Here is a 57,717-nt window from a genome sequence, read left to right as displayed (position 1 = left end):
AATTACAAATCATCTAAGATTTGTTACAAAACTTAATTATTTATGATGTTGAATTATTTGTTTGATACATGTTAAATATTGGCATATCTTATATTGCTTGTTCATCAATATTAGCCTTAGACCCGTTCGAGAGTTATCAATCCGCCTTAATTAAAAGATTGATAACTCTTGAATTGTCCAGAGTGGACAGTTTGGAATTGTAAGATCATTCTCGCAAACTATCGAGCTATATCTGTTATACGTCCAGCATTAAGATTTTGGCAGATTTATCCCTTGTTCTCCGGATATGCAGTTTCGGTGATGTTGTATCGACGATGGATAAGTCGGTGCACACAACCAGACGAGCATATTTGGAGAACTATGGGGAGATGCTGCCGAAATTTTGTTGGGCGTGACAGATTATAGAGGATAGGTTTGCGACTATGATCTTACAGTTCCGAATGGGATAGGACCAACTACCCGGTGTAAGGTGGCATACTCCTTGATTGATACATGATACATGCTTGTTTGTTGATGCACACGTGATTGTTTATAATGAAGATAGTCAGCTTGGATAAGAGTTGGATGCGAGTTAGCGATCGTTTGGGTCAGAATTACAACGTATATGCTGAAAGTGTTAAGAAATTCTTAGAATTTGCATTGGGTACATGTGATAGTGATGGACGTATTAGATGCCCATGTAAAGAATGTAGGAATTTGCGCTCTCATAAGATAGACTTGGTGAGAGAGCATCTGTTTGTAAAAGGTATTGACAAGGGTTATACTGATTGGGTCTTACACGGGGAACCATATCCAACTTCATTCGATGCTCCACATGAAGAAGAAGCTATCGATGAAGATGTACAACCAGATGTTGTTGGAGATGAGTATGATGAGGATATGGAAGAAATGTTAGGTGACATCGGTGCGGGAATGTTTATGAATGAAGGTGGCACGGACACATCAAGTTCAAATGATGGGGGTCATAATACTTTTGCACGATTGTGGAATGAGTCACAACGTGAGCTATATCCAGGATGCAGAAGACACAGTAAGTTGTCATTTACCGTAAGACTGCTACACATAAAATCAATGTGCCGATTATCAATTAAGGCTGTCAATATGTTACTCGAGTTGTTTAAGGAGGCACTGCCATCAGATAATACACTTCCTCGTAACTTCTATGAAGTAAAAAAATTGAAACGAGGACTTGGATTTGATTACAACGTAATACATGCATGTAAGAATGACTGCATATTATTTTGGCAAGAGAATGAGCAGTTGAACGAATGTCCCATATGCCACGAGTCAAGATGGACATCTGACAAACAAAATGTGCCGCAAAAGGTAGTACGCCACTTTCCATTGACACCTAGATTACAACGATTATATATGTCACGTGCAACAGCTGCAGACATGATATGGCACTCATCAGCCAGAGTTAGAAACGATGATATTTTATCACATCCTGCTGACTCTCAGGTGTGGAAGGAATTTGATAAGGAGCATACATGGTTTGCAGAAGAACCACGTAATGTGAGACTTGGGTTGGCAACATATGGATTTAATCCGTTTGGGAACATGAGTACTAGTCACAGTACTTGGCCAGTCGTACTTATGCCGTATAATCTACCACCGTGGAAGTGTATGAAAGATCCATATTTCATGATGAGTTTGCTCATTCCAGGTCCGAGATCGCGGGGAAATGATATAGACATACACTTACAGCCATTGATTGCAGAATTGAAAGATTTGTGGGAGAATGGGGTTGTCACATTTGATTCATCAACAGGCAAGTCGTTCAAGATGCATGCTGCGGTTTTATGGACAATAAATGATTTTCCAGCATATGGAAACTTGTCAGGTTGGAGTACTAAGGGGAAAATGGCATGTCCAACATGTAACAAACATACTAAATCTGAATGGCTCACTTACGGGAGAAAATTATGTTTCATGGGTCATCGTCGATTTCTACCTGGTGATCATAGATGGCGGGGAAATTCACAAATGTTTGATGGTACTGTTGAATGGGGCCAACCTCCACCATATTTGTCTGGTGAAGATTTACTTGCACAATTTGTAGATGTTGGTTGTAATGAATTTGGTAAAAAACAACGAAAGAGAAAACGAGCTACTTTTGAGTTGAATTGGACTAAGAAGAGTATATTTTTCGATCTTCCATACTGGTCAAAGTTAAAATTACGGCACAGTCTTGATGTTATGCATATTGAAAAAAATATATGCGAATCCGTATTGGGAACATTGATGTCAATTGAAGGAAAAACGAAGGATACATTAAACTCAAGGAAGGATTTGAAGCGGTTGGGAATAAGACCGGAAATGCAGTTGCAAGAAAATGGTTCGTCCGTTTACATGCCGATTGGGTGGTATACATTGTCAAGGAATGAAAGGGCTACTTTTTGTGAGTGGATAATGAAAATTAAATTACCGGATGGTTATGCCTCGAATTTGACAAGGTGTGTGCGAACAAATGACTGGAAAATAACTGGGTTAAAAAGTCATGATTGTCATATCCTTTTGCAGCGTATCTTGCCTATTGGTATACGTGGGTACTTGACTAGAGACGTGCGCGTGGCTTTGACTGAGTTGGGTTTATTTTTCAAAGACTTATGTGCACGGACATTAAATGTAGAAGCTTTGGATCGAATGGAACGGGATATTCCCATCATATTGTGTAAGCTAGAAAGTATTTACCCACTGTCATTTTTCGATATCATGGTTCACCTGGCCGTCCATTTGCCACGTGAGGCTCGACTTGCAGGACCAGTTCAGTATAGATGGATGTATCCCATTGAACGATTTCTTGGGAAGTTGAAACGAACAGTTGGTAATAAAGCTCGCCCAGAAGGATCAATTGCAGAAGCATATATTGATGATGAGTGGCATACCTTCTGTTCCAAATATTTCCACGGAGTTGACACTAGGTTTGATCGGCCAGAAAGAAACTTTGACGTTGACAGAGCAAGACAACGAAATGTGTTTTCCGTGTTTTCCCAACAAGTACGTCCACTTGGTGCAGTGCGTGGTTATGACTTATGTGGAAGAGAGTTTGAGAAAGCTCAGTGGTACGTGCTGAACAATTGCCCTGACATAGAGATTTACTTGAAGTAAGTATTAATCTTTTCTTAATTTAGTATTCGCTCATTTACTTTCGCAAAATTCTAATAATATAAAATACATGTGGTAATCATCAATTTCAGTGATCATATTAACATGCTCAAGGAACTAGGAGTAAATGATATAGACCGGAAACATGAAGAGGAGTTTCCGAGATGGTTTGAACAACGGGTAATGACATTACATATGCGACACTTCATTCAATACAAATAGAAAATATTGATTGTTTTTTTTATTGATATAATAGACGTTTTACTTAATATGTAGGTTGTACAAATGCATGCCAATAATCCAAACGATATATCAGATGAATTGTATGCATTAGCGCGTGGCCCATCGAGACTGGCTACAAGATATTCTGCATGTATTGCTCGTGGTAGTAGGTATCACACAATAGATCGAGATCATTATAGGAAAACACAAAATAGTGGTGTCCTAGTTGAGGGAAGTCATGATGGAGAAAATATTGATTTCTATGGAGTGATTGTTGATATAATTGGAATGAAATATTTGGGGGAGCTTGCAGTGTATCTGTTTAAGTGTGATTGGTGGGATTTAAGCAATCCTCGAACTGGAGTCCGTGATGATGAATATTTCTTGAGTATTAATACATCAAGAAAATGGTACGAGGATGATCCATTTATTTTAGCTTCTCAAGCATCTCAAGTATTCTACTTAGATGACCCGAAGTTGGGAACTCAATGGCGAGTAGTACAAAAATATGCTCCAAGAAATATATATGATGTTATCCCTCAAGCAGAAGGGCGAGATGAAGAAGAAGATGATGCCTCTACTCAAGAAGCATACCAAGAGAGTCAGCCCGTCTTTAATTTGTTTGTGGATTTGAGCCAGTATGAGATGATTCCATTGAATAGAGAAGATATTGAGGCTGAAATTGTTGATGCGACACTTGAGCAAAGTGTTGATTCATCTGAACTATCTACAGAAGATGAGACTGAATTGTCAAATGATACTGATACAGATAGTGATTGACGAATTATATTTTCACATTACGTGATGATGAGCACTATTTTACTTAATGAATATTGTATCAGTTTTTTGAAATTATGCCTCCGAAGAGAAAGGAAGTGCGCAACCCATCTCCACCTGTTCCTAGCTCTCCTTCAGACTCACCATTAGAGATTGACTCTACAGAACAAGGTAAAATTCTAATAGTCATAAAAGTTATTAATTAAGATTATAATAGAAAATTGATTATAATGTTATATATCATGATGACTTCACAGTACAATCTCGTCAAGGTCGAGGCACTACGAGAGGCGTGACGTTGGAAAAATATCGTAAGGTGGGTAAGATCAAAGTTAACATTCTTGATGAACATACCGGAGGCGAAGGACAACCAGCAGCTTGGCTTGCATCGCATGTGGGTGCTCTTACACGAACTTATGCACCTTTGGCAACAAGTTCATGGAAGAAAGTCCCCCAAGATGTTAAGGACCTTATCAAGAAGCGTTGTTTGGTAATGTTTAATAAATGAAATTTAATTGGACTTATAATTTTATTTTACTTTAAAGTTAGAATATTATAAATGATAATATTTTTGTCCAAACTTTTTTCTGTAAGGATGATTTCGAATTAAATTTTGGTCGGAGAGAGGAGCGTAAAACTGTGGAAGAGCTTATGAGTAATGCATTCCGCAAGTATAAGGCGAGGTGACATGAGCATTATAATAAGTTTGAGAATAGTGAAGAAGCACGCCAACATCCTTTTCAAGATGTGCAACCTTCTGATTGGGAAAAACTTTGTGACATGTTTGAGGATTCATCATATAAGGTATAATTAATTTAATTATTTTAGTCCTATTTTTAATTTCGCTTTCTAATATTTTCAATTCTTATGTAGGAGCGAAGTTCTATAAACAAAACAAATAGATCAAAATTGAAGATTACTCATCATGCAGGCTCAAGATCTTTCCACCGCCTCTCTAAAAAATTGGTATTGCTATTCTTTCATTTGTATATAGTTAACTGAATATATCAATCATAATGACTTTATATCTTAACAAATCTTTATTATAGCAAGATTCAGATGCCAATTATGATCTGACAAAATTATATGCTGCATCACATACTAATCGTAATGGAGAGTGGAGTCATCCTGATGCCCGTGAAAATTATGTAAGTATTATAATTTGTTTTAAATAAATATATTTGAATATTTATGATGATATTAACTCTTTATCTTATGTGTAGGATAAAATGGTTGCCCTGCGTGCTGAATCTGCGTCAGATCAAAATTTCTCAAATACAGATGTTGAGATTTTTACACAAGTTCTGGGTGAACGTTCAGGATATTTGAGGGGTTTGGGTCGCTGTGTAAAACCTTCTCCCTCTCCCTCTTCCTCTTCTTCCGGGTCTGCCTCTATAGCTCAAGAGAATGCGAATCGTAGAATTGAAGAATTGATTGCAAAACAACAAGAGTTAGAGGCTCAATTGGCGAGACAAGGAGACATGGAGATGCGCCTCAAACAACATGAAGAAGAACAAGCAGAGTTCAGGAGAGATATGCAACTCCAAATGCAACAGCTTATGCAACAGTACAAGCCTCCAACCAACTGATGGTTTTTTACGTCTAGCTTATGACATTATCTAATTATGTATGAACAATGCTAGTTTTATGGTTATTTATTTCTTCGCACTTATTATAAAACTTTTGTGAGTAATTAAACAGTTCTTAATTTATATTTTTCAAATAATATGGATGTCTATTTAGTTTTTTTATAATTATTGGTTTTAATAAAAATAATATCCGTTCGAACGACCGAGTCACGTTCGAACATTAATGGGCATGCCGTTCAAACGATAATGTAACGTTCAAACGTCAACTCGCAAACCGTTCGAACGATATCAGATGCTCAAAAAACCGTTCAAACGCATGACATTACCATATCGTTCGAACGTTGATCATCACCGTTCGATCTCTTATACCGTTCGATCGTCTCATTTAACGTTCGAACGTATTTCTACTGATCGTTTGAACGTATCTTGATAACCGTTCAAAAGAAACATTAACGTTCGAACGGTATATGAGAAGCATTCGAACGCAATTCTGGGACGAATTTTAACCGTGACAAAAAAATCCATCGTTCGAACGGTATCGAACGATCACTTTCAAAATCGTTCCAAAAGATATATTTTGGGACGAAATTGTGATTTTCGTCCCAATATATCTTCTGGGACAGTGATGTTGGGACGACCTTGGGACGAAATTTTTTCGTCCCAAAAAATCTTTCGGAACGAAATCGATATATTTTGGGACGAAAATTTTCGTCCCAAAATATGTTTTTTGTTGTAGTGCTATTTGATAGAACGTATCTTCGTACCAATCGGCCACTCATGAATGATGCATTCAAACATATTAAACGTTCAAAAAGCAATTTTGTACCGTTCAAACTTGATTATGGGATGAAATTCCAACGTCCCAAAAAAAAAAGTTCCGTTTGAACTTGATCGAACGGTTTTACTCAAATTCATTTCACAAGATTTATTTTTTGACGAAATTGAGATTTTCGTCCTAAAATATCTTTTGGTACACTGTTATTGGAAAAACCTTGAAACAATTTTTTTTCATTTCTAAAAACATTTTGGGACAGAATCACTGTTTTTGGGACAAAAATTTTTTATCTCAAAAAACTACTTCTGTTGTAGTGTCATTCATTTTGTCAAGAACTGGCAACTTGGGAGAGAGAGATTATGTTAAAGAAAATTTTAAGACTATTGAATACTAATTTAATTGCCTTTAACGACCTTTAGAATGATAATACTCTACCACATTTCTGAATCCAACATCAAAGGCAGCCCACTCTAAAGATATTGATCCGTCGATAGTCCTTTCCTTTTTGGGACTTCACTCATCTTTCACTATTCAATGATTTGACATCATACTCATGTATAGTAACAAGACATTTTAATCTAACCTATAGGTTGCCACTCCCTCCATAACTCAAACTTGTGACTTGGCCCCAACTATGATATCAATTGTTAAAAACCCATCCATCAGTTCAAAAGCTCTAGAACGAGGCGCGTTGTTGGATACTAATTATTAGGCTAAGCCATTAACCTTCGGGATCATAATAAATTATCCATAAAAAAGAAATGAAAATGAAGAAGATGAGCTGCAGATCATATTATTTGTGTTTTTAACTTTCTATCATAAATATGAGAGGTATTTGTATACAAGGCTTGAGCGCTGCAAGTGCTCCATTAACAAACTAACCAAATTCTAATAATGCTAATTAACTAGATTCTAACAAATTAAAATAAAAAAAAATAGCTAAAATCCGTTACCTCTAATACATTCTTAGACATGATATGAGATCAGTTTGGGAACTAACTAGAGAAAGTATTGAGTTCGAAACTGATCTTTGGTTCTTAATCGATTTGCATCAAAGAAATCAGTCGTAGAGCGATATAATTAATAATATTCACGAATCACACCTCCTATATATGATCCTCACTGTTTTTTGTTTTATTAATTAGAACAAATAAATAAAAACTACGTACACTAATCCACATTTATAAATCAAAAGAATAAATCTATGTGTAATATGTTATACTTTAGTACATATACATGTTGATATAGAACTAAGTACTATAGACGTCTATTATAGATATAATATAAGTTTACGAGTAAAATATAATAAATAATTTCAATTCATCTAATGTCACGTTATCAAATGATGAGAAGATGATGAATAGATTTTTTTAATTTAAATTGAACAAATCAAAATGGCAATAGAATATAGCTTTTTCACTACAAGAAAAATGACCTTTTGCGACTAATTTATAATAACGAAAAAATTATTAGCAATTAAATTTGGTTGCTAATAATCTTTTCGTTACTATAAATTGGCCGTAAAATACTATTTTTTTTTGTAGTGAATTTATAATGCGACGACTGCATATATGCATGCATGGGACATCGATCCAAATGACATACGTACGTACAGACAAAATCCTCGTCCGTCTAACGTTTTACTGAGCTCGATCGTCCACGAGTGGAGAAGCTTAAAGCTGATCTCAAAATCGCCGCGCCGGTAGTAGTAGTAGTACTGTTGTGCTGTTGATTGAACTTTACTATGTTGTTTGGCGCTTGCTCCGAAAGCTTCCACACCCTCACGGATTCGTCCAAACTGCCACTGTAAAGAATCCACCGCTGCTCGTCCGATGACTTGGATTCCTTATCCTTTTCCACGTCCAAGCACTTGATCGGCCCGGTGTGGCCCGTCAACACCGACAAGCAAGTGTGCTCTCCCGCCGACGTTCTCTTCCACACGCATATTACCATGTCCGCAGATCCGCTAAACACTAGCTCCCCAGCCGTGGCTAAGCATAACACTGCCAATCTATGGCTTTTCAAAACGCCCCCGTGAGACAGAGAGCTTTCGCGCTCCCAGTAGTTAACAAGCCCGTCCGATGATCCACTGTAAACAATGGTGGATTTAGGGTTAATGGCCAATGCTGTCACCGCACACTCTTGCTTCAACAATGTTTGAGAAAAGAAATGCTTCGTTCCCTTGCCTTGCCTTTCTCTCCGCCAAACCTTGATAGTACCATCAGCAGAGCCAGTAAATACCAAGCCGTCAAAACCCGCAACCAAGGAATTCACATCATCGTCATGAGCAGTGATAGATTCCAAGCACTTGGAGTCTGAGATTCGCCAGACTTTAAAGGTTTTATCCCAGGAAGCTGAATAAAGCAAAGATCTATCTTCGCTCAAGCTAAGGCACGAGACGGCATCGTAGTGCTTGATCCACATCCCGCTATGATGATGCCTCACTTCTGCATATTTCTTGGGTTTCATCGAGCTTTTGATGTAATCTCCCATGGTGGGTAGCGTCCCTACACGCTTGTAAACGCTTTCATTTTTCTTTGACACCTTCCAAACTCGAATCCCTCCGTCTTTATGACCTGTAAAGACTCTCCGCCCGGCAATGGCTATTGCTTTAACCAAGCCGCTGTCCGCTTTGAACGCAGAAAACTCTTGCTGATTCTTCCAAACCCGAATGTTCTTGCTGTCGGACCCAGTATACAGCAAGTCCCCCGTGGCTGCCATCGAGTAGATAGGGCCTTCTTTGCGAACCAGCATGCCGACGAGTGCGTTTCCGGAGGCATCGCTCGACGAAGGATCATGAGGTCGAGGACTCATGTGGCATGACCATGGCGACTTGGAGAAAGGAGAATTCGACGTCGAAGGCTCGAAAGGACAACGGTCTTCCAACACCATTAGAGAATTGCTCACGTCACACTTAGGCGCTGCTGGATTAATCTCCGAATCCGACACCGAAGCATTGCTACTGAGCCGACGAGTAATATTGATGCAGCGATCACCAGCCTCCTCCTTATGATGATCATCCAAATCCGAGTTCTTTAGCTTGTCAAATTTGCGCCCACGTTTGCTTCCCTCTTGGAAGAATATCTGGTGCCCTCTTGACGTGCTTCTCATTCTATGAATCTCTCTTTCACAGTACGTAATATTTCTCGCTACAAGTACAAGAAGAACAAGAACCAAAAAAAAAGAAAAAGAAAAAAGGAAGATGCTATGGATTCTTGAATACGGGCGTATGCATGTATGTATATATATATATATATTAGGAAGAACAAAGTGAAAAACTAGACATTAATAAAACTGAATTAAATTGCATACCTTCGAGACGTACGGGAGATTTCTGTTGGGCGGTTCGCCCAACAGAAGTTTGAGGTTTTAAGTAAGAATAGAAGTATAACTTTTTTTTTTTTGTTTTTTTTTTAACAGCTTTTTATAAATTAAATGAACGATAATTATGTAAAATCAAAGTTTAAACAAAAATATTTTAATACTTTTAATAAAATGACATTATTTAATTATAAAATGGACGATATAACAGTACATGATCGATCAATCTGCGTTGCCGGGGGATGGGGGCACGACGGTGTTATCCGAAGAAGGCCAGCACAGCGCCTTTGGATCATGTGGGACAAACAAGGTCAAACGACTCAAAACAGAGGCCCGGACGTTTGTTTGCATGCAGTTGCGGACCAAACTGCATGCATGCAGGACGTACGTTTGAAGACCGGGGAATTAGAACGGAAATTACAAAAGATGTTAATGGAGTCGTCTACTGGTACAAGGAAAATCTGACATTTGACTTGGTCTAGATATACTAAATTTATCGAACTGTCTCTTGTCTGCATTAAATGTGGGAAAGAGGATTTTTAGCCACTAGGGGTGTAACCGTCAAGTTTGATTTTAGACAAATTTTATATATTTAAATTGGCATATATCGATTTTAAATTTTTAAAAATCAATACCTCATCAATTATTTTCCTAAATTATTATTTTTGATTTTATTGATTTCGGTTGAGTTTTAATTAAGTGTCAATGTGTCATAAAAAAATATGTTATACATTATTACTAATTCTATATATTATATTAGTAGTGATATTAGTAATATATATAGTTATAGTGATATTAATACTAGTAGGAGTGACAATATATTATACGACCTATTAATCCAATACGACAAGATAATAGTGGATTAAGATTTAGTTTTAACGGGTTTAGGTCAAAATGAATTAACCCGTTAAGATACGATTGCTTAATAGGTTGATAACGGGTTAACCCGTTATGGCACGTTAAGAAAGTTAAAGTTACAATTATACCATTCTATCTAAAAGTAAAATTGTTAGAATTTTAATTTTGATATTTTTATTGTTTGAATTGTAATTTTAGACTTGTAGTTAGTTTTATAATTTTTATATATATTGTGATTTTAACATTTATATAAAATTATGTTAAATTTAATCACGTTAAACAAGTTAGTTTCGAGCCTATTCAACCCATTTACATAAACAGTTTGAAACGCTATTTCATAATATTCACTAAAGAATAAAAAAGAATTGACACGACACGACCCGTTATGTTAACTGGTTGTGTTAGGATTTGAAATTTTGACACGATAAGCTTAATTAACATGTTGGGTTAGTGTTAACATATATAGTATAATATACATATTTTGATACGATCGACACAAATACAACCCGTTAATACGATTTGATACCCTTAAATACTAGCATATTAAGTTAACTATAATATTTTATATATATTATGCTATAACTCTCATAACATATTAATATATACTAATACTAATACTATATGTTATACATGATGAAATATAATAATACATCGATACTAAATTATTACTAATACTATATACTATATAATTAGTGATTATTAGGCTATAAAATATAATTAATATATATTTTATATTATTAACATATGATCAAACACATATTCATGTTTAAGATTAAAATTTTTTATTATAAATTATAATATAAAATTCTTTTATGTATAATTATATATACTATAAATAAAAATTATTAAATATATGTATATATATATATATATAAACTGATCTGATTTAATTTGGTACTGAAAAATCTAGAATCAGAATCGGATTGATTTTGATCGATTTTTAAAATGGGAAAACTTGTTTTAGACCGAAACGGTTTAAAGCATGATCAATCAGTCTTGTCTCGCGGTTCTCCGATTTAAATTTTTAACGCTATTTAGGGGGCTAATAATAAGATAATAATTCATGTTCTCTAGGACGTACATATCGTTGTTCCAAGGGGAAGTACTAGTACTACTTCCAGGCGATTACAAACTTTCATGCATTTTAAGCGTGAGAATTGATATTGTGAACACGTACACATGAACTTGCGTAATCCATTGTAGCCATATAAAATTTCAAAGCATCGTTACCTTTCAGTAAAATATTTTATCTATAAAGAAATTATATAAAAATAATTTTATAAATTAATATAGTTTGATGTAGTTTATCAGATTATAAAATTACTTTTATTATAAAATAGATCTAACGAATCAGATAAAGTTACGTCAATTTATAAGATTACTTTTATGTAATTCATTCGTAAATATAACTAGGCCTGTGCAGATGACCCGGCACACCGAATGACCCGAGAGTCTCGACCCGACCCGACCCAAAATATGACAGGTTAGCACTGACCGGTTCACCGATCCGCTTGAGTATAACAGTTTTATCTTTTTGTGTTAAACCGACCGACTACCAATTATAAACTCTCAGTTCAAACCCTAGCCTCCAAGACAGCCATGGGTGAGGCGGCGATTATGCATCCAGGCCACGAGATGCCACACGGCCTTGTAGTCGCACATGTGGGCGACGATGTCGATGACGAGGTCAAAGGAGGAAGATGAGTTAGCGAAGGCCATCGATTCTCCCACTCTTGGGTTCTCTGTTACTACCCTCATATTTCTTTTCGTTTCAGGTGGATCATTTGCGTACCTAAGGGTAGAGCTCGGCGACTTCATGGCCTTCATTGCTGCCGGTAACATCTTACTCGAATATGTGATCGGCGGAGCGACCGTTGCCCGTTCATAGACATCCTTCTTCGCCACACTTTGCAACCACCAGCCAAACGATTTCCGCATCGTAGCCCACGGTCTCGGTCCCGACTACATCAAGATTCACCACAGCGAAACTGGGAGGCCATGCCGACTGCATCAAGTTCATAAAGAAAATGATTTCTGCCCTTTTTAGTTTTTGATTTTTGGGATCTTCTGTTAATATTGAGGATGAATGTTAGTTTACCATCACATTGTCGTCTCAAATCTGGGAGATATTTTGTAAATCGATAGGTAGATTGTAAATCGACGGGTTAGAGAGTAGATTTTGTTTTTCAAAGGTCGGGTCATACGGTTCGATCCGACTTTATTTTGATCGGATCATGTCATATCGGTTTGGCACCATAATTGGGTTTATGCGGGTCGGGTCGGCATCAAACCCGACTGTGCAGGATAGGGTTGCAGGCCTAGATATAACAATATTTTGCCTTTTAATGCCATTTGACGTTAACGCATATATATTTGCATTGTGACGTTAATGCATGTGTCAAATAAATAAATTTACAAATATTTTTTTTCCTTTCAAAATTATATTTGTAAAAATATATGGTAAAAAGAAAATAAAGGGTCAAATTAAGAGCTTTTATGACATTCTAAGAATTTGTGCAATGAAGAGGTCTGATGCATGGTAATGCAAATTAACATATATACATGATATGTACACACACAACATGCAGCACACAATTCAATGGAAGAAAATTTAATGCCTAATGCTTATATATAATCTCGAGCAAGACGGGTAATGCAAGAGAACTTCCAGTATTGGGGTTGCTTTCAGATGGTTCGAGCCAGGGCTGTGTCATATCCACATGATCAGCATCATTTGATGGCTTGGCAACTTCAAAGGCATGCAACAAGCTAGCTATTGAAGAGAGAGTGAGACTCCTGGACAAGATCCCCTTCTTGACCCAGAAACTCCTGGACTCAAAATTCTGACCCTTCACGTACGTCTATCATGTCATTGTAACAATGGCTGTTCAAAAATCTAAAAATCTCTCAGGCCAGAACTTTTGAGGGTCGGGCCACACGCGCTCATCCCTGTGGATTTTCCAGGCATTCAACATCAAATGTGTACCAGCACATCCAGCTGAGAAAGTGCAGTCTTCCATTGCAGCACGCATGCTAATAATTGGAGCTGGTGGGTATAAGCTAGCCAGCGCAGTGTTTCCTTGACAAAGGCTAGTTGGAGATAGATCACCAGGTTCTTTATATCAGATTACTCTACGTTCCTCGTGCGCTTGTCGACATGAATATTGTTTAGCTAGCTCCTGATCTTGGGCCTTTCTCTACACCTTTTGATTGTTGAATAGCAAAGATAGCGTCCATGTTAGTTACACGTACATGAATCTATAATCTGATCAAAACGATTCTTTGAACTGATCATCAAAGGGCAAAAGCCTCTCCTAGTATATTTCTAAGTCATGGTTTTATGAAACGACCAGTCTCCTTGTTTCCAGTACAATTAGCCTCACTAGTAATTCTAATTGCACGAGTTTTACCATATAATTAAATCTCGTACCAAGAAAACATAATGGTATCTATATTATTCGTACCATTTTGGTTGCCAAAACGCATACCAAGCAAGTTGCCTCGCTAACGGTAACTGCATCGAAACCAAAGATCTTCGCATTTTTTAGAAGAAAAATAATTTGTATAAATCTATAGACAAATCCTACGCAAATTTTTGTAAAATGGTATATCGCAACCTTGAAAAAGTGTAAAAAAATTATTCTTTTTAAACATAAAAAAATTATTCTTTTTAAACATAATTTTTTTTACCAGGACCCACTTTTTAACAAGGGGCTTGTCTATTTAAGATTTGCACCTAGCATCCATGAATTCCTGCTCTTCCTTTTCCTCCCCACCCAACAATCTGTCCGATTTATGCTGATCCTCTAGCAACCTTCCAATCATATTGTCTATTTTCTTTGCAATTATTTCATTGCTTTTCTATCATGTCCAATAACATCCAACCACCCAATAAACGGTACTATTCATGCATCAGACAGCACAAATACCCCAAACAGATAAAAAAGCATCCCTCATCACATTCTCGAAGTTCTTCACGTCACCTTCCTCATAGGCAGCACCACTTTGAAAAATGAGCAACTTCACTTGTGGGTTGGGGGTGGACAATAGTTGAGAGATGCATGACATGGCAAGCTAATGCAGTACCTGCCACATCAGTCAATAATAGGAGGATGAAACCTTGGGGTTGTAATATAGAAGAAATCATTCATAAAGGAAAATATTTTAAACACTCTCAGAATATAGATATCGTAATACTCTCATTTTACCATAACATTCAAAGTAATTAAAAATTTTTACATGATAGTTACTCAATCGACAAGGGGGAAATTAATCCAAAGAATACACCATAAATATACTATATGCCTGTTGTTGAAGGCCGGTTTTGGGCAAACCTTAAAGCAGTTTTTGTCGAAAAGCCTGCAAAAGAGAAAATGAGAGAGTAGTACTACTGTGTGGGGAGATTTGTGGTTAGAGTGAGTGATGGGTTTTGGAGATGAGAAACAGGCGTACTGCAGGCCAGAGTGCCACAAACGGGAAGTCGTAGTAGTGGCGAAAACGTGGCAAATACTTTAGAGATTACACAATCTTTATCTAGAGACTAGAGAGCAACATTACTCCAATTGATGTCGCCGACTATTGGCATCGGTTTTTGCACACAATGGTCAAGAACAATGGCCGAATGATCCGAAGTCGGAAAGAGAACAATAATCCCTTAATTAAGCACGGAATGAGCTAGTCTTTTTTTATGACAATGCTGTCTTTTAGAGTCTCGGAGAGGGCCATGCTAGAATTCTTTAGTTGTTTATAGTTGAAGTTTCAACTATAAACAACATACAAAACCAGAAACCCCACTAATTTGTTCTTGATCAAAAGAAGTGAAACCAATTTCGAGTCAACAGCAATGATTTTTAAGAATAAATGAACAAAACTCGTATAGATAATACACTAGAATGAAACACTACAACCTGACTAAAAAGATCCTTGAGAGAGAGCACTGTTAGGTTTGCAAATCATGCTTTCTTCTTCCTGTACTGATACCGATGCTTAAAGAGTTCCTCTATTCTCGCCTTCCCTTGAAGAATTTGAACACGCATTTCGCTGCATATATTTCCTCTTCCAAGTACAAACTCAAACACACATTGGTCTTTAGGTCGAACATTGTTCTTCCTTGCAAAAGCAGACCACCCTTTACCAATAATGATTCGGCCATTTTTCCAAAAAAGGACTTTCACAGGGAACTTCTCTTCATTCGGACTGCAAATCACCATGTCTTGATTCAGCTTAATGTTAAATGCCTCCACCACCGATTTATGAAGAAACTGCGACTAGAAAGAACATCATGAGAAATCTATTCTTTCTAACATTTACAAAAGCACATCAACATGGCATAACTGTTAACTCACAAATTGTGAGTCACAATGGAGGGGAATTATTTTGATACAAACAACATATAGGGCAAGGTTCAATTAAAAGTAATAATTCCTTTGGAGGTTTTGATATAATCTAGGATTATGTCACATGAATAGAAATCACTTTTGATTCACCCCGACAGACTTTCGAAAAAACTACGTTGTTTTTTCCAGAAAGATGAGTCTTATAAGACAAATGGTGAGTGTTGACATTCTTCCACTAAAAGGAAACAAAATAAAATGATAGCCTCTACATCTATATATCTGCAAGAGAAGGGGGGGGGGGGGGGGGGGGGGGGGGGGGGGGGGGGTGGAAAGAAAAAGGAGAGAGAGTAAACATACATCTCACTGCAGTCCATCATTGATCTATGCACTCAGAATATATCATCAAATCTGAACAACATGCTCAACCCTCACCCTCAATATACCAAAATCCCACCGTACCCAATGGATGTTGCAGAAAACAATAAATAAACACCGCAAGATACAATACCAGAAAACTCACAGTGAAATTTTGCTCACGGGTAGAAATGGACATCACACAAAACGGATTCTTTGGAGTGACAAATCGGGCAACATTAGTGCTCTTTTTTTGTTCAACAATTGTTCTTGATGTTTGTCGACCAGCTTTAGGCAAACCTGTAAGCATAAAAATTTATAAATATGTCATTTGTATGCATTATATACAAGACCGAAAAATGGGAGAAAGGCTAGTTGAGAATAACAAGTATTAACTAAACTTACCACCTGCTTCTTCATTTTTCTCGAGGCATATCTCCAAAAGCTTTCGCTTGCCGGCACGAGTCAATCTGCCACAAACCCTCTCTTCTATAGTACCTTCTTCAGAATATGGAATAGTCTTACCGGTAGCTTTAGCTTCATACTTCACGCATCCAGTTTTACTGAATATCTTAACCTTAAACGTACAACTTTTAGTGTATTTGAAAATTATGAAGTCACCAAATTCCAGAGAATGATCACTTGCAAAACGTTGCCAGCCATACTTAAAACACAAGCGCCTGTTAATTTGTTCCAGTCCGACAGGCCAAGAATTTCCAGTATGATCAATGAGAATGGCCTTCTTTGGGATGGTTCCATTGAAGTGCTTGATAAAGGCAGGTGGTATGGACTGCATCACAAAATAGATTGGGATTTCATCAGATATCAAGCAGTCTATCTACTAGTAAAAAAACACGCAAAAAAACTCATTCCCATCTAGTGTGCTTTACCTCTAATCTGTATCATATTGATTATTAGGATATTGTTTCCTTTGAATACATATGATGTTTTAGGAAAAAATATAGCCAACATGAGAAGAGTAATGACCTGTGTGAGTTCTACTGTTCTAGAAAGAGCCTAACAAAAGTAGAACCTATCGTCATGTGAGAATAAATAAAACAGTGAGAATCTATTATCACGTGAGAATCTAACAAAATTTATCATAAAAAGAATAAATAAAACAGCTTGTAGAAACATGGGAATATAAATTTAAAAGTGACAAAGTTTACTGAAGAGGTACTCCTCTTAGGTGTAGGTTAGACTCCCGTTCAATAAGGGGTTTAATAGAGAAAATATTTAGCCAATGAAATGTAAAGTGAGGGTTCGAACTCTTCACGTAGAATTAACAATTGTCTCGAAAGGTCAAGGAGATGTGAAGAGGTAGTTTAATCACATTAGCATTAACATCTTCTTATCGTGCACACATGGGAAATATCGAAACTCCTGACACCATCCGAATCTCATCTGCATGTACATTTTAAGCTGTTTTTTTTTTTTTTTGTTAATATATATATATATCTATCATTTAATGAACAACCATTAAAAATGTGAAATCAACAGGGCGGTATTTCCAAAAATTACAAAATCTTGGAAAACAATATTTATCTATTGTCAATTAACCACGCTACTAACAAAACAGAGCCTCAAGATTTTGCGAATTTGGTCCAGAAAATGAAAGAAGAACAGTGATATATTCATGCAACTACTTTTACGAATTCATGAATAAAAAGAAAAATAAAAAATTTAATTATAATCACAATTACGCACTAATATATATACAGATTTAATATAATTGATAAAAAAATAAATTTTATTAAAAATTATATTAATTTAAATTTTAAATACAAATAAATAATATTAATCGGTAAATTAATACTTAATTTTACTTAAAGATTCGTTTGCTGTTAGACGCAAAACAAACAACAAAATCTTGAATGAGAAAAGTCTCCTGCCCACCAATTATTAGAAAACTCAAAACAGAGAGAGAGAGAAGAGGGTGCGTACTATTTGGTGAGAGCTAGTAAATGGGAGAAATACTTTGAAGAACTCAGGGCCGTCGTCGGGGAAAGAGTGTTGTCTCCATACGCGAGACATCGCCGTTGTTGTTTTGGCTCGCTCTTCCTTCCTTTTGTTTTTGTTTTCGAATACTTTCCTCTGAGCGTGGGAAACACCCCTGACAGTACGGATTCCAGAAAAATTTTCCGTCTATGGAACTCTTGCTTTTTAAGTAATCCGTGTCGTACAATCTCCTCCTTTTTTTTTTCGTTTTTTACAAAATGACGTGTCAATTAATTAATAATTTGGCCAGTTGTTATATCGGATTTAAATAATAATAATAATAAATAGTTAAAAAAATTAATAAAAAATTTCTAGAGTGTCTCATAAATTTATTCCTTTATTTTAACCGTTCACATATTTTAATTTTTATTTAATAATTAAAAAAAGTAAATATTAGTGTATTGACTTAAGTTTTTATTTTTTAAAAATATTTAAATATGTTAAAAAAATTAATAAAGAACAAGAAAAAAAATTAAAAATTGATATTTAACCTGTACTGACTGCTGGGCAGCAAAGTAGCATTACCCTATTAATAAATAACAACAGAAAGTTAGATATATATTTTAAGATCTTACAAATAAAATTTATAAATTAACACTACTTGAAATAATATCTTAGAATATAAAACTATTTTAATAATAAAATAAATATATCGTATGATTAAATAATGTCAATTTATAAATTTATTTTTAATAAAAAGTCTTTATAAATATAATGCTTTGATGATTGTTATAGAAATGTTAATCCCCTCAACCATGCTGATAAAAAATTTTTTGAGTGGTTACTCACTTCTGGCTTTCTTTTAAACATAATAGTTCTCATTAAATATGTATTAAATATGTACTGCAGTTACCATCAAGTTGGTACGAGCTGATTCATAGCTTTGAGGTCAGAAATTCGAATCAAGATATAAGTTAAAACTACTTGTAGTAAAAAAGCCTATCTTTGGGCCGTGGAATGAGTTTTAAACTAATTGAATACTTTGGAGATATTGTGGTGACGGACTTTCCTTTAGGACAGTAACTATAGCTCAAACCATATATTCCGCAATGGAGAGAGGCTCCTATAATCACACCCTCATCGCCCTTTTCTTAAAGAAAAAAAGAATTGTACTGCGGCTATGTTTGATTGCCTTACAACCAATTTTGGGTTCTAGAAAGAGTTCATCATGTGTTATGAGATAGAGCAATAACAGTCACAGTAATTCTAAAATTTATGGAACTACAGTCTCAATGACTCTTTTTACTCTTTCTTTTCCCCTTTATTTAATAACTGCAATCAAACTCCAAAGGCTAGCCATTTTACCTTGAGGAAAAACAATATGGAAAAGCAGTTCAACCAAGTATAGTATTAACTAATAAAAGAAAAGAAGTCCCAATGGGGATGGCCATGTGCCCTTAAACAAACCAAAAGATCACTATCTCCACCAGAGCAGAAAAGGAGATCTGAAAATAACTACTATGAAACAAACAAGCTCCTAAAATTATAATTACGACGCATCTGGAGCAACCACTTAACTAAGGTTTCTGAAAATGGAGACTTTCAGCATAGCATCATCACTCTTAATCAGCTCAAAGGCACAAACATCTCCTACTTGCAGACTATTATCCTTAACAAAGGTAGACCAACCACGAGTAAAGGCAACGGATGATGAATGTGGATAACTGCGAAACTTCACCAGCCAGGATTTACCCCCAACCAGAAGCATTACCATCTGCCCACTTTGTTTGATGCCGAGAAACCTACCCAGTACAGTCTGCACAAGAGAGATAGTCAACAGTAGTGTCAGCATAAATCCCCTAATCAGTGATGAAGATTCTTTGGCATAGATCACAGCTCTGAGGAATCGTACAGCTGACTCAACTAGCTTTGTAGTTTTTCCTTATTAGTAATATTTAAATTTCAGGTGCATCACAGGAAATATAGCTATGTGTTTCTGCTTATACGTTTTAGCCTTCGCGCTACCATGTTTCATACGTCCCAACATTGGAATCTACTATACAAAGAAACAATGATCAACTCTATTATATATTTGATTCGATGCAGTAGAGTGAGGCGAAGGACCTCTAGCAACTCTCTCACACGTTTTCTGCTACAAAAGCTAATCCAACTGCATGAAAATTTAGCACCTTTTGTTCATAGCCTACCATCAGATTAATATTTAAGTTAAGTTTTCACTTTTCTTGGACTTATATATCATGAAAGCTTACCATCTTACACCCACGACATATATATGATGGCTGCAGGACAACCTTAAAACAAGGACTTTCAGTTTTAAAGCCACTTGCCCTCTGAAGAGCTCTAGCTTTCTCATCCACATTCAACATTCGAGTCATTCTAAGAGTCTTTGATTTTGGGCATCGCTTGGTAGTAGGAACCAGTTTAGCACCTTTTGTTGACAAGCAAATGATCATAAGAGAGTATTCAAAACTGTGACCCACAGAAACAAATAACATAAAACAGTAGCATTAGAGATTCCAAACCATCAAGCTCCTGTTTGGTAGGATACAAATTTGCTTGCGCTTTTAACTTCTTCACCTTTGCATCTTTAGATTGATAGTGAGGAACCAACCTTGACAGATTGGAAGTACTTGCAGTTTTAGCACTTAGATTGGTTCTCATCATCTTGTGAGGCCGAGAACTTGGTAATGGTGATTTCTTCCTTGTTTTTGGGAGCGTTGGAAAGTCATCCAATATTTGAGCATGACTATCACTACCAGTTTGTTCCATCCGAGAAACTAACAATTCTCCATGAAGATTTTCCCCCTTGCCAAGGGAGCTACTTGAAGGATAATCTATCTCTGTTGCACTCTTATCAAATACAAGTATATAAAAGTGCGAGTTTCCTTCATATCGAAAAACCAGCAAGTGCCCCAGCTTAAGAGAATAATACTCTATGAATTCTTGCCAACCCTTCTGTAACCAAACTTTCCATCACATTTCGTCAATTCAAGTTTCCACTCTGCACCATTTGGAAGCTTAAGAAAAGCTAGATTTGACAGGCCTTCTCCATATCTCCTTATAAATCTTCTTGGAATCATCTGTAAAGAATCTAAATTTAGTTTACATGAAAACCATAGAACTCAGTAGATATTAGTAGCACAAGCATACATACACGCTGTTCTTATTGTGCAATAGAAACATTCAAAATATTCTTTCTTAAGAGGTCTACAAAAACACAATCACCTCAAGGAAAGGACAGCCCGATTAATATGCATTTGGTCTAAGGTATAGCTACTGACTTCCCTAGAAAAATCCTAACCAAGCTGAAGCAATTTAAAGATTTTCTTTTCTGGTGTACAAACCAACACATCAATCTGAGTCTTCAAATCTAAGTTGAGCCAATTGCTGCCATGAAAGTGTTTAAACATTTGCATGGCCTTGGCCTTAGAGAGACGGCACAATACACTGTACAGGACAGCTCTATCTAATCCAAGATCAACAAATAAAGTAATTCGCATAGGACAGCCCCAGCCAATGCAAGATCACCATAAAGTACTTTGTTGCCTACTGAAAAATCTGAAACTTCTTTTCTTTTGCACCTTTTTAGTTTTTTTGCTATCGGTCTTTCACAATGGAAGTTTCATGCATTATAGCATCAAACTATACCAAAAATTTGGAAATTACAAAAACAAAGAAAGCCCACAAAAGTTGACTAACAGGTCACTATCACAGAGTATAATCCAAATAAACTGTTTTGTATTTAATTGATTGTATAAATTAACAATGTCAAACAAATAATAGTGTTATATTGTTAAACCAGATAGAGATGGAAGAGTATGCTCACAAGTTTCCTGTCTTGAAGACAACGAGAGAGAATTATCTTGAAGAAATGTGGGGCTTTCAGTGTACTTGCTGAACTGTCACAGTCTCTCCGGCCTTGAGAAGTCATGGTTGAATTTCGAGTAGTTACAAAGAGTAAAAAGAAGCAGAAGCTTTTAGATAGGGCATGAACTTGAGTGCTTGTACTCCACAAATGTATAATCTGTCAATGTAATTGTTTTTCAGTTTCTGTATCAGGTGTAACAGTCTTTAAAGAGCGATCAATCATGCAGCTGGCTCAACATGAAATTACCAAAGTTAACATCTTTTGAATCCTAGGGCCGTGGTTCAGTTATTCCATCACATGCATGCAAATTTCAACTACATTTATAAATTATTATACGAGCAAAAATAGGAAAAACAAATGGGGGTAAACTTTGTAGCAAAATATCTGCTGCATATTCTGGCTGACCTTCCGAAGGTAAATCTTATGATAAGATTTTACAAAACAAAGGTAAATCTTATGATAAGATTTTACAAAACAAAATATGAAATTCTGCGTATGGGAAAGATTCGAATCCCTTTTTTTTTTTTGATAAATGAGAAAGATTCGAATCCCTGAAACCTAAAACCGGGCCTTCTGTTTCAATTTACATTGTTTGCAACAAAACAGAGCTGTTAACTTGACCAAATAAATATAAAAGAATTTTAGGAATCTGCTAAACCAGTAAGAAAAAAAAAAGGACTTTTACCTTCGCATGCAAAGCAAATAAAAACCCTTCATACCTATCAACCATTGTCTGTTCAAGAACAGAGAGAGAGAGAGAGAGAGAGAGAGAGAGAGAGAGAGAGGCAGTACTATTTGGTGAGCACTGGTAAAGGGGAGGGAAGACTTTGAAGAACTCAGGGCTATCGTCTCCATCTGCGAGATATCGCCATTCTGGTTTCGGCTCTGAACGCGGAAATGAGTCGGAACCGAATCCGCATAAATATTTAGGACGTAATCGAGCAGAGTCAGCCCAGCAAGTCAACTTTCGAGTTCAACTGCATTGCACATAAAAGCACGAGCTCGAATAAAAGTCCACAACTTCTGGAGCTAAGCTAATCTCGTATCAACCAACATCAATTATTTTTTACAAAAGTTGTCATGTTCTTATATAAACCACGCAAGCCAATACATGTTTTATGTGGTACCATGGATTAATTCATAGTTCATACCACAACTCACACGATACTATAACTTGGATCCCGCTTGCCTCCCGTTTCAAAGTAACAAGACATCTCCTGTTAAGACTTAGACGGCCAGCATTGTATGTTGGCAAGTAAAATCCAACCACGTTGAAAATATACTTGTAATTTTAATAAAAATAAATTTAAAGAGACCATTACTATATTATTTATATGTTTGTATATAAATATTTAAAAAATATATAAATATATTTGATACTAGTTATTATGTTTAATTGATATATAGATGGTATTTTTATTATTAGTGTTTTTAATAATTAATTTTATTTTTCTTTTTTGGTTAAAACAATTATAATTGATGTAATGTGTTGGAGTAAAGTTATTGCAAGTGCCAGCATGGAGGATAAAATTTCTATTTTTTAATATATATATTTTTATAATTGCCAGCATGGAAGACATTATTTTTTGTTAATAAATAATATATTTATATATCAACACATAAATAATATAACAAAAACAAAAATCTTTAAAATTTATTTGAAGTAAAATTTTGACAAAAATTAACAAATAAAACATGTGACTCCAACACAGCACTAGCACTCTCTTTTTTGTTTAAAAGATGCAATGATAGCCCTCGGATCTTATAACAGGAGATGTCCTGTTACTTTGCAACCGGAGACAAGCCGGATCTCTATAACTTCATTAGGTATGTTTTTTTAAATATTCATTTGAGGTATGCTACGTCTATAGATATAAAATTTACCAAGTTCTTCCCCTTATCTTATGAGCACCAAAATGCATTGCACCATAGGCAATTCTTGTGTTTCTTTAGCAATAGAATTTTCCATCATATGCCAGTAGAAATGCATGCCAGCGATTACTGGTATTGGTAGCCTGGCTCTACTGTTGTCAGAAACCATAATATTACTCGATTCCAATTTGTGACAATAACTCCAAATATAATTCAAGTCATTAACAGATAATAGAAGAATTAGGGGGGCGACAATCACAACGAAATCAGTCTCCATCAAAGTGCGGAAGACGAGGTCTGTAAATTACCGCCACCATATAATTAAGTTCCTCGAATATAATTATAACCCTACTCTAGCAACCACTTAACCGAGGCATCTAAAAATGGATACTTTCAGTATATCATCGTCACTTTTAATCAGTTCAAACACACAAACATCTCCTGTTTGCAGTTTATTGTCCCTTGCAAAAGTAGACCAACCACCAGACATGGTAACCCGAGCACTAGTAGTCAAAACAGTCACTGGCCATGATTCATCCCCGACCTGAAGCATCACTATCCGTCTCCTTTCTTTCATATATCTGCTCTTGAGAAAGCTATCAGGCACAGCCTGCAAAATAAAGAAATTCAATGCTAATCTTTGCATACGTCCCCAACCAATGATTAGTGATGGAGACACTTTTCCATGGGTTGCAATCTAGAGAAATAGATTCACTTAACAAACTTTTTTTTCTTTATATGCAAATAATGCATATATTGAATAAACATACATATCATAAAAGATATCATTGATGAGGAATTTGCGGTTATATGCATTTGCGTTTCCACTTACTATGTTTTAAACATTAACACATTGGAACCTGTCGGATAGTTTGCAAAACTCTGTCAACTAACAAGTCTCCTCTTTAAATCAATGCATGTTCAACGTGGAAAAGCTAACAGATCAGCTTTTTTTATAATTGCTTAAAACACAGCAGATAGAATAAGTTGATCATAACCCAAGAGCATCACCATACTTACCACAAGCATGCGACAGTATAAAACAAGGGATTCTTTAGAGATGAATTTGCTGGCAGCTTCAACAACCCTAGGTGCCCTTTAAGATGAAGTTCTTTAAGCAACACGTTTACCTATACTCTCCTCACATATCAAAGTTATGAACTTGCCTTTGTTAGATTAACTAGAAAATTTCTGGCACAATAAGATAGGAGATCAATTTTGATCTTGAACTTAAGACTGCAATCTTCTAATATGTAGCCTCGATCTTGAGCTTAAAACCACTAGATTAGCCTCTATCAGTAGTCAGTGCATCTTATCTGCAAATTAGAGGTTTTGATGATCCAGCATACCTGGAATTCAAAGCTTACCAAGTTGCTATTTTTACAAACGTGTGACGGCCACATGACAACCATGAGAAATGGATTTTCAGACTTGAAAGAGCTAGCTCTCTCAAGAGCTCTAGCTTTGTCCCTGGCAGTCCATTGTTGCCTCTTGGAAATGTGAGATTGACGGCGCGTCGGAGAATTAGTCATGTTTCTACTCTCTCTTTTAGCTGAAAACTTAAGCTCCCCTGTCCCATTTTGACAACCAGAAACACCTTAAATTAACTGACATGAACTTGATAGTTTGAACAAACATGCAAAGCATATAATTGAGATCTTTGACCCCAAGAATGCAATTAGGCGAATTTATATTGAGTACCTTGAGGTTCATATGAATCTGGTCTGTGAACATTTTTTTTTTTGGATTAGTCTGTCAGGTCTGTTAACTTCTCAAGCATTAGATTAATTTTCTAGAGGTTCATTTTTAAAATTTACTATAGGAACTTGAAGTTCTTTGATTGCTTCCATTGCCAAGAGCTTTAAAAGAAAAGCAAGAAAGTGAAGGATATATGAAGTTCTAAAGACAAAATAGGTCCCTACTGAAAAGAATAGCAGCTTCCTCACCTGGAGATTGAGGGCAATGTTCTTGAGTAGCATGGAAAATCACAACTTGGAAAGAAGTTTCGATGCCCTCAATCAGTTCAAAAACACAAACGTCACCTACTTCCAGATTATTGTCTTGTGCAAACACTTTCCAACCACATCCAAACACACCTCTCGACATTGTAGCACTCATTTGGAAAATGTACTTGACAGACCAGTATCTCCCATCTAAAACCCGAAGGATGATAGTATCTACCTTCTTATTCAAATAACTCTTTGCAAACCTTAAAGGTAGATTCTGGTTTATTCAAGACAGAAATGAAGATATTAATTATAGCGCTATTCTGAAAGAAAGTATTCAACAAAATTTGTTCTATGTTCAATACTGAATCTGCAATTTGAACTTACCAGGTAGTTTTTAGAACCCACATATGATGGCTGCATGACAGCCACGAAATAAGGATTTTCAGGTTTAAAGCCACTTGCTTTTTCAAGAGCTCTTGTTTTTTCATCAACCCTCATTGTTCGAGTCCTTGGGACATTATATTTTGGGCATTGCTCTGTTATAAAAATTCCTTCAGCACCTTTTGATGACAATAAAAGATAACAAGACATTGTAAAAAATTTTGAACCAAAGAAATAAAGTATATAAAAGATTTCAAACCTTCAAGCTCCTGCTTGGTAGAATGCAAATTTTGTTGAGCCAATCTTGGCATATTCAAATTACTTGTAGTTTTTTCACTAGGATTGGTTCTCATCATCTTGTGAGCTCGAGGACATGGTAACCATGATTTCTCCCTAGTTTTTGTGTCTTTTGGAAAGTCATCCAATATTTCAACAGAACCATCAGCCCGGGTTTCTTCCATTGGAGAAGCCAAGATTTCTGCATCAAGCTTGTCCTCTCCAAGGGAGCTATTGAAAGGATACTCAATTTCTGTTGCACTCTCATCAAATACAAGTACATTAAAGCGAGAATGTCCTTCATATTTAAAGACTAACAAGTGCCCCAACTTTATAGAATAATACTCCAAGAATTCTTGCCAACCCTTCTGAAACCAAACCCCACCATCACATTGTCTTAACTCTACTTTCCATTCTGCACCATTTGGAAGCTTAAGGAGTGCTAAGTTTGACAAGCCTTCTCCATATTTCCTTACAAACTTCTTCGGAAACCTCTGTAAAGATTCAATGGTTAAGTTAACATAAAAACCAGAAAATTCAGCAGAGTAAAAACAACATACACACTCATACGCAGTTCTTATTGTGCAATAGAAACATTCAAAATATTCTTTCTTAAGAGGTCTACAAAAACACAATCACCTCAAGGAAAGGACAGCCCGATTAATATGCATTTGGTCTAAGGTATAGCTACTGACTTCCCTAGAAAAATCCTAACCAAGCTGAATCAATTTAAAGATTTTTCTTTTCTGGTGTACAAACCAACACATCAATCTGAGTCTTCAAATCTAAGTCGAGCCAATTGCTGCCATGAAGTGTTTAAACATTTGCATGGCCTTGGCCTTAGAGAGACGGCACAATACATTGTACAGGACAGCTCTATCTAATCCAAGATCAATAAATAAAGTAATTCGCATAGGACAGCCCCAGCCAATGCAAGTTCACCATAAAGTACTTTGTTGCCTGTTGAAAAATCTGAAACTTCTTTTCTTTTGCAACTTTTTAGTTTTTTTGCTATCGGTCTGTCACAATGCCAGTTTCATGCATTATAGCATCAAACTATACCAAAAATTTGGAAATTACAAAAACAAAGAAAGCCCACAAAAGTTGACTAACAGGTCACTATCATATAGTATAATCCAAATAAACTGTTTTGTATTTAATTGATTTTATAAATTAACAATGTCAAACAAATAGTAGTGTTATATTGTTAAACCAGATAGAGATGGAAGAGTATGCTCACAAGTTTCCTGTCTTGAAGACAACGAGGGAGAATTATCTTGAAGAAATGTGGGGCTTTCAGTGTACTTGCTGTACTGTCACAGTCTCTCTGGCCTTGAGAAGTCATGGTTGAACTTCGAGTAGTTACAAAGCGTAAAATGAAGCAGAAGCTTTTTAAATAGTGCCTCCTGAACTTGAGTGCTTGTACTCCACAAATCTATAACCTGTCAATGTAATTGTTTTTCAATTTCTGTATCAGGTATAACAGTCTTTAAAGAGCGATCAATCATGCAGACTGGCTCAACATGAAATTACCAAAGTTAACATCTTTTAAGGCCATGGTTCAGTTATTCCATCACATGCATGCAAATTTCAACCACGTTTATAAATTATTATACAAGCAAAAATAGGAAAAAATGGGGGTAAACTTTGTAGCAAAATATCTGCTGCATATGACCTTCCGAAGGTAAATCTTATGATAAGATTTTACAAAACAAAATATGAAATTCTGCGTATGGGCAAGATTCGAATCCTTGAAACCTAAAACCGGGCCTTCTGTTTCAATTTACATTGTTTGCAACAAAACAGAGCTGTTAACTTGACCAAATAAAAATAAAAGAATTTTAGGAATCTGCTAAACCAATAAGAAAAAAAAAGGGGGACTTTTACCTTTGCATGCAAAGCAAATAAAAACCCCTCATACCTACCAACCATTGTCTGTTCAAGAACACAGAGACAGAGACAGAGACAGAGAAAGAGAGAGAGAGAGGTAGTACTATTTGGTGAGCAATGGTAAAGGGGAGGGAAGGCTTTGAAGAACTCAGGGCTATCGTCTCCATCTGCGAGATATATTTTTTTATAAAAATATATTAAAAAAAAAAAAAAACGTACGAGGTTGGTATCCAATACCTTCAGCATTCAAAGTAGAAAAATCTAAACAGAAGTTCACACCCCACAGACCTCGACATGGGAAAAATGTTATTTTTATCCTGCTATTTAAACCCACAAAGCTCCTTCTCTCACCTTCCCCCCTCTATTCACGTCGCTGCTCCTTCTCCCCCTTTCCTCAACTTTCGGTATTTTTTGATAAATGTCATTTTTTTATTCAGGTTTCTTCCTTACATCATTCAGCACCGCAACTCTAGTGTACAAACCAAGACATCAATCCGAGTCTTCAAATCTAAGTTGAGCCAATTGCTGCCATGAAAGTGTTTAAACTTTAAACACTAGTTGCAGGGCCTAGGCTTTAGAGAGACGGCACAATACACTGTACAGGACAGCCCTATCTAATCTGAGATCAATCAATGAAGTATTTTGCAAAGGACAGCCTCAGCCAATTCAATTCAAGATCACGATAAAGTATTTTCTTTTGCACCTTTTTAGTTTTTTTACGCTATCAGTTTTTTAGTTTAATTGGTAATTCCCAAACGTCAACAGTAATAATGTCTCGAAAATGGCAACCGTCGTTTTTGGAAGAATCATATTAGAGCGTTCTTGTCGACTACGTTAAATTCATCTTTAAATTTAATTAATATCAACATTTTTTTTATATTTATTTATTTCATTTAAATTCAATTTTCATATTAAATTAATCATTTATTTTCTATAATAATATGTCTCGAAAATGGCAACCGTCGTTTTTGGATAAATCAATTAGAGCATTCTTGTCGACTACGTTAAATTCTTCTTTAAATTTAATTAATATTAACATTTTTTATATTTATCTATTTCACCTAAATTCAATTTTTATATTAAATTAATCATTTATTTTATATATAATAATAAAATATTATTAAATTAATATTTTTTTAAAAAAACTTATTTTTATCACATTTTATAATTCTATCAATTTAATATTATTAATAATTATATTATAATTAAATTAATATTAAAAAAATATATTTTCAAAACTTATTTAATCATTTGAAATAATAATATAGAAGTAAGAAAATAATATTTTAATTTTTAATGAATGAAAATAATTTTTTATCTTTAACTAATAACTGTAATAAAAATATAAAATATTTTAGACTTGTCCAATTTAATGTGAATATTTTTTATATAAATAATTTAAATTTTCATCAAACATCCTCGTTTAACCAAACTAATAACAATACTCTTACGTGTCATTCATACTGATAAATTGAACTTCATTTAAAATAGAGTTATACTACACAACCACCCATTGTTCACGCAACCACCGCACTCTAGCCAACATGGCATTTTTTTTTAAAACGTCGGCGTTTTGGTCCATCTGCATCGTTTCAATCCCCCCCCCCCCCCCCACATTCTTCTTCACTTTTGACGCAAGAAAGCTTCCCCCGCGTTTTCTGCTCCACGCCCCCAGCTGGTTTCCTTTGTCGGCCTAACCTTCTCCCCGCCTATTGTGGGTGCATCACTCTGCCCCGTGTGGCTTCATCACTCCGACCCGTTTGGCTTCATCACTCCGTCTGGCTTCCTCTCTCGACGCGTTTATTTCCGTACGACATTGAAAAGCTTCCCCATTTATTTTCGCCTCACAATCCTCCGGTGGTATCCTAGCTTCCCAGACCCACCGACTGTCGTATTGCAAGGGTAAGAAAGTAAGGGCTAGGGTTTTTAATTTTTTGTTGTGGTTTCAGCTCTCCATTTCTAGCATTTTGTCATTTCTATATTTTTTTCGTTTATGGATTTGCGATTTACAATATTGTTTGATCTGTGTTTGTGGTGTTTTTGGATTGTTGATGTTGTATGTATGCCACCGATTTTGTGGTTGTTTTTAACATCTGAAATGAGTGAAATTTATTGTCTACGACTGGCTGTAAGGGGAAAACACAGAGAGTTATTTTCTATACAATATGGTATATGAAAGCTTAAGGAAAGAACAAGCATACAGTATGTTTGAGAGCAGACGCTATATACAATACAATACCAATAAAGCTACTCAGAATTCATTATCTTTATCATCTAGACATTTCCATTCATTAAATTTTATTACTTTTGAAGTATTTGACATTTGACACTATCATTGTGTGTTAAAAAATTTTCAAACTTGATGGTACTAATGTCCTGAATTGATGCAACATTCTTAGAACTCCTAAAGCTGGAAGCCTTGGTGTCTTCAGCAACAAATTAACTGACAAGAATTTTTTTTCACCTCTATTTTTTCTAGAGTAACGAGTTTGTCCCTAAAGATAGCATTCAAATCAGTGCCTTTTCTTTTCCCTAAAGGCAGCTGGTATTAACCTTGTTGCAAGTAAAAAATAAAAATAATCTTTGACATCCCTGCACCTGCAAGCCTGCAACGTTAGGGGTATTAATTTGTGCTTGTATGATTGATCAATGGTAAAGAAATATATGCTTTGCTTTTAATTAGTTTGAGGTAGGAATATTTTTGAGCTTCTAACTGATCATCACAATGTTTTACTTAATTCATTTGAAGCAAAGAATATGAATATTGAGTACAGCTAGTGGACAAGAGCAGTCTAATTTATTCTCATGGATAGTTCTTTTGGTATGACGCATATATATATGCCTATAAAAGTATGATACACGTTGGCCTTATTGATAAATGAGAAACGAAATCATGAGATTTGGATTTTTTTTTTTTTAACAGGTTTAGCCTTTTGCATCATTGCATGGTATTTTCTTATTTTTTTGAACAGTTGTAGCCTTTTGCATCATTGATAACAACCTTTTATCACATGATGATTGTTGCTGCGTCTTGTTTTAAATGAAAGCCCCCTCTCTTTCCATTGAAATCAATATTCCCTACTCTAGAGATCACTAACCTTGGAGACCACATTTAGAATTCTTTAGTAAATTAGATAACTACATTTATGAAACAGTAAATGTGGGGGAGAGAGAGAGATATTTAATGCATTAAAACTGTATGTACAATATTATTAGGGGAGTACCATCCAACATTCTTGGAGGTTATATGTGAATTTTGTGAAGTCGAAACTGTACACACAATCCATTTCGTGTAGTTGGGTTATTTGAAAATCTAGTTTTGCACTTAAAATAGCCATTACGTTTGATAGTGGTTAATATTTTCTGGGGATCACTTGTTGGTATTGTTTGAAATTGACAGAAGTGTTATGTGTCTGCAGGGTGAGTTATTGCTGTTGATTTTAAGTAGATAAGCTGCCCACTAAATTTACGTGTAGTATATACTGTCCCAAATGGTTTCTCAAATAGCGTGATGGGCGAAGAGGAAGATTTGAGGCCACCCGGGCCTTCTACATCGACTTCACCAACCTAGGTATGATACACACATTGGTTATTTGAAAATGCTCAATGAGTTAGATATTGTAGCCTTTAATTAATCCATGGTTTATTTGTACATTGTAGGGATATCATGATACACTAAATCCAAATACAATGCCATATATGATGAATCTAAATACATATCCAACTCCATATCCGTATACTTGGGGTAGCCAGGTAAATAAATTATCTATATTGACTTTTTTTTTTCATATGAATATTTGTTTAATTATTTTTTTATGTGCGTGGGTTTGACTCATTCTAACACAATGGGTAATTGCAGCATCTGGCAATGCCACCCTTTGGGCCAACCATGCCATACGTCAACTAATCTGGAGGAGTTGAGACAAGGTGAAGATACGATTCAGGTAGTTATTTTGAGTCAATTGTTATGGTTTTTTCAACGTACCTCCATATTTTTCTTAATGTATAACACAATAATTAAAATACAGCACTCAGCAATATCGCCATGCGGACCAAGTATGCCCGTACCAAATTGCGCAAGTGGTTCATCATCTATGTCATTTAGTGTTGAAAGTAAAAAGGATGTTGGAGGTACACTTTTTTAACAATATCCACTCCCATCCATTGTGTATATATATATATATAAACTCTAATCCTAACCACTCATTCTTCCTTTTCAGAAACTTCACCCGACAAAAATATATCACCAAATGCGGAGGGGGTGTTTGAAGTTTTAGATTATGATAATAAGATTGAGCCTCCAAAAGCTAGTATGAAATTTGGTACTGATAAAGAGGTTTTGGTCTATTACAAATGATATGCCAAACAAGAGAGTTTTGGGGTTATTATAAAAAGGACGAAGAGAGATCTTGATGAAAATGCTAAGTATGTCACGATTGCCTGTGCATGCAGCAGTAGGTACTATCCTAGCCATACTAATTTATCGAAGCCACGACCAATGACAATTTGCTGACTGACTAGGGGTATGGGAAGAAAAAATCTGTTTACATTTATTGTTCATATAAGTTTGACATTATTTTTTCAACAAACCAAGTAAAATGCTAAAATGCTAACAAGCAATAAAGCACAATTATTTATAAACATGGTGAGTTAAGTTAGGCACAATTATCTACGTATTTAAAACAAAATAAAAATAAAAAGCCCCTTGTAATCCTTTTTTCCCATTAAAATGAAGAAATATTCAAGTTTTGTGAAAAAGTTTCATTAAACATATCATTTTCCATTCATGTTTGTGAGGAATGTTCATAATGATCTTTTTACCCAGGTATAAGTCTAAATTCTTCATTCTTTTCCTCAAAATAAAGCTCTATATATGCATGTTTTTTACTTTTTCCATCTATATATATGGATGTCCTTTTACATTAAATGACGTTAGATAGCTCTGATAAATTTACTCTTGATAAAAACCTTGATTGGTACTCAAAACAAAATTAGTGGCTACAAAGAACCTTTCCCTCAAACCCATTCACAATCCATGCCCATGATTTCCCTCTACATCGCAACCAAATTTATGAATTAATACACCCTCACTAACACTATAGTATTGCAGTAAGATCAAGATCATTTGAAGACTATAATATCTCTACAAGGATTTTTTCACCAACTCCAACACAAGATTAGGACCATTAAGGTAAGAAAAATGCTATTTGGTCATTTCCATTTTTCTGCTCAAATAACTGTCTTCATGTGGTACCACCAGATTTACTAAAAAACAAAACAGAAACAAAAAGTGGTTTTGATAACTTAAGATTCTAGTCTTAACATTACCACGTTGAGAGGGCTTTTTGAGTGGTAAACTTTATATAGCTCTTATAACATTACTCTTGAGAAAAACCTTAATTGGTACTAAAAAAAAATTAGTGGTTACAAGTAACCTTTCCCTCAAACCCATTCACAATAATGCCCATGATTTCCCTCTCCATCCCAACCAAATTTATGAATTAATACACCCTCGCTGAAGACTATAGTACTGAATCAAGCTTATCTGTGTTTTATCCATGTTTTCCCCTTCCAACCAATCCCAGCATCTCCCTCATTTCAGATGTTATCAATAACCAACAAATTTATTGCTACATACAACATCAACAACCCAAAAAACCCCACAAAAAATAGATCAAATAGCAGATCAAATCTCACATCTATAAACACAAAAACACACAATATCAGATATGCTAGAAATGGAGAGATGAAACGAAAAGAGAAAAATATAAACCTAGAAAAATATAAACCAAAACCTGGAAAAATTTGTTGCATTTTTCTTTAATGATCTTACCCTTGCAAGATAATAAAAAGGTGGGTCAGGCCGGAGCGATGGAGTGCAGGCCGATGCCGTGCCGTACGGAAATGGTGACCCTTCTGATAGGTTTTCTTTCCCGTGTGCCGGAGTGATGGAGTGCATGCAGAGAGTTAGGCAGGCGAAAAAAGGGGTGAGAGAGAAGAAGAGGAGAGTCGAGTGAGAGGGAGGAGGAGGGACGTGAGAGGGAAACGGCGTTTTGGTCTGAGGGCGTCGTGAGAGGGAAGAGGGAGGATCGTGAGAGGGAAGAGTTGAGAGGTCTGAGTGGCGTGCAATTTGAATTTTGTTAAACCCCGATGCAAAATTCAGTTAAACCGTGATGTTGGCTCTGGACCGGGTTCGCCATGTCAAGAGTGTGGCATGCATTTTGAAAACCGGGGGATGGATAGATTAATTGTTTAAAATAACCGTATCACTCTCCAACGTCAACCCGTACTTTAAAAAAAATTGTCAAATCCCGAAACCGATTTTTCAAAAAGAAAAAGATGTGATGCTTCACTGTGAGCATTACAATTACACGTCCTTTCAGCATACGTTAGCCATGTCATGGGATGTCTCTTCTCAAACAGGACGTAAGAAATTCCAAGTTCCAACCCCTCTCGCTGCACGTAAACAAAACAAAAGTACTTTGTTGAGCCGCCTTGGAAAAAGCACTTTGTTGCAGCAAAATGTAGTCGTCGCCAAAAATTTCGCCTAAAATACCATCATCATCTCCATCGGTTCTCTTACCTGCCGCAAAAAAGGAATATTGCAATGAGAAATTTACACTGCCAAAAAATTGTGGCAAAAACAACAATTTTGTTGCGAAAAAAATTTATCACCAAATATATTTTAATTTGTGTAATGGACTTAGGCCTTAGTAGTTTTAAAATGTAATGGACCTCTTAACTTCTTTATGTTACTTTATGTTAAACATAGTCCACAACGCCCAGTAGATGGGAGGCATTCTGTAGGTAATTCTTACATAAAAGTTGTAGGGATGTATTGTTCTTTTCATCTAGAAAGTAATAGAATCATTTTCATATATTCTTCTTTCTCTTGAAAGTATTGGAGGTTTTCTCACTCTCGAAGTGGGATATTTCATTTCATTTATTATCAATCCATAAAATCAAGGGGTGTGTTACAAATTCATATCAGAGAATACCGATCTTTGTACTATCTTGGAAGAAATTCTTATATCCCTTAACAAAATTAGAGAGTCAGTAAAACAAATATTAAAAAAATCTCTAAATTCTCCATCAGCATGTAACCGATGGCATGAAGGATTTGAAAAAAAATTTACCCATCTGGAACAACTGCTTTGTGCAATGCAGGAATAGGAAGAACAAGTCAAGGAGGTTGATCTGCTGAGATTCCTCTTCCCTAGGTTCTCATAAATCCCTTCATAAATTTTATCTTATTTTTTTAACTCCTATATGTCCAACTCCTTCGTTGATTTCTTCCCTTTCAATGGAAGTACTTAGCAAAAATAGTACGAAAGCCGAAAAAGGAAGAGACCAAGTGTTTGGGACCATTCTCAGCTCCCATGACAAGGACTGCGACATCTTTGATTTCTTGTGCAGCAAATGGGAGTATGATCCTGGTGGTGTTGATTTCTGTTGTCTCTACAACTCTCTGTCTTCACCACAAAAGCCCCTTCTTATAAACCGGCCGAACCAGACACTGTCTACGGAGTTCTCCACTCCATCAACTTCACCATCACCTGGTGCTCCCTCTTCTCCGACGATTCATGCTCCCTCTCCTTGCACAACATTGTTTACTCATCAAACCATAGAGAGATGTTTCACCGAGACCTTCCCACACTTTTCAAATCAACAAATCTAGTCGCATATTAGAGATCCCAAAAATCCAAAAAATCCCAAACCCTAATTTCTCAACCCCAAACACCACAACAATTTGTTCATTGTGTTGTTACTAGGAACTTGGTAGATCTATTGAAAATAAGGTTTGGAAAGTAGATAAATGGTTAGTTGGCTAGTCTTGACAACAGGATGGTAACTCTGAAGGTTTCCTTTCTTTTGAAAATATTTTGGTGCTTCACAAGAAATAGACAGTAATTGCACCTCAGTTGTTTGTGTAAATGTTAACTAGGAGTGATGTGGTGTGGATCTTTGGATGTTTGGTGTTTTCGTACTCCACTCGCCAAGAGGAGGGCACTTTACTAGGTTGGGGCAATAATGAATTTGGGCAACTTGGGATTGGAGATACCCCTACCTAGGGCTGTAAATGAACAAGTCTGTTTGATAACCCGCTCAATATTCATTCGGTTAAACTCGAATCGAACTTGACTAATGAAAAAAAAAAAAAAAAAAGCTTGTTCATGAAAGCAGATACCCACTCGATTTTTAAATGATACATACTCGACAAAACTCAACTAAAGCTTGTTAAGGCCCGCTCGTTTATACTCGAGTCAACTTGTTAGCTCAATTCAATTAAAACTCATTCATATATTGATAAATATATGTACACCTATGTATATATGCGCACGCGCACACACACATATATATTAGCTAATAATATAAGCATATCACTTTTATAATTAAATATATAATATGCAATCTAATTACTTATATCTACATAATGAATATACTTCATAGGTATATTTTATAATTTGTATAATAATTAGTCAATAAGATTTAATAATTTTATATACTAGTATGTGGGAATCATATATGAAATAGATATATGCTATCATATTAAGTGTTGTATTAATAATATATCTAGACATATAATATATTGTTATTTTGGATAACTATCAACTAATTAGATATTAATTATTTATAAGTTTTTTAAAATTTTATAATTCAATAAAGGTTCTACTTGTTAGTTGTATAAATTCAATATTAGATATTTTATTTTATTGATTTATTTATTTTATTAATTATTAAATCTTATTCAAAAGACAATCAAATAAACAAATAAACAATTCAAGCTCAAGCTCGTTTATGGGACGAGTTCAAGTTCAAACTCGAGTTGAGAATTTAGCTTATCGAATCGAGCTTGAACAAAGAATAAAAAAAATTTCGAGTTCGGGCTCAAACTCAGACTCGAGTATTTCGAGTCGAGTCGAGCTCGTCCAGCCAAAGATTGGCTCGACTCGATTACAACCCTATCCCCACCAAGTTCACATTTGGCCTGTTATGGTCCATTGGCTTTTTGGTCTTACGTTGGTTGATATTGCTGCTAGAGGTTGGCAACCTATTGTACCAACGGATGAAGGAGAGGGGTATGGATGGAGAAGAGGTGTGAACATGGGAAGGCTGGGCTTTAAAACCTATGTGAAGCTATTTATGATTGTCCCGAATCTGGTCCTCAATGAATTATTGGAGTTTGGCAAGAGGGAATGTTGAGAAGCCACGTGAGGCCCTCAAAGAGATGCCATGTGGATCTGAAAAGGTTTTAATGAATAAGTACTTTGTGCTCGGATTTCCTACTGTGAGAAAGGCAAAGGGGACTCAATGGTTGACACTATTCAGGCAGATGAAGGATTGGATTCTCTAGATAAGGATGTGGAGAAGAAATCCTTGTTCAAATGTGTGAAACTTTAGACAAATCTGGAATTTGTAAAGGGGCAACAAGTCTCACTCAATAAGGATGGAATAATTAAAATGTTTCTTGAGGTTTTTTTGGAAGCGAAATGAAAAATGAAGAAATGTTAACATTGGAGCTATCTGGGGGAGCAAGAATTCACTATATTTTTCAATCAATCTTTATCAAGAGTTTAAAGGAGGTGGATTCATGCGAAGACCTAATTGATGATGATGTTTGAACTGATATTCAACATACAACTGGCACTATATCTGCATTATTTGATTTGAAGTGCTCTTTGAGGTTCTTGTTCGAAGGCAAATAGCTCGACTATTGGATCCAAGCCTACAGTGTGCCAGTTTCATATGACGAATTGATTAAGACAATCCACCGCTATCTGGTCAATGAATTGCAGCAATTTCCAGTTTTTCTTTGCTCTAGGCCTAGAGTTCTCCCTGACGAAGCTTCGAGTTGTTCGAGTTGTTGCTGATAATAGTTTTTCAGTTACAAGGGGATTTGGAGGCTACACCTCTCAAGGTGGCTCCAATAGCGGCCATGGAATTTCAAGGTCGAAGTCTCAATTAAGTTTCACAAGACAACATTCTCTTTCTCAGATCTCAGAGGTCAGTGAAGATGTTGTTGATGGCATCAACTCTGACAATGACCACCGAAATGCCGTGCATTATTACGCCACTAATGGCTTTGGAATGGACTCATGGGACCACAAATTCTAGAATATTTTCAGCCCCACCGAGCAGACGTGCTATAAATGTTGACAATGATATTTTCAACCACCTGCATACTTTAGAAACTCAGTTTAACATGCAACATACAACACTTGAGATGGCCACAGTGGAGAAGCTAATTCCTATTCCTGAAGATTTTGTTCCATGTAAAACTTCATGGCCGGAAATAACTTCAAGATTTTTTGTAGACATGAAGAATTTGAGGACTTGCAAGCCTAACAGTTGGTAACTTTCCTCTTTGATTACGATACATGCCTGCAGTTAGAACCCTATCTCCGGATCAAGGAAACTTATCCACACCTTGCCCACAAGGTGCTCTAATGGGACTTGTAACAGTTCCCGCGGCTTTGGGCATGTGGGCTATGAGCTTGGGCTTCCACGTAAGGCTGCTAGACTGGAATGGAACTTAATATATTTTAATTTGTGTAATGGGTTTAGGCCCTAGTAGTTTTAAGATATAATGAACCTCTTTGATTTCCTTATGTTGCTTTACGTTAGTCATAGCCCACGAGGCCCATGGCCCAGTAGATGGGAGGCATTCCGTAAGGAATTCTTACATAAAATTTGTAGTGATGTATTGCTCCTTTCATATAGAAAGTAATAGAATCCTTTTCAAATCTTCTTCTTCCTTTAGAAATTCTTGGAGATTTTCTCACCCTCGAAGTGAGATATATCATTTTATTTACTATCAATCCATACAATTAAGGGAGTGTGTTACACCTTGCAACAGTGTCAAATTGTTCAATCAAGGAAAAGTATTGAAACCCTATGAGTTCAAGTGAAAATATTTCTCTCTGAAGTGTTTTGTGTGCGTCTGGAAACAAAAGCCCCATTCAAGTCGTCTAGTCCTCCCTTTTCATCCTATTTCCGTTATTTCTTTATGTCACATTACCTCTTCTTTATGTCACATCTCTCATTTTCTTCTTGATACTTTGTCATTTCTCAGCCTTTTGTCCTCTCATTCCTTAATAGCGTGGGTTGCTCAGAAAAGGACATTAAAGACTACCCTAACTGTTACAGCTTATATATCTTTTGACGTTTAATGAGCCAAGGACTGAAAAATTATAATGGGGCATTCGCTATAATTTTGATATGTTTCAGATTTGGTGTGTGGTAAGCTTGCAAGGAATCAGCATTAATTAGAGATTGCATTTCTTATAACGGTATTCGAATCTTAGATTTCCTTCTACCAATTCTGTTGATCTTGGCAAGACATAAATGCTCCAATAATAGAGAAAGGACTAAGGAGGAGGAGGAGCATCTTTTCAGGGATTAAAATCATCATTTGTTAGTAAACCAGGACCCAATCAGGACCTAAGCGCATGGATTCTTTATTAGACATGGAACTATGGAAGTCTCTTTCGGTTGTTGCAATGCCATATAAAGCCTGCTTTTTGGGGTGTGGATGATCTGGTCTAAAACTTGATGGTTCATTTCGGCTTTTTCTAGAGCAGCCAACGGTATCATGACAAGAAGAGCTTTCTGCGGTAGTTGCACCGAGAAGACTTTTATCTTTTATTTTTTTATCATAATGACATTAAATTACAGAAACTTCTTTTTCCCATTATCTATATTGCAATTCTAGCTAAGTATTTCCTGATGATGCTGACAATTATGACATGCAAAATCATGGAGATCTATTACTTTAGTAGCCAACTACATCTTGTATCGGTTTAAGATTGTCAGCTGATCCCTGCCAAGCGTCAACAACTACAATATGATATCCACTTCAGAAGGAAAACTTCCTCACATAAATCAGTTTTGTCAAAGAACAAACCCTTCTTTCTCATATTTTATCCAATTTTTTAGATGGTATATTGAAAGTGAAGCTTGTCCGGGGGTAGGTTTGCATGTTTCGTTTTATTTTCTAGAAGAAGCAGGTTTTGTTTAGGATAATCATTCCTACCAAAGGAAAAACAATGAAGGTAAAAGGTTTTGGATAATCACGATACACTATCAAGTTCGAAAGAAGGTTTTGGACAGTGTCATGATTCATGATCATACCCTACCAGCTTTGACGAAGGGACCACTCAAGCTTTCCCTAGAACACACAATCCACAGGTCAAAAAGGAGAAAAAAAGAAGCAGAATGATTAAACCTACCATTATATTCTCATGGAAACAAAATTCAATGGTTATGGCCCAATTATGACAATGACAATCGAGAAAACAGACCCCATACATTTAAACTAGTCAATCTTTGATTACTTTCACTTTTTCCAGTTTGATAATGCTCTTCGCATTATGCAAGGAATATCTATTTCCTGTTAACATCAGATCATGCTTTCTAGAGCATGTCCGCCCTGGTTTAGACTATTCATCCATTTTTATTCCCTCCAAGGAACAAGGTTAAATCCAACTTGGTCAGCAACATAAACTCTGATTTCAAGGTCCAGAAAACCACGTCTATTTTACTAGTTGCCTTTGACCTGAAACACGATTTAGACAACTGATCAAGACGGGTAAACGACCATGTTCGATCAGAAATTAAGGGTTCTAATTTGAGGAAGATTGCAACTTCCCAGTGATGAGTTGTGTTGGCAGAGTTCTCAAGTCTTTTCTTGAGCGGGAAAAATAAACACGCCACAGAGTGGTATTGCAAACTACAATCGGAAAAATAAGCTAATTCTATACAGAACCAAGAAATTTAATAGAGCAGCCCTAAAAACATAGAGAAATATATTGTAGTGTAATGCAAAAGCAGATTGTAATCGATGGTGAAATTGTGCCCACTTCATGTTTACTGTGACTTCCTGGGAAGACATGAGTTTCTAAAGCCAACTCTACAGAACCCAGCAGCTGAAAAACGGAATTCCGACAAACAACAAACATGAATTAACAAATTCACCCACGTGCTGAGGAGTCCTGAGGAAGAGCTCCAGCACTGGTATTTGACCGTGCATAAATGATTACCTTCCGATCCCTGCTGAGGCCTTCCAATCCTTTTTTAGGCTTCTGAATCTTTCACTTTGGGGGAGATCATCTGAAGAAATTTCCCAGCTAAAAGCATTCCACTATATTCAAAATAGAAAAAAAGCCATTGATACGCATATGGTCCTATGCCTCAGAACCTTCTTCAACCGTTGGAAGGCTACCCTCTCTGATAAATGTTGGGTTAAGAAACTTAGCCACAAAAGCCCACAACTTGTAAACGTCCTCAAAGTTAGTTAGAAAACCTAGAGAAGCTGTAACAACTTCAACCCGTATGAATCTGCCCTTTCCTCCATCATGTCGACCATTTTCCATTGGCCTGCACAGCGTTGTATCTTCAAAATTCAAACTACCCCGTTGATGTCTCGGGCTATCTAAAATCTTTATGTGACTAAGAAAGCCAATGCCAAGAGAGATACCTTCTCTTTCAGCCAGCTTCTGAACAACTTCTGGATTGATTAGCCCCCTGTTTTTGCCCCTCACGTTAAAAGCCACAGCTGCACCTCTGTCATATTTTATTTTCGGGCCATATATTTGAACAAGATTTGTGCTGCCATCCTCATCTGAACCAGGTAATCTAAGTTGTAGTAATGAGGTTACAAGCCAATTGATCAAGAACCGCAGCCTGAGGGTGGTTTTATTGAGACCTAACATGTTAACATGATCAAGATGCCTGCATTCTATCTCAGGTTCCCTCCTGTCCCAGTCTTGCCCATCAGCATATTCACCATCGCTGCTCTGCTCTTCATCATCCAGGCTGGTCACAGAGATTTCTCCTGTCTCCAATGTATGGCTCAGGTTATCTTTATGATTGTCCTCCAAGCTGAAAGATACCCTCCTTTCCCTGCTTGACGATTCATTCTCTTCCAAACCAAAAAATCTACCACCAGTAAATTTATTCCCTTCCCTTCTCCCCAACAACCTAAATTCACCTTCAGTTTCTCTTCTTATGGCACTCTCTTTTACCTCCTGAAAAATTTCAGAGGTTGAGCCATTCTCTTGGCTGCGATGCTGACAGGCAGAAGTTGATATGTTCACACAGGCTCCATTCAGTGCAGAATTGGACAAAGACCCAGCAGGAATGGGTTTGCTGGTCTCAGGTTCTTCTTGGATCTCCTGAACATGATTTAAACGCTTTCTACCATTTTGTGAAGTATGGTTTGTCTCTGCAACTTGTTCTTCTTCAGGGACCTCCTTCACACGGTCCAGTTCTTGGGAAACTGACAGGACAGCAGCATCAAATGATAGCACATTGAGGTCTTCATAAGGCACGTGGTTTACAACCTTGTCATCGTATATAGGGCTGCCATGTATCTTGGAAGAGGGTAATGGAGATAGCAGTTTGAGGTTCTTCCTGCCATTAAACCAAAAGGGTGGTAAGGGAGAGGCCACTTTCTGTTTATTCAATTGGCTTGCTGTGTCAGACCCCAATGGACTTTGACCCAAATCGATCCACAGTGAGTTGTCTGATGACTCATCTTCGCTGAAGACTGGGCTCTTCATCACCTCCCCAACCGAAATGCTTTCAGTTTCTTCAAATATGGTGCTTGTCCCATCTCTCTCAGAGCTGTTGTCATGATCCATCTCAAATACATCCCTAACCTGAGCAGATGTAAATGCACCAGAAAAGGCAGGTAGCTGTGTTCCCTGGCGTGTTTCAGAGGTTTTATCACCATTTTCAGCAACTTCATCATCTTCAATTCCAGCCAATCTGTCAAGACAATCCATGGAATCACTCAGATACAAAGGATACTCAGGGGTAATCTTCACCATTCCAACCCCAGTACACCCAGATTGACTTTGAAGGCTTCCCATCACTGATTTCTTGATCAGAAGGCATCCAAAACCAGTTGGGTCATAACCAAATACCCTGTAAAATGATGTGATAATGAAATCTGGTCGGAATAGGGACAACCCAAGGGAATCCATGTCCTTGGGACCCAATGACCCAGCATCAAGCAAGACATGCCAATTGTTCTGCTGTGCTAGTGCCATCCACTGGTACGAGTACTTGGCCCCAGTAACTCTAGACTGAACAGGAAACACAAAAAGACCAGCTGCAGAATCCTTCTTCCTCCTCCTCTTACTAGAAATTTGCTTTCTCAAATCAGTGGAGCACAATTTCAAGGTTGGCCATTTGAACCATGCACTATACACTTTGGCACCCTTCTCCCTAGCACTCTGAGCCATCCAATTCACAGACTGGCTCTCATAATCAAACATTGTCAACAACTTTTTGTTGGTATGAAAAGGGTACGACTCAGCCAGCAATTTAAACGCAGATCCTCTACTCACTGTAAAAACTAGACCGTACTCATGCTCAGGGATGTTCAAATAATCAGTAATTCTAGTCTTTATGTCATGCTCAACAGTCCCTCTCTCAGCACCCCCATATAAAGCATGATTGCTTAAATTTGCAGTAATTTCTGATAAGCTAAACGTGGAGGACTCCCAGTAGTGAAGAGTCTGAACAAACGAGAACAAACCAAACCCACAGTAATCAAGGCATACCTTTGGGGACAAGTGCGAGTACTCTTCAGCCCTCAGTTGATCGATCTTCTCCAAAGACTGGTACTTCGGGTACATGATTAGGAACTTTGAGAAAGACTCGTTGAGGTCTGGAATAGCATCCTCGGACTCGAAAGTGCGCTCGGCAGCGAGGGCAGTGGCTCGGAGGAACTCACGCTGCGCGTGGAGCCTCGCGAGCGAGCGGGAACGCCCCAAACTCTCGTCCTGGTTGGCCAGCGACTCGGATTCCTCCATATCTTTGGATTTGAAGAGAGACCCATCTTCGGAAGCTTCTTCGAGAGCCTCCCTGAGCTTGTTCTCTTGCAATTTCTTGAGAACCGATGAGTTTTTCTTGTTCTTAAGAGATGAATCAGACCCATCTTTTCTTCTACCGCTGCTCTTCCTGTCTAGAATCAGAGCTGCGCATTGGGAAATGGGTTTCCATATGGACAGATGCATCAAAGCAATTTGGATGACCCCAGAAATTCCAGGATCTCAATTTCCAACACCAAAGAAATGCGAGAAAATTTTGAATTCAACTCCAAACCACAAAATTAGGACTCTAAGTAGACCATTCTCGGGTAAAACTCCACAACAGAAATACAATTCCAAGAAAACCAAAGAAAGATCGAGACTTTGATGCTCAAATCCTGCAACCCAGATCCCAAAAATTCACAAGACAACTGCTAAAGAACGTACAAGAAGAAGGGCTTCCCTGAAAAAAATGAACACAGAGAGAAAGAAAGCAGAGTCAAAACCACGAAACACCTGACAGAGCTCAAAGTTCAAACAAAGAACTCTCGCTCTCTCTATAATGCAATTAAAAGCAAGAAAACCCCCCACAACATATGCTCTTTCCCATTTACTTCGATAATAACTAATTAATAAATCCAAAACATACCCGGTTGTGATAAATTATAAAACTCCACTCCTTTCTGTCTATCTAATTGACCTCTCTCTCTCTCTCTCTCTCTCTCTCTCCAATCTTCCCCGCTTACCGCCCTCAACAAACAGTGAGAAAGGGTATTGACTTTCACAAGCAGAATATGTAAATGCTGCCAATTTTTATTTCTCTTATTAATTAAATTTTCGTTTTCTTAAAATAATTATTAAGAGTTTGCCAGGTGGGACCAACACTCCCTCATATGCCTAAAAGTCAAAGAATCCGCTGGCCTCGTGTAAAAGCTGTTTTCTGTCCAATTAGGCAAACTCATTGCATTGTAATTTGCTATTTTTCTAATATTTCCTTTCCATTTTTATCATAATTGCTATTTTTCTTTTTATTTATAATTGTTTCTCTAAACCATTTTTTTAACCTTTGGAAAAAAGTGAACTACAAATATTTTTATTTATCATTTTTTTAATTATTATCTTTTCATTATTTTCTAACGTGATAATTATGAATATATTAGTGCAAATTGGCTAGCTCTATTTTGTGTGACTGTGTCAGATGTTGGCTGCTATTAAGGTCAGAACTAAGACTTTTAAAATATATATATATATATAAAGAAAAAAAATAAAGTAATTAAAAGGAAAAAAAATAAAAATGAAAATTGTCACCTCAAGAGAGCTGAATTGTTTTACTTGTCTTTTTCTTCAGAAATATAAATAAAGTTTTTGAGTCTACAATAAAGAAAATGATAATGTACTCTAAACTTTGATGACTTCAGTTCAACCTCATCTGTTAAATGAAGCAAAATTCAATGCCAATCCTTCATCTCTACCTTTATCATATGCTCTTAATTAAAGAACATATCTTTAAAGTTTTAGTCAAAGCTGATCACCGGCCTCTAGAAAGATTGTATGACTTGAAACTCTTTGAACCATAATGGCTGGAAATTAAGAACCTAGAGGAGTTCATTTTTCTATTAAGGGAATGTGGAGATAGTGAATTCTCTTGTGTTTAATTCCCTTACAATTAGGGTTTTAAAATGGTAGCCATGCAGGTCCCCCCCCCCCCCAAAACAACAAAAAGGAGAAAAATGTCTACGGCATTCCTATTCAAGAATGTTTGGTGTAGTACGGCTACCTGGGACTGCCTTGACCATTTATGCCATACTAGGCATATCACCTCTCTACATGCCATCATAGATTTAAGACATCCAAATTAAGGCTATTATAACAAACAAAGGATAGTGATAGAGTTACTACCTTATTACTATCTATTTACTATTTATAAGGTAATAGGAATTTTTCTTTTTTTAAGTATTTTTTTAACCATTAAGAAAAAATTAAAAAATATATATAATTTTACTATTAATCACTTTTTTAATCATTAAGTAAAATTAAAAATTAAAAAAAAAATTAAATACAAAAAAATTAGTAAATAAATAGTAGAAAAATAGTAATCCTATCATTTTTCAAGAACAAAGACTTCATGAATTTTTCATTAATTATGAATGAACTTTTATGGAATATTGAGCATTAATGATAACTAAATTTGGGTTTTTGCTTTTACTAAGCTTTATGTTAATTAATCAACAAATAAAAATTCTTCATGTGGTGTTGTTATTTATTGATAATACTATTCAAGTTTCATATTTGAATATTGCTACATATAAGTAGAGAGTGCATAAGTGTAATATATATCATTTAAAAAAATAAAATTAATTATTAAAAAATTAATTTTTTATATAAATCTCATATTTATTTATTTTTTTAAAAATAATTACACAACACTAATTATAATTTCTCTTCATATATTCTCTTTGATATTTGAAAAACAATAGCCACACAGTCATGTTTACGTATCTCTATAGAATCATATTCTAAATTAGAGACATATTTACAAAATAATTTAATAAAATACTTTCAATTTAATAATAATAATAATAATAATAATAATGATAAACGCACACACGAAGAGACAGCCTTTGGATTCCTTCTCCTCGATAGCCGGACTCAAAGCACAAGACCCCAGATGCTGCCTCGAAAAGAGAATACACCATTGACCATTATTGCATACATACTCTTTTATAATTTGGACTACTCTCAAAATTCAAAGAAATATAATTTAAAAATATATATTTTTTTTAAAATGATGAAAATAAAAGGTTTTTTCAAATAAAAATTAAGATAAAAATAAATGTTGATAATATAAATTGAAAGCCTCTCTCTGCTGAGTTGGAGCATCTGCTGCATTATCACACAACACAGTTGTAATTTTTTGTTATTTAAATCAGAAATGATTTGTGCAGTCGGAAAATACAGTCGGCTGCAGTCGGCTGTAAAAAAAAATTAATACAGGACCTACATGAAAAAAAAAAATTATTTTTATAGCTTTTTATAATTCATGCAGGTCCTCCTGAATATAAAATAATTTTTTTATAATTTTTTTTTATTCATTTCGTACAGCCGACTGTACGCCGACTGTGTTTCCCGACTGCGTGTAGCAAAACCCTATTTAAATTGAAGCTGCGCCAAGTAGGTTGTACAAGCAAGGCATTGCATGCTGAAGTCAACCATTTTATGTCAAGACTAAAATACCCGTGGTCAATTCACGTGGTTGTGGCCTCATCATTAGGCTCATTCAGTACTGTACTTCTCCTTCGATGGACCAAAATTACCATGCTCGAATCACGAGGCTGTATTTGGTAATTTGCTTATTTTTATTGTTTCCTCATTAATCATTCCATATTATTTCAACATTTAAATATTAAATAAATTTTTTAACACTTTTTTTGAATAATACTGTATATTACTCTTATCTTATTTTCATCTTATTAAATAAGATATAATATTTTTTCTTTTAAAAGAGTCGAAGTCACATGTTCAAAAATAACACTTCTCCACATTTATAAATTAAAGCATCAAAGTATACTCATAATGGTTTAAACTCATACCCTATCTTTTGATTCCTTTGAAATAACATATTCTTGCCATTGAATCTAAGTAAGAGTAAGTAAAATGTGATATATTTATCATTATTAGATGATAAAAAAATATATAATAAATTATCATTCGATAGTAATAAATATATCACATTTTATTTAATGAAATAAAAGTGTGATGATATTATAGTGTATAGAATTTTTCATACTTATAAGATGAGTTTTGTTACTTATCATCCCATATACCACATACTATATTTATTATTATTATTATTATTGTTTTACTCCAGCTAAACTAATTGAATTTTTTTTTTTTTATCATCTCTAGCGGGGCAAGGTATCCTACCTCGAGAACGTGGGGGCAGTGGCAGGGAGTGAAAACCGCCTTATGCAGGGAGGGGAAGCACCCCTATAATACTTGATTTTGATTTTTTGAGCCAGGATTAAAATAAGTGTACTGTTTATTTACTGTGCGTAAATATTGCAATTATTTTGACTATCTCAATGTTTAATTCCGTGCTATGATGCTATCTTCTGTCTAACTAAAATCACTCTTATGTTTGTACAATTATTTTGGAATAACTATTTTAGTCATATAGAGATATCATAAAAATAAAATCATAAACTGACGTAGTTTGATATAATAAATTATAAAGCTAGTTTTATTGTAAAATAAATTTAACGTATCATATAAGCTAGTTTTTTGTTTTTAAGTTCCATTTCTGTTTCCTTTTCACTGGTTTTTGCTTTTAGTTTTTTTGCTTATAATAAAGCATCGGTTTGGAGGTGGTTCGGTGGTCAAAAGCTCCAACCCCGGTCAAGGAGGCCGAAGTCATCCTCCGGTTTTTATATCTCGCGATCGGCGAAGTGAGGCTTGCACAGTAAAAGAGGAGGGCCTCGACTTCGTTTTTTGACTGTGGCATGGTGTGGTCAAACCAACCACTTGGGGATGCATGTAATAAGAGGCGTTTTCTAGCATCTGTTTGGCTGAGTTTTGTTCCATTGAAAGGCCATCACAAGCCTGGTACCGAGTCCATTTCCATATCTTTTCACCCAACTGGGCGGAGAGTCATTCCCTGCTGGAAGTGGAGTTGTTTTGGCTTTGTATGGCCGGCTTTCCTGACCGTTTGTGGTGGTCTTCTGAGGGGATAGCAGAGAGGATTTACGATAAGGCTTGGTTAGGGAATCTAGCTCTTGGAGTTGGATGTTAACTTGCTATTTTGGGGTGCTCCTCCATGGGGAATATGTATTTTGTTTTATTCATGGAAAACAGGGGTTTTTTTGGGTTGCATGCTGAGCGGTATGGAGGGGATATAGAACCTTTGGGGGTGGATTCCAGCCGTAGTTCTCACGGTAGATGTTCTTGGGGATGATGGTCGGAGCTTCAACAAAAATAGGGTCAGACGGTGTTTCTCGGTTGTGACGCCCCCAAATTTCTGTTTGGGATCGGACGGACATTTGAAGCGTCGAGACATGCAACACAAGGTTACTTGCCCCCGTTCATGACATATAAGATGCAATGTTCCTAACATGCATCTAACATTATGCAATATTCGCAGCGGATAATTTTTTTCTTTAGCAATACTATGCACCAAATTGAAAATATCCCAAATGCTTAAAACATACTTCATACATAAAGACCCATTGAACAGATCACAACACTAGTCCAAAATGATTATGATCCAAAAAGTACTAAAGATACAACTCCATTGTACAAGTAGTAATTTACGTTAACTACTATATTAACATTGGCGTTGCACCGTCACTTAGTTAACTGTGTCTAGTTGATCAGCTCCTGATTCTCCTTCAGGTTCTGTAACAAGATCTACCATTCGGGGGGGATGGTAGTTGAGACTACCAAAGTGAGATTTGATTACAAATATCAGTAAGTTAACAAAAAACTTCTACACAAGCTAATGATGCATGGATGACATTAAAAGTATAAATGCATAATCAAATTTATAAGTAATTAAAGCATAACTTGGCGTACAACATAGCATAATTGACATAACATAAATTGAAATATGAACTGAACTTGACTTGATATAAACTTGATCTGAAACTTGACTTAACATGAAAAATACATACTCCACAGTTGTTGTGGTCCCATGTATTCTACGTGTAAATACATACTCCATAGTTGTTGTGGCTCCATATATTCTACACAAACTTGACTTAACATGAAAAATACATACTCTACAGTTGTTGTGGCCCCATGTATTCTACACAAACTTGACTTAACATGAAAAATACATACTCCACAGTTGTTGTAACCCCATGTATTCTACGTATAAATACATAGTCCACAGTTGTTGTGGCCCCATGTATTCTACGGAAACTTATTCTTTAACTGTTTAAATACATACTCCACAGTTGTTGTGGCCCCATGTATTCTACGTGTCACAATTGCTGTGTCTCACGTTGTGTATGCGTCACAATTGTTGTGATCCCATACATAAGTAATCAAGATGAAACGTGACTGAAATACAAAATGACTGAAGCCCTAATGTAACATAACGTGACTTGAACATAACTTGAAATACATGACCAACTTGAGATAGAAACATTTCGTAACATGGCATAACATATAATAGACAACATATTTAACATGACATACTTGCAACAGTAAATATTACATGACTTGACATACATGTAATAGATGGTATACTTAGCATAACGTACTTGTAAGGTACAGTAATACATGACAGAATATATTATGTAACAGATAAAAATTGATGACAGAATAAATTTTATATAATAGAAAATTACGTGATAACTTGGCATGGCATGACATATATGATAACATACAGACATACACTGTAGTTCCTTTATTTAGCACACATACACAGTAGACTGCTAGTAAATTAAAAGCTAACTTACCTCGATTTTCGCGTTTCTTATAAAATTTCAAATGCGACAACGAGGAACTGTAATTAGTGATTCTAAAAGTTAGAACTAAATCACTAATAATTTGAAATATGGAAAATACTAACTTAAAGAGCAAAATTTTCATTTTACTCTCTATATGTGGGAAAATGACCGTTTTACCCATAACTTAAGGATTTTCCATACTAACTCCAAAAGTTTCCAAAATTTACATTTCTCATGTAAATTTTGTCCTAAATTTAAATATCAACTCAGAAAAATTTAAAACAAAACACAACTATGAAAAACACACTATGGCCGAAACATCCATAGGTCATTTCCCTTGATTTTTGTTGCAATTCCTTTTAATTTCAAAACTCATGCTTAAACCAAAACTTTGCAACAAACATCTTCCAATCCTAAGTTCAAAATCATACTTAAAACATCCATTTAGAAAAAACTAATAATCAACACCAAACTTTTTTTTTTTTTTTTTGTAAAAAGATCCAAGCACTTGAATCACAAGTTTTGACCTTAAATCAAAATATCTTCAAGAATTTCAAAAATCAAATCTTACTTCTAACATATTCATAATATCATCCTAACATCAACCATGCTTTAAATTATCATACTAAAGTCACCAAAATCACAAAATAACATTTGGAGTTTTTGGTTTTACACTTAGTCCAAAAACAGAAACTTTTTCCTCAACTAGTTTTGATAAATCTCTTGATCTATGACTTATAAATATATGATCTTCAAACCAAACCATCACATGGTTTAAAAAGATGTCCTAAAACATATATAAGCTTCTAATTCAAGATCACATGGTTAGAAATTAACCAAAATATAAATTTAGCCAAGAATATCCACACTTTGACTTATCTGAATATCTCTTTGTATAAAATTTCATATCTTTGAAACTAATATCAAATATCTTCAAAATAATAATATAACATGTATATAAGATGTTTAGTATCCTCCAATAAAATTATCAAAGTCATTAGAATAGGTTTAGACCACCAAAGAGTTAAACTTTCTCAAAACAGAAACTGTTTTTCTTCTTCCAGTTTCTAAGTTTCTAAATCTAAGAAAATCTTTCATCAAAACCTTTAATCATGAAAAAATCATCAACCAATAGTCATATATACATGTTAATAATACTCCATAAAAATTTTGGACTAATATCTATCCATTAGCTTGGTCAAAAACTTCAAACTATAACATATTCTCCAGTTTATCTCTCAGAATGACCTTTCTATAGTTTATATAATATTTGACTAATCAAAAGATTTTCAAATGGGACAAATAATATATCCATGTAAACTAGACTAAAAAAGGAACAACTTATATGAAGGAGACTTTATGATAAAACACTTACAAAAGCTTCGAAATGGGCATGCAAAAGAACTCCTAAAAGCTGTCCGAGAGAGAGTGTTTGATATTCTTTTAATGGAAAGTATAAATGAAAATAATTTCTTGGGGAGAGGTGGCTGGAGATACTTATGGATGAGATATGAAAAAGATGAGGCTGGAGTGAGAGTTAAGTGTATGACTCTCTTACCTGGAATGAGAGTGGAGTGTAGAACTCTCTTACCTAATAATATCTACAAAAATCAATTCAAGATATTTTTACCCAATAATATCCAAGAAATTAGCTTAAAATATTTTTATCTAATAATATCCACAAAATTAGCTTAAGATATTTTTATCCAATAATATCTACAGTTTTGAACAGATGTTTTGTCCGAAAATATGAAAAAATGTTATTGCGCCATAAGACCTTAAATAACCATCCGAGTCTAATGGTACAAACCATAATACATTTTGACACTTCTAACTATCTCCAATAATCAAAAACACACTTCTGATACCATAGTAAATAATAACACTAACTATGTAGTTAGATAAAAACTTATACGATTAATGGATTCGTGAAAACTTATGCGGTCTTCACGAGGTTCCTAAAATTAATAGAAATTTCACAATTGAATTTCTAACGGGCTGTTACATCGGTTCCTTCATTTTTTTGTTTTGTTAAATCTGTTTAGTTATGTTAGTGTTATTGGTGGTCTGGAAATAAGCTCCCGGGTGTTGAACGAAGAAGAGGAGGCTTTCGTCTCTGGGTTTTTGTCTATGCCAGCCCAAACCGGAAGTTGTCCTGATCGGAGGTTAACGGTAATGAGAAAGGTGATGGCGACGGGGCTGGCTTCTTGGGCATGGGCAGCAGCAGGCAGGGGCATGGAGATGAGCATGGGCAGCAGCTGTTGTGCAGTTAGTGGAGAGCGATGCATGCAGTGCAGTTAGTGGGGTTGAGTAGTAGCGTACTTTTTTTTTTGTTTTATTTTCAGCTACGGTTGTTAGTGGTTTCGAGTAGTAGTGCATGCGGTGCAGTTAGTGGGGTGAGTAGCGTACAACTTTATTTTATTTTTATTTTCAGTTACAGTTGTTTGGATAATGAAAATAATTGAAATAGGCAATTTCCTTTCCTCTTTTTGAGGAGTAGGGTAGTGAGTCACTTTCCTCTTTTGGAGTAGGGTAGTGAGTCCCTATCCTCATTTGGAGGATGAGGGTGGAAATTTCCCTCCTCTTTTAGAGGGTGGGAGTGATATGGGTTGTTGTCTCACAGACAAGTCGAGATGGACACCTCTGTTTATACAGAGTTTCGCATCTCAAAAGGGCTGTGTCTTTGGAGAGTTTTTTAAATTTTTTTAGAAAATGTCCAATACAATGAAAGTTGTGTGTGGTGGAGCTTATAACAGATGAGTAGTTGGCTTATAATCAGGGTTGGTACTCGAACTTATTGGTCACAGTTATAACTTTCCTCATTCATGAATTAAATTGAAGTCTATTTCGAAAAAAAAAACCATGGAATCAACCATGATCGACACAGCTGTCGAAGGATGAAACCGACAAGGAATTGATTGACATGCGGCAGCATTTTAATAAAACCGATTGTCGTCGATTCAGTTGCAATTTGAGGTCAACTCAAACTGCTGAACCGACCAATGCAATAATATATTGTTTTTTTAAAATTATACAAATCTGAAACAACGCAGTTCCATTTAAGGTTAAGTGGAATGGCGTTGTTTTACTCCTATATTTGTGTTTTAAACACAAATTAAACGACATCGTTTGATTTAAAACGACGTTGTTCGGTATTAAATCAAACAACGTCTTTTTATCTATAAGGTACGAAAAAAAATAAGTAGAACGACGTCGTTTGGTATTAAACCAAACGATATCGTTTCAATAATATGTCGCCTTCTACCTTCCCTTCTTATCTGTCGTTTCGTTGCTCTCTCTCTCTCTCTCTCTCCCCCCCTCTACAACTCTATCTCTCTCTACTCTCTCAGACAACCATCGTCGTTAGGGGGAACTGAGAACCGACCATGAACCACCAGAGAACTGTCGAAGTCGATACAGTTGGTTTTTCTCCTCCTTATCGACCAGTTACAGTTGGTTGCTCCACAGTTTTTCCTCTCATCGGTCGGCGCCGGTTTTGCCCAAAAACTGCACCAAATAGGTCTGATTTTATCCATAATATTATATGAAATCATATTAATTTGTAAATTTATTTTTATGAAATATCTTTATAACAATAGAACTTTTTTGTTATTATTATTTATACGAGGGTTTGTATATACAATCCATATACTGAGTTCTTTTTGTTTTCTCTCTCTTTAGAGGTCATTTTTTCTCTTTACCAAAAGACCAAACCATCTCATCTTCTCCATCCAAAGGGGGGATGAAGCTTCTGCTTCTCCCTTCCTCCTCTCTTCTAGGTTGTCCATAAATACCTAGGTTGTGTTTTATCGAGTTTTTATCTAATTCTCAGTCCATAGTAAGGAAAAGCACCGATTTACTGTTTTATCAATTTTTATCAGTTTTTGCTTCCATTGACCAAGAATCATGAGAGAGAGGTAATGGAAGTCTCTGGCAGCAGTCCAAACGAGGAAACTACAAAACACAACTCTTCACTGCGACTTTCAGTCGTAGTATTACAGCTTGCTTTCGATCTGTATCAAAACTACTTCAACCGGCTTCCCCTTGTGACAAATGAGTGGGGGTCAAGTCATTAGTTCCGTATCCTTTTATTTATTTATTGTGTTGTATTTGCTAGTTTGGGATGAATGTTAGAATCTCTCACCCAATTGACTATTGTATCTTATATCTGTTAAATATATTTCTAATATGCTTGTTTAAAAATAAAAAATAAAAAATTCTTTGTTTATGTAAACCGTTACGGTCAAGGTTAAGCTCACGTTTTCTCCCGTGCGTTTTGTCCGTTTATTCAACATTAGTTCTATTGCATTTTCATGCCATTTATGGTTATAAGTTATACATCTATTATTTATCATCATTTCAACTTTTTATTTTTATTATTCTTAATATAGTATCTTATTCATCATCAAAATAGTTTTATTTATTTATCTATCAATTATTTTATATTTCCAAAGAAGATATTTTAGACCTTTTTTTTTTTGTTTTTTTTTTTTGGAATTGCAAATGATAGCATCTACTTCAAGTGGAAATGTATAAAAAAAAAAAAAATTGTGAAAATATTTTTCTTTTCTTTTTGTCAAAATGGTAAGGTATGATTTTATCTTTTTCAAGGAAATGAAAAACTATCTCAAGGTTAAAAACACATTTGAGTTGAAAGATGAAGGGCACAAAGGCACCAACTTTGAAGTAGGTGGAGAATTAACAACATTATATTAAGAAATGAGGAGACTGTTTGTAATCAATGACTTTTCTTGTTTGGAGGTCATCTTGGTTGAGTTCACTCTTAGGATGCTCAAATCTTTCCCAAAGTTAAAAGCGAAAAAGATGTTGGATTAGGTGAATATTCACTACAAGTTTGACTTATAGGCTCTCTTTTTTTAAGTACTAGCATCAACAACAATACAACTTGCTTACTCAAAAAGTCTTTTATGGTATGGTAAAGTAAGTAATCTTGAAACCTGATGGGGGTTGTCTTGGTCATTTTGGTTTTCGAATTTTGGCATGATAGAGTATCCAAAGTTGCAATTATCCCTTCTTTTTTACAACTGTATCACTCTGCAGGACTGCATCACTGTTTAAGATAATCATGTTGTATTATTATTATTATTAAGAACTAAGTTTATAGTTCATAACGATTAAAAAAATTCTCCTTTCAATATTCAATCAAATCTGACAATAATCTTCACTATTTCTTACTACATTTTTCTCAGCGTCCAAACAGTAAGTTCCAGAAAACAAAATGGAAAAAGAAAAAGAAATATCCAGGAGATCAGGAGAGCTCGCGAGTACTTTGATGGCCTATATTCATATATTTATATAACTACAAGGAGCAAATTCAGTACACGTATAAGATGGTTTCTTTGATATCATTTCTGTGATAATTGCCAATAATTTCATTGCCATCATGTAAAATAGTGTCTCTCTCTGTTCACATTTAATTTTGTCCATGTCTATAATCTTTTCCGTAATAGGAATTTGTGGTTCATAAACCCTCCTTGTGCTGCTATAATGCAGCAGTTTCAAGATCATAGTTGTGAATTTTCCTCCTTGTGATCCAACAAAGAGGTCGAGCAAACTATCAACAATCACAAGCACATTAAAATGCTGCTCAAAGTTAAACTATAATCTCCTGATAATACTGACAAAATATGCAACTGCATCATGACAGAGTTGAACTTGGTCAATTTTTTTCCCCACAGAAAAACTCAGGACAGAATCCAATATGCTCAAACTGGTCTGAAACCTGCCAAAATACCATTTCTTACAATCCAAGGTAAACTCGATACTCTCTGGCAAGGAGGGAAGAAAAACTAGAGATGTTTCAGCTAGCAGGAAAGCGGCGGGGGGTACTCATCTTCATGTTGTTATACGTCTACAGTACCTCAATCTTCCAGCAATACAGTCTAGGCTTGGTTCAGCAGCAGGAGCAGGCTTCTTTTAAGCTTTACTTCTCTTTGTTGCAATATTATCATCACCATTCTTGTGCATTACTTTAAAAAGCATTTCCTTCTCTTTCACTACATTGGTTTTGGATGAAATATATTATCTACAACCTGATCATTTGAAATTTGCGATGCCTCTGCCTCAATCTTCCAGCAATACTCTCTGGGGTTCGTGTTAAGCCTGCAGGAGCAAGCTTCTTGTTAAGCTTTGGACTCTCTCTGCTGCAATATTATCGTCACCATCTTTGTGCATTTCTTTAAAGAACATTTCCTTCTCTTTCCCTACATTGGTTTTGGATGAAATATTATCTACAAGTTGATCATATGAAATTTTCTCATTCACCACGAGTAACCCTCTCATCGTCATGGCCATTGCTTTTTCGATGTCTCGATCTGCCTCAATCTTCCAGCAATACTCTCTGGGCTTCGTTTATTTGGGAGTGCACGCTTCTTAAGGTTGTCGTGACTTTCCATCACAATATTGTTATGACCCTGCTATTTATCCATAAAATGCCGCTCCTTCTCTCTTTCTCCTTTGTACTGCTCCTGTGTCTTGTTTCTAGATTTTGGCTTTTCATCACCCCCCCGTTCAACCTCTAGAGAATTCATGTTCCCAGACTGCGCTCCCAGATATAAAAAGGGTAATGAGCTCCTTGCTGACACTTGATTGTTTAAACCTGGAGTTGGGCTACTTTGCGTGTCGCTCGCTGTCAGTCTTGAACTCATCTTGACCACCGACTTCAGACTGAGGCTTTTCAGGGAGACAAGCTGAATACCGTCAACCTCAAGAGCTTCGATGTCTGAGAATGGTAGTGGCCTCTTTGCAGAAACTTGGTACGTAGCATCTGCATTTTCATCTAAATTTGGCCTTCGATTTTGATTAAGATAGTGTGCAACCGATATGAAACAGAGTTATGATATCTGGAGTGTGGCCAAAATTGAACTCAATTCCTATCAATGAGCACAGCTCAAA

General features: G+C 35.8%; 5 protein-coding genes across 19 annotated transcripts; all 5 read right to left on the bottom strand.

The window, feature by feature from the left end:
- Positions 1 to 7,887: 7,887 nt before the first annotated feature.
- Positions 7,888 to 10,205, bottom strand: LOC122301957 (protein JINGUBANG-like). Its single transcript, XM_043113300.1, has one exon. It carries the CDS (start codon positions 9,580 to 9,582, stop codon positions 8,104 to 8,106), a length of 1,479 nt encoding a protein of 492 aa, XP_042969234.1. The 5' UTR covers positions 9,583 to 10,205; the 3' UTR covers positions 7,888 to 8,103.
- Positions 10,206 to 15,308: 5,103 nt separating this feature from the next.
- On the bottom strand, positions 15,309 to 18,489 carry LOC122296682 (putative B3 domain-containing protein At5g66980). 3 transcript variants are annotated; one of them, XM_043106490.1, is made up of 4 exons: positions 18,285 to 18,489; positions 16,749 to 17,130; positions 16,507 to 16,640; positions 15,309 to 15,917 (listed from the first exon to the last, which is right to left on the bottom strand). In XM_043106490.1, the coding sequence occupies exons 1-4, from the start codon at positions 18,372 to 18,374 to the stop codon at positions 15,603 to 15,605; spliced, it is 921 nt and encodes a 306-aa protein (XP_042962424.1). In that variant the 5' UTR covers positions 18,375 to 18,489; the 3' UTR covers positions 15,309 to 15,602. The 3 variants fall into 3 exon arrangements, with proteins under 3 accessions (XP_042962424.1, XP_042962420.1, XP_042962427.1); XM_043106486.1 differs by having other exon boundaries at positions 16,746 to 17,130; positions 18,285 to 18,484; XM_043106493.1 differs by having other exon boundaries at positions 15,309 to 15,911; positions 16,746 to 17,130; positions 18,285 to 18,484.
- A 1,082-nt stretch (positions 18,490 to 19,571) lies between these two features.
- Positions 19,572 to 23,198, bottom strand: LOC122296663 (B3 domain-containing protein REM19-like). Of its 4 annotated transcripts, none has more exons than XM_043106473.1 (5): positions 22,853 to 23,198; positions 22,126 to 22,323; positions 20,822 to 21,379; positions 20,549 to 20,727; positions 19,572 to 20,094 (listed from the first exon to the last, which is right to left on the bottom strand). In XM_043106473.1, exons 3-5 carry the CDS (start codon positions 21,066 to 21,068, stop codon positions 19,852 to 19,854), a joined length of 669 nt encoding a protein of 222 aa, XP_042962407.1. In that variant the 5' UTR covers positions 21,069 to 21,379; positions 22,126 to 22,323; positions 22,853 to 23,198; the 3' UTR covers positions 19,572 to 19,851. The 4 variants fall into 4 exon arrangements, with proteins under 4 accessions (XP_042962407.1, XP_042962403.1, XP_042962412.1 ...); XM_043106469.1 differs by having other exon boundaries at positions 22,960 to 23,198; XM_043106478.1 differs by having other exon boundaries at positions 22,887 to 22,976.
- A 996-nt stretch (positions 23,199 to 24,194) lies between these two features.
- Positions 24,195 to 29,230, bottom strand: LOC122296632 (B3 domain-containing transcription factor VRN1-like). Of its 7 annotated transcripts, none has more exons than XM_043106446.1 (8): positions 28,773 to 29,230; positions 28,533 to 28,702; positions 27,886 to 28,087; positions 26,629 to 27,139; positions 26,373 to 26,524; positions 25,986 to 26,262; positions 25,389 to 25,609; positions 24,195 to 24,649 (listed from the first exon to the last, which is right to left on the bottom strand). In XM_043106446.1, the coding sequence occupies exons 3-8, from the start codon at positions 27,988 to 27,990 to the stop codon at positions 24,404 to 24,406; spliced, it is 1,512 nt and encodes a 503-aa protein (XP_042962380.1). In that variant the 5' UTR covers positions 27,991 to 28,087; positions 28,533 to 28,702; positions 28,773 to 29,230; the 3' UTR covers positions 24,195 to 24,403. The 7 variants fall into 7 exon arrangements, with proteins under 7 accessions (XP_042962380.1, XP_042962376.1, XP_042962391.1 ...); XM_043106442.1 differs by having other exon boundaries at positions 28,640 to 28,702; XM_043106457.1 differs by having other exon boundaries at positions 28,640 to 28,702; positions 28,824 to 29,230.
- An 11,611-nt stretch (positions 29,231 to 40,841) lies between these two features.
- Positions 40,842 to 45,162, bottom strand: LOC122296617. Of its 4 annotated transcripts, none has more exons than XR_006238598.1 (3): positions 45,003 to 45,162; positions 41,576 to 44,816; positions 40,842 to 41,091 (listed from the first exon to the last, which is right to left on the bottom strand). XR_006238598.1 is itself a non-coding variant. In XM_043106431.1 (3 exons), the coding sequence occupies exons 2-3, from the start codon at positions 44,558 to 44,560 to the stop codon at positions 41,839 to 41,841; spliced, it is 2,622 nt and encodes an 873-aa protein (XP_042962365.1). In that variant the 5' UTR covers positions 44,561 to 44,816; positions 45,003 to 45,162; the 3' UTR covers positions 41,254 to 41,838. The 4 variants fall into 4 exon arrangements, 2 of the variants coding, with proteins under 2 accessions (XP_042962365.1, XP_042962356.1); XR_006238599.1 differs by lacking the exon at positions 40,842 to 41,091 and adding an exon at positions 41,254 to 41,574 and having other exon boundaries at positions 41,611 to 44,816; XM_043106431.1 differs by lacking the exon at positions 40,842 to 41,091 and having other exon boundaries at positions 41,254 to 41,912; positions 42,013 to 44,816.
- Positions 45,163 to 57,717: the final 12,555 nt, after the last annotated feature.

Source organism: Carya illinoinensis, chromosome 2 (genome assembly GCF_018687715.1).
Source record: "Carya illinoinensis cultivar Pawnee chromosome 2, C.illinoinensisPawnee_v1, whole genome shotgun sequence".
In the NCBI taxonomy this organism is placed as follows: Eukaryota; Viridiplantae; Streptophyta; class Magnoliopsida; order Fagales; family Juglandaceae; genus Carya; species Carya illinoinensis.
Note: the sequence above shows the minus strand (reverse complement) of the source record. Positions and strands in the feature narration are given on the sequence as shown.

Excerpts from the sequence above, each read along its gene's own strand:
- LOC122296663 (XM_043106473.1), bottom strand. The coding sequence starts at position 21,068 with ATGGAACAAACTGGTAGTGATAGTCATGCTCAAATATTGGATGACTTT. Across the intron at positions 20,728-20,821 it reads TACCAAACAGGAGCTTGATG|GTGCTAAACTGGTTCCTACT; the intron begins GTTTGGAATCTC and ends TGTCAACAAAAG. Across the intron at positions 20,095-20,548 it reads TATGTCGTGGGTGTAAGATG|ACTGTACTGGGTAGGTTTCT; the intron begins GTAAGCTTTCAT and ends TCTCTTGTGCAG.
- LOC122296632 (XM_043106446.1), bottom strand. The coding sequence starts at position 27,990 with ATGACTTCTCAAGGCCAGAGAGACTGTGACAGTACAGCAAGTACACTG. Across the intron at positions 26,525-26,628 it reads TACCAAGCAGGAGCTTGAAG|AGCAATGCCCAAAATATAAT; the intron begins GTTTGAAATCTT and ends TTTTTATAACAG. Across the intron at positions 26,263-26,372 it reads TGGGTTCTAAAAACTACCTG|AATCTACCTTTAAGGTTTGC; the intron begins GTAAGTTCAAAT and ends TGAATAAACCAG.
- LOC122296617 (XM_043106422.1), bottom strand. The coding sequence starts at position 44,560 with ATGCATCTGTCCATATGGAAACCCATTTCCCAATGCGCAGCTCTGATT.
- LOC122301957 (XM_043113300.1), bottom strand. The coding sequence starts at position 9,582 with ATGAGAAGCACGTCAAGAGGGCACCAGATATTCTTCCAAGAGGGAAGC.
- LOC122296682 (XM_043106486.1), bottom strand. The coding sequence starts at position 18,374 with ATGTCTCGCGTATGGAGACAACACTCTTTCCCCGACGACGGCCCTGAG. Across the intron at positions 17,131-18,284 it reads TTACTAGCTCTCACCAAATA|TCCATACCACCTGCCTTTAT; the intron begins GTACGCACCCTC and ends TTTGTGATGCAG. Across the intron at positions 16,641-16,745 it reads GAAAAATGAAGAAGCAGGTG|GTTTGCCTAAAGCTGGTCGA; the intron begins GTAAGTTTAGTT and ends TTATGCTTACAG.